The 60,948-nt window shown below is 38.9% G+C and overlaps 1 protein-coding gene and 1 long non-coding RNA gene across 2 annotated transcripts; one reads left to right on the forward strand and one right to left on the reverse strand.

The window, feature by feature from the left end:
- Positions 1 to 39,918: 39,918 nt before the first annotated feature.
- On the forward strand, positions 39,919 to 42,600 carry LOC101094779 (gamma-crystallin F). Its single transcript, XM_003991087.4, has 3 exons — positions 39,919 to 40,069; positions 40,161 to 40,403; positions 42,261 to 42,600. The coding sequence occupies exons 1-3, from the start codon at positions 40,061 to 40,063 to the stop codon at positions 42,531 to 42,533; spliced, it is 525 nt and encodes a 174-aa protein (XP_003991136.1). The 5' UTR covers positions 39,919 to 40,060; the 3' UTR covers positions 42,534 to 42,600.
- A 249-nt stretch (positions 42,601 to 42,849) lies between these two features.
- Positions 42,850 to 46,646, reverse strand: LOC109502839. The gene is made up of 4 exons (XR_002161706.3): positions 46,046 to 46,646; positions 45,647 to 45,782; positions 44,280 to 44,424; positions 42,850 to 43,030 (listed from the first exon to the last, which is right to left on the reverse strand). It is a non-coding gene; the product is annotated as an uncharacterized LOC109502839 (long non-coding RNA).
- Between the last annotated feature and the right edge of the window lie 14,302 nt (positions 46,647 to 60,948).

Genomic DNA, 60,948 nt, shown 5'->3' on the forward strand with positions numbered 1-60,948 from the left:
AGTGAACAGGATAACCTCCAGATCTTGGTTTCTAATGGCATTTCCCAATCAAATGAACCAATGCTCCTTATAGAAATAAATGATTCTATGGGGCGCCTGGGTGGCGCAGTCAGTTAAGCGTCTGACTTCAGCCAGGTCACGATCTCGCGGTCTGGGAGTTCGAGCCCCGTGTCAGGCTCTGGGCTGATGGCTCGGAGCCTGGAGCCTGTTTCCGATTCTGTGTCTCCCTCTCTCTCTGCCCCTCCCCCGTTCATGCTCTGTCTCTCTCTGTCCCAAAAATAAATAAACGTTGGAAAAAAAAAAAAAAGAAAGAAAGAAATGATTCTATGGAAGGGTAAGGAATATATGAGATGAGCCTGGAGTATCTTCTAGCCTGACAGAAAGGACGTACTTTGAGATTAAAAAGGAAAAACAACAACAACAACAACAACAACCACCCACAAAACCAGTGGTATGCCATAGGAACTCAGGTGCCAACTGAAAGAGCTTCCAATGGCCAAAGCTAGAATAATTCAGGTAATGAGATAAATTAAATAGCATTGGATTATAACCCAAAGTATAAAATAAATATCCATGAGCCTTACTGGTATAAATAAATGATTAAATAAACAAACACACTGAGGAGAAGAGACAAACCTCCTAAACAGAAGTATTCCAAATAATTTATGTAAAAATTCTACCCTCAAATAGATGGAGTATAACTCTCAACTCCCTAAGAGTAGGATTCCCATATGACGTCCACACTAAAATACAATATGGAAAGGGGAAAAGGAAAGAAAGAGCAACAGTATAGTGGAGAATCTTGACAAACACTACCTCAGCCAGAGGACCGAGATTCATAGGAAGAGTGGTAGGTCATTAATTATATGTACCCTATCAAGGGTGGTATCTCTGTGGTCTGCCTTCCAAACACTTATAAACCCAATACAATCACAAGAAAACCATCAATTCCCAACTGAGGGGTAGTCTACAAAATACCGACCACTATTTCTCAAAGCTGTCAAGGTCATCAAAACCAGAAAAATCTGAGAAACTATCCCAGCCCAGGAGGAAGCCAAGGAGATATGAAGACCTACTGTAACTTGGTGTCCTGGATGGCATCTTGGAATAGAAAGAGGACAGATACGGGGCGCCTGGCTGGCTCAGGCGTTGGAACATGCGACTCTTGATCTTGGGGTTTTAAATTTGAGCTCCACGTTGGGTGTAGAGATTACTTAAAAACAAAACCTTTTTTTAAAAAAAATGTTTAATGTTTTTATTAATTTTTAAATATAATTTATTGTCAAATTGGCTTACATACAACACCCAGTGCTCATCCCAACAAGTGCCCTCCTCAATGCCAACCACCCATTTTCCCCTCTCCCCCACCCTCCCTGTCCCCCTCAGTTTGTTCTCTGTATTAAAATCTTTTTTTTTTAAGAAAGAGGACAGATGTAAACTAAGGAAATCTGAATAAGGCATGGGCTTTAGTTAATAATAATGTACTAATACTGCTTTATTCGTTGTGACAAACGTACCACACAAATGTAAGATGTTAGTAATAAGAGAAATTGAGTTCGTGGTATAGCAGGGAGTATTGCCCATACTGTCATCACTTTTGTGTAAACCTAAACCTGAATATTTATTTAAAAAATAAGACTCAAAAAAAGGTTAATGTAAGAATGATAAATTGCCTATGAGTCATTCAGCAAAATAAATTACTTTTCCTTTGAATTCTGCTGAGTAGGTTATTTGCTGGATTCAAGTGCGGTGGCCTGACAATCACTTTCTAGAATTTATTCTGAGAACAAGAATTATATAAACGGAAAATCTTCAGGGGATCAAAAGGAAACAAATCTAAGCAATACAAATGGGTGAACCAATTTAGAACCAAGAAGGGCTGACTTCTTCTGTACTTAGAATTCAAATTAGCTCTCTAAGAGTCAGTCAAGAAAAACAGCGATGAAAAATACTGTGATTTCTATATGCCTGAAAAGTCAAGAAATAGTATTGAGGTGATTAGAATATACCAGTGGTACAATATTGCTGAAGAGGTAAAAAGTATATGAATTTAGCTAAGAATTAGAGTTTGGAAGGAGAGTACCAAAGAATTAAAATATGAAGTTAGGAGAAATTAAGCAGAGTAGATGCTAAAAATGGAGGATTTTATTGTGAACTCTGAGTAGCAACTTACGTGCTCTTACATCTAAAAACACTATTTGAGGATATGAGGGCAATTTGGCTATGACATCTGTCACCCCATTGATTGCCAGGGTTGATTTGGCTGATCTGGCTGGCTAGGCAGGTGTCCCCTTCCTCCCTCACCTCTCCATATGCGTCCCTCCCAAAGCTGTGCGTGCTCAGTCGAAGAGGACAACCTTCCCCGATAGAGGAGGGCTGTTCTTCCTTCAAGGGTAAACGAATAGCTGTGCTCCCCTCCTAGAACCTCCAAACAAGCTTTCAAGGTCCATTTGTAAGAGAGGGTAGGGTAGACAAGCTTCCAAGACTCCAGACACTTCCAAATGAGGCGCTGCACGTGGCAGTCTGCCTTTCTTTATAAATAAATAAATACGTTATTTGAGCCCAATCAATCAATCAATCAATCAATCAGAATGGTACTTGTTTACCTTATCTTTTGGTCAACACCAGGATCAGAAAGTATCATTATGCTGGGGAACGAATAAAAAGAAGAAAAAAAAAAAAAAAAAGAAGAAAAGAGATCAAGAGAAAAGACATAAGAAAAAAGGAAGATATTGAGGATATGAAAAGGAAACTGTAAAACCAGAAGACAGATCACAGAATTCTTTAGCATTTTCAGAAGAGTACACAACTTTTCAGATGTGGGGGAAAAAATAAAGAGAACTATAATCCCTAGGTAAGGGACAAAAATGACATAGAAGGAGACTGGATGGAATAAAAAGGTGATAGAATGTGGGGGGAGCAACGGCAAATGAAATAAAATAAAAATTTTAAAGAAACATTGAATTTACTTAGACTGCAAAAGAAAATGTGCAAAAAAGTGTAGCATAGAAATTAAAATACTGGTATAGAACATACACTTAAACATATATTAGGGTAAAGGACAAAGAAAGGAAAACAGACAAAAAAAACCTTAGTTATAGACAGCAAATAATGCAAAAGCAACAACAGATACAACTAGTATTTGAGAAAGATCAAGAACATGTTAGAGAAAAGAAAAAGTTTTTATAATTTATGGAGAAATTCATGGGAAGTTTACCCTTCCCCCTAATTATTATTGTAAATTTCTAAATGTTCTGATTTCAAGATATAGTTTAAACTCATTTTTAAAAGCAGCGTAAGTATACTAAATTACTATGACTTATACAACATATATACTCACATAGAGCGTACATACAATATACAGTAAAATCTTGGTTTGTGAGCATAATTCATTCCAGAAACATGCTTGTAATCCAAAGCACCTGTATATCAAAGCAAATTTCCCCATTAGTAATGGAAACTCAGATGATTCGTTCCACAACCCAAAAATATTCATATAAAAATGATTAAAATACTATAATATAATACAAAATAATCAACAAAATACAAAATATAAAGCAAAATAAACAAATTAAGCTGCACTTACCTTTGAAAACCTTTGTGCCTGGTGTGAGGGAGACAAGAAAGAAGGGTTATTGTGTAGGACGACTTTCACTATCACTAACGGAATCACTGCTATCTATCTATTGGCTCAATGGAATCTTTATCTTTTCATGCAACTTTAACAAGGAACCTATCCAATGACACTTGCTTTTGCCTCCTTTTAAGGATTTTGCAGAAATGCGACATTGCATTACCGTTAAACAGATTCATTGCTCGTGCAGCTACAACCTTATTCGGGTGGTGTTTTCTACAGGATTTTTCAGTTTCCCACATTTTACACATCTCCCTAATCTCATTTAAGTGAGGGATTCCTCCACCCTTTTCTCTTCTTCCTCTGCAGACCAGCTGCAGACATAGACTTCTTATAAAATTTTGCAATTTCAGCCACTCGCATACCTTGTTTGTACTTCTCAATGATTTCCTTCTGAACTTCTACTGTAATCATCTCCTTCTTACTACCTTTGTTTTCAACCTTTTTCTGCATGGGGGCCATTGTATACGTTCAAATGGATGTTGACTATAGTACAGTAAAATAAACTCTTGTCATATACTATATTGAATGTAATTGGCAATAAGGAGAAGAGGAAAGGGTCTATGTCTGCAGGCAGCCTGACCTAGAATGAAGCAAAGCATTCCTAAGCTTACTCTTGTATGGAAAAGCAAAGGACTGTCCAGAGGTGCTTTGACATGACAAAAAAATACACTTCCAACGAAAAATCATTGATTTATGCCAAACACTGCAGCCTGAGAGCAGGCATCTGAGCATGGGAGAGATCACCCACAATCTCACAGAGACAGAGAGAAGAGAGAGAAGAACCATTGACTCAGTTGTAATGTTCGGCATCACATACTACTCATATTGCAAGGTATCGTTCATTTATCAAATTAAAATTTATTAGAAATTTTTGCTTGTCTTGTGGAACACTCACAGAACAAGTTACTCGCAATCCAAGGTTTTACTATATACATGCTTGGTTTGTTTTATTTGTGTAATATATTATATATGTGTGTGTAAATATATATACACATTCCAACATAAAACATTAGCAGATTTATTACAATAATAAAATAACATATCATTCCAGCAATAGCTAATTGGCTGGTTTAAGACCAATATTTTTTTTTCAATCAAGTAAAATTAGAATATCTAGGAGAAAACCTGAAAAGAAATGTTTGAAGTCAAGGGAAACCTTGAGGGCCTGGAATCCTACAGTGAACGGAAACCCAGAGGGCACAGTGAAGTATTCAGCATTGCTTTTCTTCTTGAGGAATTTAGTGCCGTGAAATTAGCAACTCAGAGACCAAGAGTGTGAACAGGACTTTTAGCGGCCTTATAGAGCTGCTGGTAAAAATAGGAGGTTCAAAACTGTTAACTGGGAGGTTCTGTGATAAAGATGTCAGGCTTCCAGTAAGGACTCCCAAGGAATTGTGTGCTTAGAATAAGGGAGAAACTGAAATAGACGAGCCCTCAAGACCGAAATTAATGTTCAGCTCCCTCCCATCAATGATTGGCTTAGATCTACCCTATCCTGATTGCACTTGGTTTCCAGAAACAAAAGGAAATCCTGTCTGAAGGAAGATAACACCCATAGTCTCAATTTATCTCCATAATTTTTCATAAACATGATGTGGTATTCTGTAAAAAACGCTCAGGCATGCAAAAAAAAAAAAAGAAAGAAAGAAAGAAAAGAAAAAGAATCATATCCTGTTTCCCTCTGCATGGTGGTGATGGAGTTGGGTCACCCTGATCTCCTCTTGAGAGCAATCTGCAGAAAACAGAGCTGACTGACAGCATCCATCAGCCATGTCTGTAGAGACACTGAAGTGTCATGCCTAGGTTACACTTTCCCCAGGCTGTTCCCAGTGAAAACTGCACATGGCAGGTATATCAGAGCTGGGACATTTCTGCCTGGTGCACAGGACAACTTTTGCACTCAAACTTTTTTCAAAATCAAGAATTGATGGATGAGCAAAAGATTTCCAGGCACAAAAGGAAAATACTGCACTATCATCCCATTAGTCTTCTTACAATGAGCACTTTTTCACACAATGTTTTGTGACAAAAACCTAGACCTCCCAATTTGGTAAAAGAATATGTGACCATATTCTTTTATTTTTATGTTTGCCCTTCGAATTTCACTTGATCCTGTTTGTAGATGGTCAAAGGCTAAAAGTGGGCACGCAAACAAAGATGACGGGAAGGACATTGAAGATGCAGTAACTTAAGAACAATTATTGGATTGACCATTCTACCTAGGGATTCTAAATCTGAAAATGAAAACATTTTGTAATTACAGAGCAAGAAATGGTTATCATCTTTTCAACCAAATTATGAGTCGACAATTTCAAAGGTGTCGAATTTTGATAATACAAGTACAAGAAGAATTTGAGGTGAATGGAAACCAGAACCTATTAGAGATTCATTTGAAATCTGAAGTCAATATTCATAAAATGAATGTATTCCAAGTGAAAAGCATTCGTTACATTGAAGTCCTCTTGTTAAAACAAGATGATGCAGGAAAAAACTGGATGCTATGACTAATTCTTATTACAATTTCCAGTAAAGTTGGTTACACTCTTTATTCTTACTTTCGTAAATTACTCTAGAATAACTTAAAGTATAAAATCAAAAGGTCCTTTGCATCTAAGTAGTAAATGTTGATGGCTCCTTTTACTGGCATAATTGAAGGTCAACACATCCATCCGCAGTCAACTAATTGCCCTACTCTTTTTGGCAACATTTCATCCAGAGATGCTTCATCAAAATATACATTCCATTTCCAAGCAGGCTGAAATAATGTTCATTATGTTCGGGTAAATTGTAGTGGAATATCCACATTCTGATAATTCTCGGTACATTTATTCTATTTCTGAGTTTCCTGGAAATTGTGTAAGTGGGTTTCAATCTCAACTACCGAATATCAGATATCCTACAAGGATTAATTGGAACATTCCAGCCAAATTTTAAAATCTTGCTGGTTCCTGTGAATTGGTGACAGATGATGTAGACAAGGCTGACAGGAAATTTCCTTAGTATTCATGCAGCATAGCATTGTTGAGGTCTGAATTTCACCCCTTAAAGGAGAGAAATATAATAGAATCATCCTCATATTTTGTGTGTGTATTCAAAACTTTAATATTGGGGGAATCTTTTAATTCATCTCTGAATGAATCTTTGAATGCAAACACACACACACACACACACACACACACACACACACACACACTCACACTGAACAGGGATTGGAATAGAGTTTAACATATTAAGATTTTCTGCATTTGACATTCTAGCAAGGGTGGACCATTTTATTAAGACCAATTTCTCACCAAGAACAATTAGAAAATTTAGGTTGAAAAATGCAAAAAAAAAAAAAAAAGTCTATTTGAAATCAAGCCAAGACTTGAATGGCAAAGACCCTGGAGCATAGGAACCCAGAATGGTTAGACATATTTAGAAAAATTGACACAAATCTTGTTATCTAAGAAGGAAATTGAATTGGTAATTAGAAATCTTCCCACAGAGAAAACTCCAGGCCCAGATTACTCCGCTGGTGAATTCTACGAACAATTTGAAGTATAAATAATATTCAAATTATAACTCCTTCAGAATGTGAAAAAAGAGGGACATCCTTTACTCATTTTATGAGAACAGCCTAAACTTGTGATTGACCCTTTATGAGGGCATTCCTAAGAAGGCAAAATGTAAACCAATACCCCTCATAAATATTGATACAAAAAGTCCTCAACAAAATATAAGTAAATTAAGTACAATAATATGTAAAAAAAAATAATAATGTAACATGGCCAAGTAAAGATTTTCCTGAAGCTAAAGTTTTATTTTACATTCAAACATCAATTATTTAATTCTAGTTTTCATCTGGGAATGTAGGGATAAACAAAAGAATGTTGTTCTCTTACTTATAAAAACAACAACAACAAAAAAAACAAAAGTCTGGACAACCAGCAAGTCTGTGATTTTTCTTGAAATTATCCGACAGCAGAGGTTGGAAGGCAAGCAGCAAAACTGAAACCTAAGGAGAGCCAGAAGTCTGCAGGCAGAAAGAGGGGGCCAAACCCCTAAGAACCAGGAGCAGGTGCAGCTTGACACCAGCAAGAATTCAGTTAGAACAGTTCATCTGGAGGCCTGGTGTGTGATGTTGGAAGAGGATAGAGCCTCTGAGGGTGAAAACCTATGAAGGAGAGTATGCAAGTGGTCCCCCAGTTAGCAAGAATCATGAGAAAACATCCCCTCGTGGTGCAGGTCTGGGAGAGGAAAACAATACTTAATGCAAAAATGCCATAAAACTCCACTGGTAATCTCCCCTATGGCACAAAATGACGCTGTCAATGGACAATTTCTTTCCCTCCTGGGGTCTCTGAAAGTGGACGTTGGTAATCTCTAAACTAGATAATAAAAAACAATATTAACTTCTGCAGGAAAAGAAAGTGTACATTTTTTGAATTTATGTTGTACATGTAATAAATAAGAACAAAACATGAGAGGGGCGCCTGGGTGGCGCAGTGGGTTAAGCGTCCGACTTCAGCCAGGTTACGATCTCACGGTCCGTGAGTTCGAGCCCCGCGTCAGGCTCTGGGCTGATGGCTCAGAGCCTGGAGCCTGTTTCCGATTCTGTGTCTCCCTCTCTCTCTGCCCCTCCCCCGTTCATGCTCTGTCTCTCTCTGTCCCAAAAATAAATAAATGTTGGAAAAAAAAAAAGAACAAAACATGAGATATTGTTATATTTCTTCTCGATTCTTTTCCTCTAAAATGTGTGGCTACGTCTCTGTGCTAATAATGAATTGTATGACAGTAAGTTGTTAACCCCATTATTCTTCTTGCTGGAAACTTCCTGAGGAAAGCCTTACCTCTGTGAAGTGGTATTTTGTGCCAGCAGGAAATAGCAGCACTGGTTAATTCAGACCAGTATAAACCTAGGGACATCTGTCTTACTATGATATTTGCCAATTATTAATTTCTTCTTTCAACAAATATTTATTTAGGGCCGCTTATGTGTCAGTCACTCTCATATAATAAGGATTCATGGACCTTATATATCTATTGGGAGAGAGAGAACTTATCAAATAACAAAAAGAGCAAGGTTATCATACCCGAAATTAGTATTAAACAGGAGAGAATGGTTGTTCTCTGACAGCTTATTACAAAAGACTGTCTAGACCGGGATGTTGCAGAGGGCTTCTCTGAGGAACCATGTCAGTGAGCTCAAAGAATAAACAGAGGAAGGATGGGGAACAGAAGATGATTGGGGAACGTGCTACATACAAAGTGCCTAAGGCCTGTACAGATGTTTGTACAATAGCCCTGGGGCAGAAGGGCCACGAGATCAAGATGCTGAAAGAAGACAAGAGACTAGAACCAAGAAACAAAGACTTGAGAAGGCTGCGATAAGCCAGGAAGAGAGGGAGCCTGACCTGCAGAAACCTAGCAGCTCTGTGAAGGAACTTGGTCTTTGTCCCAAAGGAAATGAAAAGCTACTACAGAGGTTTAAATTAAGCTAGGCCAAACTGGCAACAGCTTTGCATTTTGAGTAGCGCCTCTTAGTGGCCATGCTAGGAACGGCTGTGAGGAAAGCCAGATGATGACAGAACTGTTCAGAGACCTTTGCCGTCACCCAGGCAGGACTTCATGCAGCCTTGCTGTCTGAGCCCACGTGGTTGCGGTTGCTGTTGTCCCTTGGCTTGTTTGGCTGCATTTCTCAGATCCAACTGACTTGAAAACAGTGTTGTTGCTGGTTTTTTTTTTCTATTTCAGGAGAAATATATATGCAAAGAAAAGTGATGTACAAGAACGATGTGAGCTTGGCTGTGAGAAGCTATCCAATGTTAATCCCTAACAATGGAAATATTAATAAGCAAAATCATTGCTTTTCCTTAAAGGAACTTACAATCATTCATTTTATTATCACAGCAGAGACACTTGATTCTCTAACACTGAAGCAGAGTCAAGAGATACACTTGGTGAGTTCTTTAGGACTACTTTCCCCACATGGAAACAGCTCATACTGTGATGCCGCAGCTTAGGCAATGGCATTAGAATTAAATTGTTGAGACCTTCATTCCTACATTCAGGGTTTTGCAAACGCCACAGTTCTTAATCCATAATCTCTTCTGTGATCATAAAGCAATATAATGGTAAAATTCAAACACATTTTCAGAATGACTTATCAAATACATAATCAAAAGAATAGCTCCATAACCTTTAAGTTGTGATTTCTCTTTTTTAATTTTTTATTATTTATTTATTTAAAAATTTTTTTAACGTTTATTTATTGCTGAGAGACAGAGACAGAGCACGAGCACGGGAGGGGCGGAGAGAAGGGGAGACGCAGAATCCAAAGCAGGCTCCAGGCTCTGAGCTGTCAGCACAGAACCCGACGCGGGGCTTGAACTCACAAACCATGTGCTCATGACCTGAGTGGAAGTTGGACACTTAACCGACTCAGCCACCCAGGCACCCCTCTCTCTTTTCTTTAGAAGTCTGATATAATTTGGACTACTTCAAAAGAACTTCATGTCATGGTTACTTCATGGTATGGAGGATGTGGAAAACAGATCATTGACTTGTAATAATATTCAATTACACAGTAACATTTTAATACACAGGTCATGGCTTATGCCCCTGGGAGTCAAGAATGTGAGTGATCTTGGAGAATGTCTTGCCCGTGTTCCCAATAGGATGAATGTTGGCCTCTCCTATACTTTATTTTTTTAATTCTTTGTTTTACGTTTATTCATTTTGAGAGAGAGAGACAGAGACAGAGACAGAGAGCAGAAGGGGCAAAGAGAAAGAGACAGAGAGAGAGAGAGAGAGAGAGAGAGAGAGAGAGAAAGAGAGAGAATCCCAAGCAGGCTCCACACTGTCAGTGAAGAGCCCAATTCAGGGCTTGAATTCATATACCGTGAGATCACGACTGAGCCAAAATCAAGAGTCAGATGCTTAACTGACTGAAACACCCAGGCGCCCCAGCCTCTCCTTCACTTTCTAAGTAACTTGGAAGATACAAGGGCAATTGCTCTCCTCAGAGAGATGGTGTGGTCACTTCGGGTCACTCTAAGGGCAGAGGTTCTTAACATTGGTGTCAATCCATATTTTCGTGCAGTAAACAAAGTATGTTTTAAAGCATTTATGGCATCATAATCTTCTTACTCCCAAGAAAGCTTCTTTTCCCACTGATCAGAAAGATGGATGTTACAACTGCAAGAATAAAAATAAATAACTTTTTAAATGAGGGTTGACGAGCGTACCAGCAAAGAATAACTAAAAGGCTAAAAAGACAAAAGAGAACTCACTTCCTGAAAGTCACAGGACCACAGGCAAGGGCAGCTGCAATCGACCTGTGAGGTCAGTGAGCTGGGGGGAGGTTAGGATGGACAGAGAGCTGAAAAAAGGCCCTGAGACAACATGATTTCCAGGTCAGGGCTTGTGAAATCACAGTTCATGAACTGACCCTGGAAATCAACAGTCATCAATGCTTTTCTCTCTGCATCACTTCGCTTTCTGCTCGTTACAGTTTATGTGGAAACAAAGTAGAATCAGTAAAATATTTTTTCTGGCAATCCACGAACTTCAGAAAACTCGGCCTTCCACTTGGCCAAAGTTTATTTTAGAGCAGAAAGACAGATTACATGATCACGCTGATAGTCGAGGAGCCTGTAGGTCTCTGATAACCTCAAACCAACTCTGCTTCCCTGTATCAGGTGCACCTGCTCTAGCAGCAAATACTGTCAGGCCTTTCGCTGCTTCTTCCTTACCCATCAGTGATGAGCTTGTACTAATTTGATAAGAAAAGAAAAAGTATTCCTTGGTGAATGCTTTTATATCAGTGGATTTTTAAGTACCTCTAAAAAGACTTCTGAACAGGAACTATGGTCAAGGGAAGTAGGTTTAATTTTTCTCCTTGCTCCCAATGTGGTCATACCTGAATCTAAGCCAAGATATTCTGATTTACTGTCACTCAAGGTAACTATGGAGCATTGCAGCCCCTTCAAATTATTGGGAAAGGTTTTTTTTAAAACACATTTTCATATGATGGGCTATTTCCTCCTTTTCCTTTTTATCTGACTCTTTTGTAGTTTTTTTTCTTTAGCATGAGTTACACATACAATAAAAATGTCCTTTGAATTAACCTTTTGATGCTAACCTTTAGCAAAGTATTTTAGAAATGCCACTGCATAGGTGAAAACATATCAGGAATGGCGGGGTCCATCTACATGTGGAGATAAACAAGTTCCATCAGGTGTAGAACCATGTCGGTAGACCAGTGCTGGCCACTCAGGTAGCAAATGGTCTCATACAAAAACAAGACAGATGCAAAACATCAAAATACATTGAGCAGTTCTTTCTTCCACTGTGGGATGAGAGCAAATTAGCTTAACAAATATTTACTGAGACACCTTTTGTCTTCACTGATGGCTAGTGCCCAGTAAAAATATTCAGTGAGGCTTGATAAAGTAACAGTATGAAAAACAGGTTGACATTGTATTTAATTTGCACAAAAATGTATTATTTGCTTATTTATTTATAGTGAAGCAACCCCCTCTAAGAGTTAACCAGTTTGCCAGTTGGATTGAAAGATCACTATCTGTTAGCAGATCTTTAGATGGTCTGTGAAAGCACCCTGGTGATAATAAGACTACTTTAGAAAACCTCCTTAGCATTTAGATTTTGAGGGGCACATGGGTTTCCCTGTGATGAAGGTGTGACTTCCAGAAATCTCATGCCTCAGTCCAGATAAGAGACATATCACATGGCCTGAGGTGTTGAATAGAGAGCACTGTGCAAGCCCTATATGTGGGGAAATGAGTGAGTCTGTCAGCCATCTTTATTTTTAAAGACTCATTTACTAGATCTGAATTTTTAGAAAAAAAAATATCCACCCTCGGTTCTTTGTTTATTTTTCTTTAGGGAGACAACCCTGAAGTTGGAGGAGAAAAATGTAAACAAAAAAAAACCTCTGGCTAAGATATTAGTTGATATTTTCTGAAGACTGACTGCCAGGCTTTTTATTGGCGTCCACTTGAATGCTAAACTAGCTTTTCTTACTATCCTCCAGCAAGAAATCGTCCTTAGAATTCTGCCTATCCAGTAGCTCAGGCTTTGTCTCCACTTTAGAGAATGTAGCCAGTCAGCATGCCTTAAACAAAACCCAGCTCTCTTGCTTTTTACTCAGTCCTTGGAGTTTATGCTAAAATTTGTATGACATTATAGACGTTTTTTCCCCTGTTGGTATATTTCTTTTAAAGTATCTCTCACTATACTTCACTTTTTAAAGAATTCTGCCCTAAAATGTGTATTTAAAAACGATTCTTCTTTTAAAGGCAATAAATACCAAAATAATTTTAGTTTTTCCTGTTCAAATTTATTCTGAGGCAAAGAGAAGAATTCTTTCAAATATAAGCCCTGCTAAGAATGAATTCAAATTTGGCAGCAGTCTTATTCATTTCAAGGAGCTTGGTAATTAGAACTTATCCAAATATCTTACTTTCATTGTTTCTTAAAATCTCTGGTCCAGGTGCCATCCCTGATCTGCTGAATCGAAATCTTTGATGTTAGGGCCTTTATTTCAAAGCACCCACAAGTGATTTGCTGGGCACTTCTGGTTAGAGACTTAGATTTTATATCTGGCATCCTTTCAGGGAGATCAATGTTTAATATGCTAATCAATTGGCTTACCTAATGACACTTGGGGAAATCATTAACTAACCTTACATGTAAAAGTCACTTTCATTTTTATTCATTTTGGACTGTACCACATGGAGCTATCATGACAAAGAGATTGATTAGGAATCAACACCAGCCATCCAAAGCCTTCTGACCTTGTAAGTTTTTTTGGTAGGTCAAAAAAAAACCCCACAAAAACAACAAAACCAAAAACCCACTGGTTTTTGTTTGGTCTGGTTTGGGTCCTCCCTACAGCATGTGACTACTGAATGGTATGCGACTGTTCCTTAATTTCTACAGGTTAGAGGGATCACTACTGATCCATATGAGGTGTTCATTCACTAGGACTTCTTGAAGTGAGCTTGCTATACGTCATAGGGCCAATTTTAAGTGATATCACACCAAGAATATTCTTCACATTTTCAGATACTCTGACCTCAGTAGTGAATGTCCTAAAACTGTCTGTCTCAAGATGTCCTGATTGAATTTTGAGTCTGTCCACATGTGCAGACATTACATAAGATCATTCCAAACATACCTTCCAAATTTTGTCGATTTTTTTTTCCAGTCATTTTTGTGTAATGTGGTAGTAGACAAACAATTCAGAAACTTTATTTGTAAAACAGGGTAAGAGAGCTGGATTGTTAATGCACAGGGCAATGAAAGGGTAAAATAATGTTTTAGGAAGACTGTTTTAGAGGTAACATGCAAATGAAATTAGGATTTGAAATAGACAGGAATCAGGGACATAGAACAATAAGGTAGGTGTGATTTCAAACTGACAGACAGATTAGGGAAGGTGAAGATGTGAATCCCGGGTGGGAATGAGCAGAGCTGGAGGCTCTGTGAAGGAGTCTATTCTACAGGAACAATATAACACCTCAGGGCTGGCCAGACTATACAGTTATAGCTCTTGTATGCATGCAACAATGCTTGCAACCTGAACAGTAGATACTACCTGCAGGATTGTATACATAAAGCATTTAAGAAGATAGCTGGCTGATACCATTGCACAAATCTGGTTATCAGCACAGACAGGATTTGAATTGTAAAGCCTTTGACTCTTTTGTTCTGCTGCCATTCAAGGAAGCAGCTGGTGTTGAAAGCTCACTACACAGTTTCCAACAATAAAGGCAGATGAAGGAAGCATTGCGGCAGGAAAGCCACAGCCAAGAAAGCAACTGACAAAGAGGAGTATGTCATCAGTTGAGGAGACAACATTGGATGAAACAAACCAACCCAATAATCAGAGCACAGTGAAAGTAACAATGTATTACAAGGTAAAACTCTTCCAGCCCTCATTATGTGCTGCTTCCTTTTCTAAGCATTGCATATCTTTTAAGGCATTTTTCTCCTTGCAACCACCATGTGAGCTGAGAATCATTATCCTTATTCTGCAGAGAAGTTAAGTGACTTGCACAAGGTTTCCATAGCTAGAAAGTGAAGAAGCTGGAATTTAAACAGACTCTTTGTTATTATAGATAGGCACTTAAAACGAAGAGAATTATTCAGATTGCACAGACCGGCTACACAGCCAAGCCTAGCGTCTACTGTAATGAAGTTCAAGGAATCTCTACAGAATGAGGGCATGGATGGATGCATGAGTAAAAGAGGACGGGAAGTGAGAAGTAAGTAAAACATGGAAGGAGCCCACGAGGAAGTGGTGAAAAGAAAGCAGGTCTGAGAAGCCTGGGGCATGTATGAGTTCTAATCAGTCTAGTGGAGCGATCTCGCAATGATTTGGAAACAGAGAACTAAATAAGAGGTGACAGAGTTGGATGAGAGTGGTTTTTGCACTGTTTAAAAACTTCCAGACATGATAAAATATTTAGAAAATACCTGAAAATGTAATAAAGCGTAAAATTCCATATTCCTCTACCTGCAGATAAACACTGTTAACGTTTTCTATGCCCATGTGTAAAAAAAAAAAAAAAAATCTTTGTCAGAGAAAAATTGGTATTTTCAACCAAACTTGCTTGTGACTCCTTTTGTTCTAAAGCAAAGCACATGGTTTGTATTCATGGGCAATGTAAGTCGCTTTCCTATTGAAAAGGCGGGCCTACGCCGGCCGACTCCATCTTGTTCTGTGTCCTTCACCTAGACCGCGCCTCCTCCCCTTGAGTAACCTCCCGTTCACCCTTTCAAACTTCCTGATCAAAACACACCCAGCGACCTGCGTAACAGGACTCTGACCCTTCCCCAGCCAATCGGCTGAGGCCACAGCCATTACCTCACCAACTGCCCCTAGACCCCTATAAAACCTTTGTGCTTTTGAAACTCGCTCTCTCTCCCCGGTATCTCACTGCTGCGTCAGTGCAGGTAGGGGATTGGGCTCGAGCTAGCTTGAATAAAGGCTCTTTTGCTTTTGCATTGGACTCGGCTCCCTGGTGGTCTTTGGGGATCACGAATTCTGGGCATAACACTATAGGCACCGGTGAGAGAATATGAAAATTTCTAAACCTCTTCCAGTTTTATTTTATTTTTTTCCTAAAAGTCAGAAACCTGGACAACAGGACACAGTAGAGCCTTTCGGTGTACAGAGTTAGGCTTGTAGATGAGAAGGGGCTTCAGAGCTGAATTGCCCAGTAAAATAAAGTGGAAAGATTGGCATTTGGACGAAGCCAAAAGAACTTTCCTAAAGGAGATAAGTAAAGGTCCTAGAAAGCAATGAAACACGATGGTAGGATGAGCCGAAAGATATTTTACGATATTATATTTTACAAAACATTTTCTTTACAAGTGTTTCTATTGAGCACTGTAAACCACACACACCCATCTCCCTGAAGTTTCAGGAAAGCCTGTATTCTGAGAGTCTATGTCTGTGAAAATCAAGTACACAGGCAATTTTCCTATCTCTAGTAAGATGGTATACAAGAGGGACACTATTAGATGATGAGATAATTTACTTACTGAACTAAAATAATGAGTGTTGTGGCTTATACCAGGAAGGACCATTAAAAACAGGAGCCACCCTCCCACAGAGGCTCTTTCTCCCTAGGCTCTACTACTTGTTAGAGCAGTGATTACATTATGAGCTGTGAAAGGACTGTCTCGCTTAACAATAAAATTGATTTAAACTATCAGTATGGAGACCTTTGCCAGTGTTACTCGACCCTGCCTGTATATTACAATCCCTTGGATAGCTTTTAAAATATATCGTGCTCAGGCCGCACCCAAAGATTCTCATTTAGTTGTTTGGTAACTGGTTTAGTTGCAGCTGGTAGAAATGTAGATACGGGGAAGATCAAGTCAGGAGAACATGCAGAAGTGAAACTATAGAGAGAAATGCCCAGGGCAAAGGAGAGAGCATTTGAAAGTACCTACAGTGAGGAAGCGGAAAAAGAAAAAAACAAAACAAAACAGAAAAATTGAAATTAGAAGAAAAGAAACAAATATCCAGGAGAGGACAGCTTATGATACAGCCTCTGGATGAAGAGTCAAGAGCGATGAGGAAGGCGTACTGTCACATGCTGCTGAAGTTAACTCGATGATAAATCCCCTGGATTTGGTAAGCAGAAGGTCATAGGGAGTGACAGACAGAGGAGGCTATGTAAGTGTTGGGGGTGGGGGTGTATTCAAGGGAGGAGTGGACAGGATCTGTCAGGTGGGAGATGGGGGAAGGGAGGGGTAAGGAGTGGAGGCAGCAGGTGAGGAAGACATATCTTCAGCGAGGTATGCACTTGAAGGAAAGAGAGCCACAAGGGGCCGACCACGTAGAAGTGGTGGGCTCAAGGGAACATTCTTTTGAAGACTGGAGAGAACTGAGACTGTCTGAGAGCAAACGGGAAGCAACGCTTGGAAAGACGGCTTGAAAATATTGTAGAGAAAAGGGGTATTTTAAAAAGCGACAATGAGGAGAAAGCATGAACCCCAGAGTCTAGGAGCAAAGAGCACAGTATCTGGAGGTGGATTTCTCAGGGTGACCCCTGGCCACGCCACCTCCCAGGTGGCATTTTGTAAGTGCCACACGGCGTGTGATTTTGCGTGAAGGAAATGTGGGATTTTGATTAAATTCTTTAACCTTCCCGTGTGTCGATTTCCACTTCTATAAAATGAGCATATCTTAAAGAGTTATTGCGAGGAATATATGAGTACGTACAAAAAAAGACATTAAGGCAGTGTAGCAGTGTTGGTTTGCTGTTATTATTAATGATATCTTTGACCCATACTAGCTTTATGTTCATAGAAAACCACATACAAAAATAAATCCCTACTATTCCTAAGAGCATTTTTCTAAAGAAAAAACTGGGGTATCTGGAGCTCCCACGAATTGAACCTGGTTTTTGAATGAAGGAGGAAGAAAGCCAGGCCAGTGGAGAATCCAAGTGCCTATGGAAACGTAAGAATGCCCTTCTTTTCAATCTAAGTTGAATAGCTGTTGGAATTGATGACTGCAGGGAATCATTTCCTTCCTTTGATAACTACTTTGCCTCCTTTAAATCAGATTCAGTTATTATCCTGTGGGTATAATGATCTTTAAAATATAGAGCATCTCACACAAAAGGCAATGCAGAGGGACCTGAAGCCATTAATGTTTTCAGTACGAGACAGGAAGCAGGGATTATGGAAGGCTATTTTCTTCATGTTTTGATAGCAAGCTATTAATATAAGGCACCTCCCTCAATTTCCAGGAGAGTCTTTTATTTTCCCTTTTTCCAAGTAATAACTTGGGGTATTATAGATCGGAGTGCCATTATTTTCCCAGTTTGGTTGTTCTGAAATTGCACAGCCTGCTCATAACCTCTCACTTCTATTTCTTGCTGGACCCTAGTGATTTTTTTTTCCCTGACGACTCCTCCGTTGGCCATCTCTGGGTAGTCACCAAGTGTGCACTGATCGCATTTCTCTCCTGCTCGCAGAGATTCATCCCTGTTCCTGTAACTTAGTAAATAATAGAGCTTTGTATTCATAGGTTTTTAATACCTCCAAGCTCCTTGCACTGGACTCTGCTCTTATTGTTTGACTTCCAAGATTTTTATTATAATTTCAAATCCAAAATGTTTACTATGAAGACAGATCTGTAAGCCTCCTGTTAATCAAACGTGGTTGCTTTTTCTTCTTTTTTTATTTTTAAAAAAAATTTTTGTTTTAATGTTTATTTATTTTTGAGAGAGAGACACAGAGAGACAGAGACAGAGTGCAAGCCGGGAAGGGGCAGAGAGAGAGAGAAGGAGACACAGAATCCGAAGCAGGCTTCAGGCTCTGAGCTGTCAGCACAGAGCCTGATGCAGGGCTCGAACCCACAAAGCATGAGATCAAGACCTGAACTGAAGTTGGACGCCCCACCAGCTGAGCCACCCAGGTGCCCCTGTGGTTGCTTTTTCTAAATTATGGCTGAAGATGGCTGCTAGCTTGGAACCGCCTGACAATATTGTTTTCTGATTCCATTAAAAGCCTTCTAATCACATCTTGGAGGTAGATGAACAGCCTACCAAGGCCCTACTAGGAAAAAAGAATTGAAAGCAAAATTGAAGTCTAGTGATGTATGTACTGCAGAGGTATATCAGGTATTGACAGGAAGGCCACTGGGCTGGAGGCCAATGGGATAGAAGTCACTAGCTGGTCAACAAAAGCAAAAAGTAGGAAGAAAAAGGACAAAGATGCTGAACAACAGCCAAGGAACCGAATGACCTTTTTCTGGCAACCCTGGAGAGGATTCTTAAAATTCTCCAGCCTATAAGGGCACCTGGGTGGCTCAGTCTAGATTTCACCTCAGGTCATGATCTCGCAGTTCGTGACTTCCGGTCTCAAAATGGGCTCTACACGAACAGTGCAGAGCCTGCATGGGATTGTCTCTCTCCCCCTCTCTCTCTGCCCCTCCTGTGCTCCCTCCCTCTCTCTCTCTCTTTCAAAATAAATAAATAAACTTAAAAGAAGAAAACTCTGCAGCCTAGAGATTAAAATGTGCAAAGATTTTATTACAAGAAATTCCTGGGGAGAGAAGATGGGGAATAAGCTAACAAAGACCAGGGGACCTTTCAGATTATGAAGCAAGTGTGACCCTGACTGAAGGAAATAGGGAGAGAAAGATGAATGGAAACATCCAAAGTGGCATGTAGATTCTTACACTGCCATCCAGTCTAAGGAAGGTTTAGCAAGACCACCAAGGAGTCCATGAGCCAAATTCAGTCATCACAGGAGTTCTGGGTCTTCCATGAATGGGCTTGCCTGAGTGGCCCTGTTGCATTCAGTCAGCAGGTGGAAAATGTGGTTTCCACAGAACTTAGGGGAAAATTTCAGAGTGTAGCAGCTGGGCCCTTGGCCAATGACTCAAAATTTAGTATCTGTAAGGCGCATTCTCATGACAACCGCGAGATCCGTACGAAGTTTACACACTTGGTATCTAAATACGTGTGTTTTTAGAATTATGCCTCATATAGCTTATGGAAACAACATATTTCCAGAATTTCTGATGTTTTTCAGGAATGAGGTAAGACTGGAATGAGCCCCTGGCTATACTCCACTGGAGACATAATGAAAACTTGTGGTCATGGCACTACATACGTTATGTGTCTACCGTGGCTTCTCTAGGCTTTCTTTTTGTAAATAGTGATCTCCAGAAGGGCAGAGTCCATGCCTGAGTCCGTGTGATTTGCCAAAAAACACATCAAAGAGGGGGTAGATAAATACTGACCACCAGCCCTGACTAGATCACATAGTAATGGTGAGACATTGGAAAAGTCATGTCGCTTCTTGGGCTTTGAGTTTCTCCTTAATGAAATACTGGGACTAGGTTACATTACTTTTGAGATCTCTTTGGGCTCAAAAATGTTTAGTTTTGAATGCTCCCACTTGGAGTATCAAACAATACCTTTCTTACAATTTGGAGAAGCATGAAACATTTTTTTAAAAGTATGTGGTGAAAATGCAACATGTTTCCTTAATTATGCAGGAAGCCTACATAATTATGTAGGGTCTGAAAGGAAAAGTGGAAATAAAGATTACTGCAAATAGTCAAAATGTGTTTCCACTTAGAGTGTCCCAAGCCCTGAGCTGCACAGCAACAAACCACAAGTTCTCACACCCCCAAGATCCTTGCAGACTGTGTATAGGCTACGTTGTCTTTCAATCTTTGATCTGTTACTACTGAGCACATCATCAGTAGAGAGGACATTTTGTTGTTTTTACTAGAACAATTTTTTTAAAAATATGCCCCACATTTGAGGATTTTTGCCTGATACATTTTGAATCTAATATGGATAGATGGTTCTGAGGCTTTCCTGTTTAAAGAAATTGTTATGAAATCATCCAGAATCAATAGTTGAAGGTCTGTAGCCTTTTTAATTCATCAAATTTGATCAAATTTTAAGTGGCATTAATTAAATCAAAACAAATTTACAGTTCTAGTTTTAAATACTCTCAGTGTTCTTTAGAAATAAGCATAATGCAACTTCTCAGAAAATTAAATTCTTCAGAGAAGAATGAATGAACAGTGCAACAAGAAAGAACACGCTTAAGTAATGGAAAGAGCTTTGTTCTTAGAAAATGTACATGCTTTGAGACTAGCGCCTAAAACTTTTAGTCACAAATCTTATAACATAGTGGTAACTGGTGTAAGAAAATCTAATCAACATTCATCAATGACACAAAAAACACCTTCATCATGAATTCGAAGGAGAGATAGCTCAATTAAATGGGGACATATACAATATAACAAAAAGCTTTTTAATTCTGTGGATCTTGCAATTCTGCCACAAATAGAGGAAGAAAGCATAATATTAAATCAAAACCATACCTGTGATTTAAAAATATCATTAATCTAGGCAATGGAGATAAAGCTTTAATAGCATTAAATTTAATAGCACTGATATAAATTTAATAGCACTGAAAACCTTTCCATGAATTAGACTGGATGATATAAAAACTGCAGAAACCCTTGGAAGTCCGGATGACAGGTATTTCTGGAGGTTGTCTGAAATTGGCTAAAATGTCAGGGGTGTAATATTTCCCTAATGCATCAAGAAACAATTAAGAAGTTAAAAAGAGGCACCTGGGTGGCTCAGTTGGTTAAGCATCTGACTCTCAATTTCGGTTCAGGTCATGATCTCGTGGTTCGTGGGTTCAAGCTCTGCATCGGGCTCTGTGCTGACAGCAGAGAGCCTGCTTAGGATTCTCTCTCTCCCTTTCTCTCTGCCCCTCCCTTGCTCATGCTCTCTCTCGCTCTCAGAATAAATAAATATTTTTTAAAATTAAAAAATAATAAGTTAAAAACAAAAGAAAAAGTCATCTCCCTGTTTTCTGGCATTAACCAAAAGTGCCAACCAGTTCTTTTTTTTTTTCCCCTTCCAAGATTTTATTTAAATGCAAGTTAGTTAACACATAGCGTATAGTGTAATATTGGTTTCAGGAGCAGAATTTAGTGATTCATCACTTGCATACAATACTCACCACCATAACAAGTGCCCTCCTTAATGCCCAACCCCCATTTAGCCCATCCCCCCACCCGCCTCCCATCCAGAAACCCTCAGTTTGTTCTTCAGAGTTAAAAGTCTCTTATGGTTTGCCTCCATCTGTTTTTATCTTATTTCATTTTTCCTTCCCTTCCCCTGTGTTATCTGTTTTTTTTCTTAAATTCCACATATGAGTGAAATCATATGGTATTTGTCTTTCTCTGACTGACTGACTTCCCTTAGCATAATACCTTCTAGCTCCATTCACGTTGTTGCAAATGGCAAGATTTCATTCTTTTGCATGGCTGAACAATATTTCATGGTATTTATATACCGCATCTATTTTATCCACCTGGTTCTCATCTAATGTCCTGGTCCTATTGCCAACAGACTGAATGAAATTTTAATTCCAAGCAGCTGCCAGTAAGGAAGCCATCTTACGCGGTGACCAAAAGGGATGGGACTTTCATAGACATTCACTTGCTCAAAGTGAGTTTCTTTTTGGTAGAAAGAAAAGCAAGAGTAAATTGATATTCCAACCTCTAATATCAAATAACAAGTTATTCTGAGACACATGATAACTAGCTTCTGGACCTGGGCCTGCTATGGCCTCACTAAAGTGCCTTGCGCATGATAGGGTCACATAGGCTGGGGCTCCAGCAGAATGTGTAGAAGTGAAGACCTCACACGTGGAGTTGTGTGGCCCACATATTCCCACATCCCCTCCGGCTGTAACACTCCAAGACCATCACCGCACAGTCCAGGGCACATGATCATGAACTATTGGAACAGCTATATGGAGAAAGCCACAGGAGCTCATTTAGCCTCTTAATTAACAGCCATTTTTGTTGAGGATTTTTTGCTATTTCTCCACCTTTGTGAACCTTAGCCAATTTTTCTTGCTAGGCAGTTTCCTATTTCATTTCTGGTAAGAAACAAATATTAGAAAACTTCTTGTTGCAAACCAGTGACACTTAGGTCAACCAGCCTTGAGAGCTATTTAGTTTAGTCCTATAGACCTCTATAGTGTTTGAAAGGCAAGGTCACTAGGCAGGTGCTTTGTGATGCAGGCAGCTTAGTGGCTGGTGATTTTACAGTCAACCTCCTTCATGTATTGATGTTTTATGCTTGACCACTATAGACCTGAGTTTGCACTGAGATAAACTTTGCTTTTATACAAGACAGGAAAAGTAGACTGATGCACAGAATTATTTTTAAATATTTAATGATTTAAAGATTATTTAATGTTTATTTTTGAGAGAGAGAGTAAGAACACGAGCAGGGGAGGGGCAGACAGAGGGAGGCAGAGGATCTGAAGCAGGCTCCGTGCTGTCAGCCCAGAGCCTGACATGGGGATTGAACTCACAAACCACGAGATCGTGACCTGAGCTGAAGTCAGACATTTAACCAACTGAGCCACCCAGGTGCCCGTAAAGATTATTTTAAATAATTAGTACTTGTCTTTTTCTCTCACAAAACCTCAAGGTATCTTGTGCTACTTAGGGAAGCTGCTAAGAAGACACAGACACACACACTCATACACACACGCACACACAAGAACAATTCAAGTTTGATAAAGTTATCCAGAGTTCTGTAGTTAGAAATATTTTTTTCTTTTTTTTTTTAAACATTTATTTTTGAGACAGAGTGAGACAGAGCATGAACAGGGGAGGGGCAGAGAGAGAGGGAGACACAGAATCTGAAACAGGCTCCAGGCTCTGAGCGGTCAGCACAGAGCCCGATGCAGGGCTCGAACTCACGGACCGTAAGTTCATGACCTGAGCCAAAGTCAGACGCTTAACCGACCGAGCCACCCAGGCGCCCCAGAAATATTTTTTTTTAAAAGCTCTTGATTTCTCTCCTCCAGTTGCACTTGCTGGTTTAGAGGGTTGACCGTACTGTTTCATCACTGGCCCCCACCCCCAAGCCTTCCACACCTGACTCCTCTCATTCAAACATGCTATACATTTTCTGACAACTTTCTGTGCAGGTGTGAGATCTGGGGCTGGATCTGGTAGGTTTGGATTTGGATTCACTGCTTATAGGTTATTTAAAGTAAGTAATCTACTTTCTTTCCCAGCTGGGCTAAGGCATGGCCGGTGGAAGGTTTTATTGGCTCTCGTTTTTTATTTGTACATATTTAAAACTGTGTGAAAATGTTGAAATTTAGGTGGCACCACACAGCAAACTGAAGTTCAAAATGAGAATTTTGAAAAACAAAAATAGTATAAGGAAGGAAAAGTTAGAAAATATAGTCATTCAAGATAATTTATTGATTCTTCCCTCTTTACCTTCTTACCTCGTGATTCTGTTGTACTTTCTGAGTGAGGTCTACAATTTCCCAGAGCCCTCCCCACAGAAAAGAGAAGCTGTGTCTGAAGGCTGTGTCTCCTGTTTCTGGCTTGGGAATAAAAGCATAATTGGTCCATTTGAACAGGGGTTAGGGGAAGGAATAAAAGTGATAAGCACGAATGTGGGAATAACTAAATAACAGCTCGCTAGACAGCAAAACTTCAGTCAAAAAAACTCACTCATAAAATGTTATTTCCAAAAGCAGTTCTGAATTTGAACTCTTCCCTGGTGATCCATACAACCCTAAGTACTGGGCTGCCCACTGGGACCTTTCTTGTCCCTCCCTCTTTGCTCCTAGGCTACCCATATGCCCAGTAAGGTCACTGTTTTTAGAAGGGTCAAGATAATGAAGAGTCTGATCTGTTTAATAAGGGTCAAGTTTGGCAAAACAGAATTCACTTCTTCAACTGCTTTATATAGGCTGCAAATGTAATTTTCCATACTTCCATAGGTAATATTTTCCAGCAGTTTTTCAAGGAAAATTAAAACTAGATAAAGAGGGGAACCCGGGTGGCTCAGTTGGTTAAGTGTCTGAGTTCAACTCAGGTCATGATCTCACAGTTTGTGGGTTTGGGCCCAGCATCAGGCTCTGGGCAGACAGCTCAGAACCTGGGCCTGCTTCAGATTCTGTGCCTCCTTCTCTCTCTGCCCCTTCCCAGCTCGTGCTCTGTCTCACTTTCTCTCAAAATAAATAAATGTAATAAAAAAAAATGTTAATAAAAAAACTAGATAAAAGAGTGGTCATAACATATTCTAATGGATTTCATTAGCCCCTTCCCCTATGATAATCAGAAATTATAAATAATCAGAAATATGTAATGTTGTAAGATACTAACATAGTATATCATATATATCTGGTATAATAAATAATCAGAAATTATTTGCATAACTGTAGGTGACTCTCACAATAGCCCATCCCTGTGTCATTTAGGTAATTTCATGTTACCTTATTCTTATTAGCTTTTCAGTTAAGCTTGACAAAGAGAAACAAATTTTGAGGAAAAACAAAAATCACAAATCTTACTTTTTAATTTTTAATTTAACAAATATAGGTTATTACCTGTACAATATTTTAACCAGAACAAATAAATTAAAAATTAATTAATTAATTAATTAATACTGAGAGAAAGGCAATGGAACAGTAAGTAACTGTCATTGTATGGGAGGTTGACATCCAGAGGATTTAAATGTAAAATTATGGAGCTGGACGGTATTATGCTGAGTGAAATAAGTCAGTCAAAGAAGGACAGATATCATATGTTTTCACTCGTATGTGGATCTTGAGAAACTTAACAGAAGACCATGGGGGAAGGGAAGGGGAAAAAAAAGTAGATACAGAGAGGGAGGGAGGCAAACCACAAGAGACTCTTAAATACTGAGAACAAACTGAGGGTGGGTGGGGGTCGGGGAGAGGGGAAAATGAGTGGTGGGCATTGAGGAGGGCACTTGTTGGGATGAGCACTGGCGTTTGTATATAAGTCAATTTGACAATACATTATATTCATTTTAAAAATGTAAAATTATGTTTTTGAAAGGATATTATTTCTTTGGTATGTTAATTCAACTATCTACCAGGAACAGCTCAAGGAAGATTCAAATTAAATTTGCCAATGTTTTATAAAATATCCATAAATGTAGGGGCGCCTGGGTGGTGCAGTCGGTTAAGCGTCTGATCTCACAGTTCATGAGTTCCCAGGTCATGATCTTGCAGTTCTTGAGTTCAAGCCCTGCGTCGAGCTCTGGGCTGACAGCTCAGAGCCTGGAGCCTGCTTCAGATTCTGTGTGTCCCTTACTTTCTGCCCCTTCCCTGCTCATGCTTTCAATCTCTCTCTCTCAAAAAATAAACATTAAAATTTTTTTAATATCCATCAATTTTATTATCTCTTATTACTTGTAATGGCATAGACACACTTACAATGGACATAAACTAGCAGGTGTTCAACCTTGCTTTTTCTGAACCAAGTAATGATGAGATTTAGGTGTCCACCCCGCTCTAATGAAATCGATGTGACTAAGGAAAAGATGATTCTCATCTCGACCAGTTTCGTGGTAATTTCATTACCTTGTGCCCCAGAGCCTTGGCTAATGCTAATTAAAGCATGGTATTTCCCTAAGGGTACCATTGTTCTAGATTGCCCTACATTTAGGTAAAGATAAATGTCATTATTTATTCCAGTGTGAGTCAGGTATTTACTTGTATTCAAATGTACCCTATCTGAAATCTTTTTGTCAACAATTTTTGATATCATATCACCACATTTATTTTATAGTTAATGAAACTGAGGTACCCAGTGTCCATAGGATGAAACTTACAATTCTAGAACTGCCTGTTTTCTTCAAAACACAAGATCTGCCCCTGATAGAGGCTTTCTCCTGTTCCGAGGAATACTCAATAATTATGTCTGTGTTTATTTTCTTCCTGTTATTAGCTTTTTTTGTACGGGGGTACCCACTGAAGATACAGTAATTATTTTTTGGACCAGAAGTTTAGATAATAATATGGAGCCTCCAGAACTTCATATTCCTTTGATAATTATAAAGCTTCTTTCATTTATTTATTTATTTTTTGTATGGAAGAGAACATCTATGACATTAATGGACTGATGATTGAAACACTAAGAAGCTACTCTTTTACTTTGAGAAAACATTTTATTCATTTTCTTAAATGCATGTGGACCCATGTCAGGATGGTTCATTTGTCCAGCATTTTTTTTTTTTGACATTGTAACACTATTGATGGTAACACTGAGTACTCTAGAAACTTTTTGAAAGTTTCCTAGAAAATATACAAATGTGCCACTGTTCATACTATGAATGGAGATAGACTGGGGCCTTTGGAGCTCTGTTTAGCTACCAGGAGACAGAATAACATAATAGAAAGAGCATTGAACTAACACTAAAGAAAATCAACTTCTGGTCTAGATTCTGATACAAATTCTCTGAACCTCATCTGCAAAACAGAACATTCATCCAAATAACTTCCAAAGTCCTTTCTAGTCTGAAACGGCACATATTAACAGGGTCTTTTTCTACTGAACATGGAAAAGATAAGTTTTAATCTCAAGGAGACATTCCCTGACCTAAACTGTTATGGGGCATGAAATTTTTTGCCACATGAAATTGAGATTCTTCTTCACAAGACTTCAAAAACGAGAAAATCATCTCCTCAGACTAAGGTTTGTGCACATTTCCAAAAAGGCATGAGGGTGAGGCACTAGAGGAACTTTCAAGGTATCTGATCAGAAGATTCTCAATACCATTTGCAACAGTTCACAGTAACAAACGAAAATCATAGTCTAGAACACTGGGTCTGCTGGACTATAAATGTTGCTTAGTGTAGTGAACTCCATTGACAATTGGGAGACTCTCTGTGTTCTGCCTGATGCTCTCCAGGCAATGTGTCTACATTTGGATAGTTACCAAAATCATGGAAGCCACTTCTCTAAATTGGCTGCATGGCCATTAACTTGGATAATTAATGACACTCAATAGAAGTTTGTGAGCAATTAGGAGTTAGGCAATTTACTAGATTAGTTTCATATCTAATCCTTAGAACAACTATATGAAGTAATATAGTGATTTTAAAAATCTTTATTTATTTTGAGAGAGAGAGAGAAGAGAGAGAGAGGGAGAGAGACAGAATCCCAAGCAGGTTCTGTGCTGGTAGTGTGGAACTGTGAGATCATGACTGAAATCAAGAGTCAGACAGTTAACTGACTGAACCACCCAGGTGCCTCATAGTGATGTTTTAGTCTTATCCATAAAATATAAAAGAAAAAAAAATTGTGAAGTTTTGAGGAAATCAGGGAAAAAATACACATAATGTATCTTAATATTTTTGGTTTGTGCTGAGCCCTACACAAATTCAAATTTCTATGTAAGCACTTTGCCACTAAGAGCCAACAGGATTCCAAAGATCACACCAGCATAGTTATAGTTCCTGTTCCTATAAGACAAAACAAACAAAAAAAAGGCATAATATAGAGTAATGGTATAGTCCACAGAGAACTTAAAAGTAATCCTTTAAAATTCTAACTGACCTGACTCATGTAACATAACTGTATCACAGAACAAAGAGCAGGATTATTTAAATGAATGCAAAAAACAGGGGCGCCTGGGTGGCTCAGCCGGTTAAGCATTCCACTCTTGATTTCGGCTCAGGTCATGACCTCACGGTTCCTGAATTCGAGCCCCACATTGGACTCTGCTCTGACAGCATGGGGCGTGCTTGGAATTATCTGTCTCCCTCTCTCTCTCTCTGCCCTTGTCTACTCATGCTTTTTCTCAAAAATAAATAAACATTAAAAAACAATAAAACAAAGATATGCAGAAAACAAAAACAAACATACACAAAAAAATCCCCCAGCACCAAAATGTAAAATTCACAATGTCTGGCATCCAATCAAGAATTATCAGCTATGTTATGAAGCAGAAAAATATGATTTATAATTATAATAAAAATCAGTAAATAGACACAGACCTAGAAATGATAGCATGGATGGAATTGCAGGCACAGACACTTAAGAAAGAGATACTATAAATGTGTCCTGTAAATTAAAGACAGTACAAAAAAAATGAACATAAAGAGTAGAAAAGTTTAAGTTATAAAAAAGACTCAAGGGAACCTCTAGAGATATATAGCACATTGTATCTGAAATGAAAATTACACTGGATGGGAACTAAGCATATTAGATACTTCAGAAGAAAAGATCAATGAACTCAAAGACACAGCAATATAAAGTACACTAAAATAAAGGACAAGGAGGCAAAAGACTGAAAAAACATAGAGCCTCAGTAATTTGGGGGACAATATCAAGCAGTCTGATAAGTACGTACATGGGATCCCAAAAGGTGATGCGAGGTATAAAATATTAGAAAAAATAATGACTTAAAACTTTCAATTTAATGAAAACTATTAAAACGCAGATCCAAGAAGATCAATAACCCTGAAGCAGAATAAACAGAAGTAAAACCACTCCAAAGCATAAAATAATTGAAATGCTGAAACCAAATAATAAAGTGAAAATTTTAAATGCCATCAGAGAAAAGAGACACATTTTATACAAGGGAATAAACACAGGAATGATAGTAGCCTTTTCATTAGAAATTAGGGAAGTGAGGGGCACATGGTTCAGTTGGTTAAACATCCGACTCTTGGTTTTGGCTCAGGTCATGATCTTGCTACTCAGGAGTTCAAGCCCTGCATCCGGTTCTGTACTGACAGCATAGAGCCTGCTTGGGATTCTCTGTCTCCCTATCTTTCTGCCTTTTCCCCCCACTCATACTTTCTCTCTGTCTCAAAAATAAATAAGCATTAAAAAAAAAAGAAATTAAGGAAGTGAAAAGACAACAGCGTAGCATCTTTAAAGTGCCTTTTTTTTTTACATTTTTTTTAACGTTTATTTATTTTTGAGAAAGAGAGAGACAGAGCATGAACGGGGGAGGGTCAGAGAGAGGGAGACACAGAATCTGAAACAGGCTCCAGGCTCTGAGCTGTCACCACAGAGCCCGACGCGGGGCTCGAACTCACAGACCGTGAGATCATGACCTGAGCCATCGGATGCTTATCGGATGCTTAACGGACCAAGCCACCCAGGCGCCCCTTTAAAGTGCCTTTTAAAAGGACTGTCAATTTGCAAATGCTGTATATAATGATGGTGGTGGTCGTTATAGAACAGTATGCATTTTTCAAAAATCATGTAATTGAGCACCTAAAAGGGGTAAAGGTTAAGAAGTGCAAATTCAAACTCAATCAAATGAATTTAAAACAATATATACATATGTATTGTTATTTTTTTATGTTTTTTTATTTTTGAAACAGAGAGAGACAGACCACGAGCAGAGGAGGAGCAAAGAGAGAGGGAGACACAGAATCTGAAGCAGGCTCCAGGTTCTGAGCTGTCAGCACCGAGCCCGACATAGAGCTTGAACCCACAAACCGCGAGATCATGACCTGAGCCAAAGTCAGATGCTTCACTGCTTAACCATCTGAGCCATCTAGGTGCCCCTAAAACAATATATTTAATGATCATGAACAGCATTGGAAAACTGAAGGTATATTTCTCATTACTTATTGAAAATTGAGAACATTATTTCTATAGGTAGTTGTTGAGTTTACAGTGCCTTTTCTGAAAAGGTACGTTAATGGGACCACCATTAATTTTTAGTATCAGCAATTCGTAACTGTCAAAGCCTCTGATGAAAGCTTCTCTATGTAGAAATGATTCTAAATGCATATGATAACATTTTCTTTTCATTGTGGGAGGTTCTTGGCTTGGTTGCCTGCAGTCCATCCACATGTTCAAGTTGAGAATCCCTTGTCTATTTACAGAATTTAACCATTTTAAAACTACCAGGCTCTGAGCCACGTGAAGGTAGCCAGACACTGTGACCATCTTGTGATTGTGCAGGACTTATTAGTATGCACATTTATAGTGCACACAGAAGGGATAGAGTCAAGCCATCACTATTGATGGGCATCCAAAGCTTATATCCTCCTCTGCTTTTTGAGTGATCTTGTTTCTGTGATGACCAGTCAGTAATCAGTCATAAATGTAACCAGTCATAGATGAATCTATTGGCAAGTACACTTGAGCATGTGGGTTCTCTGCATTCTCATTCTTTCTCCCTTTTTGGATAGTATTCATATGAATGTAACAAAATTTATTTCTTTATTCTTCTCTTGAGGGACATTTATGCTGTTTTCAGTTTGGAGCCATTAAGAAGAAAACTTCTCCGAATCTTGGTGGATAGGTGTTTTCATTTCTCTTACATATAATATATACCCATATAGAATGGGTATACCCATAATATGACCCATATAGAATGGGTCATAGGGCAGGAGTAAGATAAACTCTATGAGAAACTTCAAATGGTTTCCCCAATTGGTTATAAATACTACCTCCCACTAGAAATGTTCAGCTTTTAAAATATGTTCCCTCTAATAAAGAGTATTAACAATGACTTATGGGTATTATTTGTGTTTCCTTAAGAATTAAAGAGTTTAAGCACTTTTTGTTGTGACTGGATTGTATTACATCATTTGTGAAGAGTTTATTCATGTTTTATGCATATTTTTAATTGGTTTATTTGACTTTTGGTTGTTTATTTGTAAGAGTTCTTTGAATATTTTGATACAAGTTCTTTTTCAGATACAAATGAAATGAAATGCAAATCCTGAACTATCTCGTGCCCCCCTCCAACTACCTTTCCCAACTTTCTCTTCCTTTGGGGATAATTTCCATGAAATAAATTAAAAACATAACATCCAATCTGTGTTGAGGTTTAGAACAAAATATATCTATGATAAAATCTGCTTCATATAAATAGAATCCATCCCTTCCTTTCAAATGTTGTGCTGTTGCTATTTTATCACATAATAATTAAAAGCTAATTATTTCAAGTAGGTCTATCAAAATAATAACTTTCAAATATCAGTTGATCTTTCAGTATCTATTAATCACACGATGAAAAGACCTAAAAATGAAATTAGTTATAAACATATAGGTGTTTAATTTAAAAGTTACAGTGAATAGTATAAAATGTGCAATTTCTAAGATTGGATGGAGTTTTTGCCTCAGTTTTCCCTAATTTAGTGCCATAAATAAGAGACTTATAAGTGAGAAAGTAATATAAAATATATAAATATATTTTATTTATATATTTAATTTAAATATTTAAATATTCACCATTTATATTTTTATTATTACACTTTTATATATAACAAGAATTTTCACTTGGAGAAGACTTCCAATCATCCTTCCCAGATAAAAATTAACTAAGCAACCAGAATCTTCCATATGGAAGATGGAATCTAATACTTTGTTCCTTACAAAATTGAAAAGAAACTTTATTTTTTATGCTATATTATTAAATGTAATTTTTGATGATGCATCACAATGTGATTTAGAATGTAAAGTAGACAAATTAAAAAAAAAAAAAGAAATGGGTGTGCCTGGGTGGCTCAGTCGGTGAACATCCGACTTCGGCTCATATCATGATCTCATGATTCACGGGTTCAAGCCCCGCATTGGGCTCTGTGCTGACAGCTTGGAGTCTGGAGACTGCTTTGGATTCTGTGTGTGTCTCTCTCTCTCTCTGCCCTTCCCCCACTTGTACTCTGTCTCTGTCTTAAAAATAAATAAATGTTAAAAAAAAAGAAATCATTATAAAATAAAACTTTCTACATTCCCACTAACTTATTTACATGAGCACTCATTCTCAATCTTTACAATCAGGAAGTTTAAAAAATAATAAAAAATATGTTTTTAAATAATTTAAAATTTGGTTTGCCTGTCACTGACTGAATGTTAGCCTGCCTATCTTCCTTCCAAAAACAGAACACTTTTTTGTTTTGTTTAACATACTCTTGTCTCAGCTTCCAGGTAAGACATTCCAGACTTTAAATTCCATGAGGGCACATATCTTGTATGATTTGGTTTACCAATAATCTAAATCTAAATTTTAATTTGCATTTTTTTCTAATCAAGACATTGCCACAACCACGGTCTTTCTACTTTAGCTTCTTGTTTTCATGTTTTTACACCTATGTGAAAAGTCCTAGAACCCACGAATTACTAGTTTTCTGTGATGAATTTTATAAAATGCAGTTTGCATCTTTTCTGGTCCCATTAAAATCACTAAGTAAGTTCTAATGACTCCCTGAGTTTACCTTAAATAGCCAGGATTTGTTTGCTTTATTTTTTTTTTTTATTCATTCATTACTTTTTTGCTTATAGATTGTTCCACTTTACCCATAACATTAATCCAGGTAAAATATGAAATGATAGCAGTTGTGTAGATCTCCCTTCTTCCCATGAATATCACCACCAGTTTGCCAAAAGAAGAGCCTTTATAATTACCAGAGGATTATAAATGAATTTATTGTGTCCACTGGAGATGGGATGTATTATTTTTTGCATCAGCTAAGACAAGACATTTTTTTCCACCAGAAAAGACCCCTCCCTTCAGACTATTTGGAAAGAAACATTATCCACTAAGGACATTTGAGAGGCGTATATATAGAAAAGTCTGTTAACCATTAACCCCACAAAATGCATTCGAGGATCAATTAAATTAGTTTCACTATAAACAGATCGAGAGAGCTGAATTATGGACAGGGATTGTCCCTAGGGAAAGCCAAATTGAGAAAAGATTTTTTATCAATACAAGGAAAAATAATAGGCTAAATCATAAAAATTTAAGTAGTAATGAGGGAAATGATGACAAAAGGGATAACAAACAAACTATGAAAAGGAAAGATGTGACAATAAAGGGATACAGCATCAAGGGGAATACAATTCTAATGTCTTTGATGGAAGCAATTTTGCAATTGTCCTCTTTTCCTGAGAATCATGAATTAGCAGTCACTTGACTCTATATCTAGAGTGGAGAGTGAGTTAAGAATGATGGAGATAGTGAATTTTCTATGTAAGAAGAAAATCCGTATATAATTCAGTAATAACCATCTAAGAAAATGCATTACCTATCATTGAGTATATAAATCAGAAGGAACAAGTAGAGATAAAGAATTCAATATATTTTTAGCTATTTTGAAAAAGGTATGCTTTAATCCATATAGACAATAAACACAGGGTTTCAAGTATACATTGGTAAGTCACAGAAAAAGACAATTGCATAAAGTCTACCTGGAGATGCTCAAAGACTACCACAGGACAACATTCTAGTCTGTGACCCATAGTTAGAACTCTTCCCAAATTATATGTTACAAATGCAGAATTAATTGCCACATCCTCTGTTCTCCTAGAAAAGTTTAAGCATTTAATAACCCAGCCAACAGAGATATTTCATTGAGGATTTTGGCAAGAATCTGCTTGAGCTTATCTGGGGCCATTAGTTGACTTGTCTGGTTTTCCCCAATCTCATCCTCATAAACCTTTTAAACTGATTGGCTGCCATTTTGTGATATTTTATGCACTTACAATAGAAATATTAAGCTCTCCATAGATTTGTCTTCAAGTTTTACAAAGCATTTTAGTTAAGCACCATGTTTAGCTTTTGATCTACTAAGGAATTCCTATACCTTCTAAATTAACTCTCTTAATTCGTGAATTGTTTACTTTCTGAAGAGTTGACAGAGGAGTTAAAAAGAAAAATCTCTTTATTTCCTTAGCATTCCAAAGTCAGGAATCACTAAAAATACACTGGCCATCAGTATATATGTTTAGTCTTAATATTTAATACAATGAATGCTTTATAGCATGACACAAGTCTGGCCAAATTGAACAAAATACGCCTTTCGTAAAGAATTGTCTAAGAAAGTCTATAAGAGTTATTGTGTATTAACCTGTTACTGACTTTTCCCCTTTATGATAAATCCTGTCGATAAACAATATTAATTTGGAATTTGGTAAGGGAATATTCAAAAGATCTGTTTTTTGAATGAACATATATTAAACAAACATAATGATGACATTCTCTTTTATTGGATAAGATTAATAAAGAAGCAGGGTTGATTGTTACACCAGTAAATAGTTATATGGAAAGGGAAATGTAAGAATATTTCATCATGCTGAATCAACTGTAGAAAAAAGCAGGTTAAATGGTTCTAGGAGTTCCCAGGGGCTAAAATCAGTTCATGATCCCACTATCCAGTGTGGGAAAACCTCCTTTCTTTCCAGTTTTTACATGGCTTACCACATTTAAAAATAAAACTTAGTTATTTGTCTACTTTCAGGATCCACTTCCTTCGGTTAGACTAAAATTCAAGCGGCACCTGGACGGCTCAGTTCCTTAAGCTTCTACTTTGGCTCAGGTCATGATCTCATGGTTTGTGAGTTTGAGCCTCACCTCAGGCTCTTCTGCTGTCAGCATGGAGCCTGCTTTGGATCCTCTGTCCCCTGTCTCTCTGCCTCTCCCCCTCTCTCTCTCTGTCTCTCAAAAATAAACACTTAAAAAATAATTTAAAAAAAGAATAAAATTCAAAAAGGTGGAAGTCTTTGCCTGCTTTGTGTGCGGATATATTCCGATCACCTAGAACGGAATTGCACAAAGAGTAGTATAAACATTGAGTAAGAGTAAACTTTTCTTTCTGAATCATAATTAAAAGAATAAAGCTTAACTTCTCTTTTGAAGAGGGTTTATAATGATGATGATTTAATTCCAGTTTAGATAGTTGAGGTGTACTTTGTTCTGATGGAAATGATTTAAAAATAATAGAAAGAAAATAGTGTTTAAGGCAAATTTTAGAAATTACATATTAGCTAGAGTGGGACTGTGGAAAGAAATAATCAGTTATTTTAGCTGCTGCTTTATGTTCTTCTTGAAGACAAGGTGAATTAATGGTCTCAACATTAAGATGATAATGAAATAAATTTCTCTAAGGATCAATAGTTCTCTGCTAAGGTAATCTGCATATAAATAAACAATTAATTTATCTGTTAAATTAAATAATAAGCTGAGAAAACAACAGGGAGTCTATCACATCTTTTGTTTGGTAACCTAATTTTCAGTTTAAAATAAAAAGGATCAAAAAACCAGTCCTGCTCTTTTGCCCTTGCTTACACTTTTTTCACCTTGTGTCGTGATGAATAGAACTTTATGTGTTAAAGATGACCTCGAACGTCTCCAGAATCTCTAAATTGAACACCCTCATTTGGTAGTAAAAGGAAACCACAGAGGTTTTGTGAGTTACTTACTACTGTAGAGCTGAAAATATAGAAAATGTATTTTAGTCATACATTATATTATATATCACAACCTCTATGTTTTCAAATATAGTATCACACATTCTGTTGTGGGGTTTTAGTAACCAACATTGCTTAATTTTAGAATTTAGTATTAATTTTTTGTTCTAGCAGCCAGTATGTTTTGAATTTTCCTATTATAAATAACAAAAAAACCACTCTGCTATTTTTTAGATATCTAGACCAACCATACAAGTATCTTTTTTTCACTTTCCTTCTAAGAAAAAAAAAAATGCAGACTTTATTTTATTGAGGTTTGATCTACATAACTACTTATTTAATGTTGATATACAAAAAGCTCTTAGGGAAAAAAGAAAACAATTTACAAAGATTTTCTCTGGGCAACAGTATTATTAGATTCTCTTATTTATATTCCATCAAAGGGATGATGCTTCTTACACATTAGTAACAACAGCACAAAGAAATGGAAGGCAAGATACGAATCATCACTTTTTGCAATGTTTATTGGCTTATGTTTTTATTTTGCTTAAACCTTATTATTTTTTTTTCACTTAGAAGTGTGCTATCATTTCTAGTTTAACTGTTAGTGACTATTTGATAAAGAAAGGTAATGGCTAAAATTTTTCCAGTAAAAAAACATTCAGCAATCTTGCTCCCTGAGTATTTTTAAAATTTCTTTTCTCGTGGTTTTATTGATATACTTGAAATTAGATATTTAAAATGTATTACATTTTAATCCTTTGGCAAAAAAAAATAGGTTAGCCACTTCAAATAGGAAAAATAATCTCATATCTTTAATTGTAACTTTATATTCTCATCTGGCATTTTGGGGTCAGAGTTCTTTTTCATTATTTAAATATATATTATATAGATAATCACAGATGTAGTTAGAATTTGAATTTCTTAAAATCCATAGGATGCAATGTACCTCTTCTTTCCTCTTTTTCTTATTGACCTGAAATTGGAAATTTAACTTTATTTTTAGCATCTCTTTTAGCATGCTAACACGAGGGGTGGATTTTTTACCCACGTTTTGTACGGTTTGCATTTCACAAACTGATCAAGCATGAATTGCCTTTATTTTCTGCTATCTGCAAGAATGCTGCAAATTCAATAAAAGCAAATAGCTATATTAAATATGCAGACGGTTTGTAAGACTTTGATAAAAGACATTTGTGATGGACAGAGTCACTCCTGCCTCAACTGATTAATGATCAGGCTAATAACACTTTGTATTTCTCTGCATGGCTCATTTGAGAACCTTGGTACTTCTCTGTGATCAGTGTTGGGGGAGGGCAGTGCCTCTTACTGAAACAAAACCCAATTACAGAATGTCATTGTATAGCCTGTGATTTGGAGTAGAAACATAATTTGTTGGCTGTAATATTTAATCCCCAAGATGCCTTTAAAATACTTCAGGAAAGAATACAATTACTTGGAAATTCATTATTTGATACTTGTTTAGGGAAAATAAACACTGATCAAAAGGCTTAAATAATAGAGCAGTCAGTTGGAAGAAAGTTTACTACAGCCTTTTGGGAAAACATGTCATCTTCAGAAGAAAGACACTGGTGATTCAAGTTTTTCATATTCTCTTGCCAACATACTTAGTATCACATGCTTTCTTTCGCAGGGCTTCAATTCCCATTTTACTCTGCATTATTTTCTAAAGGACTGTTTCTCGTGCTTTGCTTTTTTCCCTCAAGAGCTTGGAGATAAAGCTTAAGTGCCTTAGTAGTACTTTCGGAGGAGATGAGATGAAAACATATTCCTGTTAAGCTATGTGCCCGTGTCTCCACGCTATTTGTCCTTTTCTGTTCATACAGTTATAAAGTCTTTCACCAGATTTCCTAATATAGAAATTGGTGTTTTTCATTTTCAGTGTCCTGGAAAGTTTTAGTTAAGAAGGCAACTACTCAAGGGCACCTGGGTGACTCAGTCGGTTGAGTGTCCAACTCTTGATATTGGCTCATGTCATGATCCCAGGGTTGTGATCCCAGGTCATGATCCCAGGGTTGTGAATTGAGCCACGCATTGGGCTCCACACTAAGTGTGGAGATTGCTTAAGATTCTCTCTCTCTCCTGGCGCACCTGGGTGGCACAGTAGGGTAAGTGTCTGACTTCAGCTCAGGTCACGATCTCACAGTTCCTGGGTTTGAGCCCTGCATTGGGCTTGCAAAATTGTGGTATTTAAAATTTTGTTATATGTGCACGTTAACTAGCAGCTAGATCCAGATTCAGATCCTGTGTCTCCCTCTCTCTCTGCCCCTCCCCTGCTCACACTCCATCTCTCCTTCTCTAAAAAAACCAACCAAACAAAAAAGGAATCTACTCAGTACTAAAGTCGAAATTTAAAAAGCATCATGAATAACTGAACTAATCCTTAGTGAGTTAAAAAAAAGTAAACAAACCAATAAATCCCTAATTTCATCTTCAGATACTGACCATAAAGGATATTTTGAAATCTTCATAACAGAGCCCCAAACTAAAATCAGCTTCTGGACCAGACTGAATTTGTTTGAGCCCAGTTTTAGCACATTCTCTCTGCCAGCTCTTCAAACCCTTTTTCCTGTGCCCACTGTTCATAAGCTAATCTCTGGTTGTCCAGAACATTCCACGTGGAATCCACCTCATTCTTGTTCTCTTTGGCAAGATGCCATGATCCAATGTTTCCAGACTTTATCACAACGAAATCTATCAGGCTTATGTTTGATTCTCTCAAGATCTTTTCATGAGGAACTAGCTAGCCGTCCTGGGAAATGCATTTACACTGATACAAAAAAGGATGACAATTTTATCATGTGCTGTGGTCAGTAGGCATTGTGAGAGTCACAGTACCTAAAATCAATGGTTTTCAAATATTTATTTTTTAAAAATTATTCTTAGCTAGTGATAAAACTCTGTTGTCAAATAAAGTTTATACAAAACAGATCCAAGTGAAGATGCTCAGTTTGCAGTGGAGGGATAAGATCAGGGGCACTCTGCCTTTCCCTCCTACTTGCTGAGTGGCTCCAGAGCATCTCTGAGGAATTTCTATAGTTCCCGACAGTCTACAGACCATCCTGTTAAGGCAGTGGAGTAGCTAATGGGAGAACTTTAGGTATATGGTTCGTACCTTTAGATCAGTACTTTTCAAGGGGGGGGGTGTCCCCCCCCCCCCCAGGGATGTTTGGTAATATCAGAAGACATTTTTTTGGTTGTCATAACTTGGGGAAGCAGAACAGGATGCTTCTGGCATCCAGTGTGTAATAGACAGGGATGTTGTTAAATACCCTACCTACCATGTACAGGACAGCCACCCACACAGAAAGTTTTTTAGTCTAAAATGTCAAATAGTGCTGAGGTTGAGAAACTCTGCTCTAAAGAGAGTAGGGCATCAGGAACTGCTAGGGGAGGGTGGGTTGGTCTTGCTGCAGAGGAAAGAAGACTCCAGCCCCTGGAGCCAGAGCCTTAACTACCTAGCAACCACGGCTTGCCCAGGGCTGGGAAAGGTAGAGAAGACAAAAGCCTTGCAAAATTGTGGTATTTAAAATTTTGTTATATTTGCACATTAACTAGCATCTAGATCCAAACAAATAAGCTTAGCACTTAGCAAAATTATTAAATAGAAAGCTACAGAGTAAGAACAACAAACTTGCACCTCATGAATTCCAAAGGTGAGGGTTTCCTGGCCAGAGGTGCCCCAGCTGAGGCTCCAGAGATGGCCCTGGTCCCGCCCAGTGTCCAGGAAGCAGAGCAGAGGCCAGGTGCCTACACAGCACGCTTTCTAGGGGTCCAAGCCCCTGTCACCCCTCCTCAAGTGTGTCAGCATATCTGCTGTAGCCACTTGCCAGCCTGTAGGTTCAGAGAGGGGACCTCTTGGAGGGAAATCCCATCTAATTTCAAACGTATTGTGGAGAAGGCGGTTCTTGTCCCTGCTCCGACCCTCACTCCAAGGAAATGCTCTCTAATCCAGATGCCTCATGCTGGGGCCTATGCTGACCTTGGTCTCAGTCACTACCCGGCCTTGGTAGTCAAAAAGGAGATCATTTTGAAACTGTAAAAGATAACCCAATACCTCATTACAATTATTAACTGGCTAAGGGCCTTTGCTCAGTTCCAAATTCCTAAACAGGCTTCATTTAAAGGCCCCAGAGGCACCAAGTGACAGTTTTAACGCGGGTCATCAGTTCGAAAGCACTGGAGAGTCTAAGAGGAAACATACAATAAGTCCCCCACCCCACCCCCGCCGTCATTATGTAGAAAAGAGCGAGAGAAAATCCCCTCCTCACCCCGCGGGCCCCTTTTGTGTTGTTCTTGCCAACGCAGCAGCCCTCGTGCTATATAGACCCGCGCGCCGGCGGCCCATCACTGACCTCCATCCACCAGCCATGGGGAAGGTGAGCCCAGCGCAGCCGCAGGCCGGGAGGGGCCCCCGCGCCCCGGGGCTGGGGGCCAGGCCTCTGAGCCTTTCCTCCCCTTGCCTTGCAGATCACCTTCTACGAGGACCGGGGCTTCCAGGGCCGCCACTACGAGTGCAGCAGTGACCACCCGAACCTGCAGCCCTATTTCAGCCGCTGCAACTCCATCCGCGTGGACAGCGGCTGCTGGATGCTCTACGAGCAGCCCAACTACTCCGGCTGCCAGTACTTCCTGCGGCGCGGGGACTACCCGGACTACCAGCAGTGGATGGGCCTCAGCGACGCGGTCCGCTCCTGCCGCCTCATCCCCCACGTGAGTCCGGCCCCGCGGGCCCCGCCGGGCCCCGGAGCCACAGGGGTGCTCCGGAGGCGGCCTTCGTGGTGCAGGGTGGCGGCCTCCTTTGGCTGCCTCTCGCCAGGGTCTCCTCTCCTTTGCCAACATCTCTAAGCTTTCCTTCCACTGCAGGAGTATGCGAGGGGACGCTTCTCTTTTAAAAGTTCATTCTGCTCTGCTACAAGTAAACTCACCTCTGCTGGGACAAAGTAGGGCACCCGGTCCCTTCAGAGAGTCTGTGCCCCAGGCGGTGAATAAGCAGCACGTTAGCACCTTTGCATCAGGTGGCCTGGGCTACTTCCTGGGGCTCTCTCTCTCTCTCTCTCTCTTCTTCTGTAGAATGGGGCTCGTGAAGGCGGCTAGCTCACAGGGCCGGCACGAGGGTGAGAGGTGGGCACCTGGCACCTGGCAAGCCTCCCCTCCCCCAGCCACCGCTGTTAGCATGAGCCTCCCGCCCTGCTTCCCGATCAGGCAAAACAAGTGGCCGACAGTGTGATTCCAGCCGCTCCGGCAAAGCCCGCCGTTACCCAAATAAAGCCCCAGCGGCCTGGAATTCTGCAGTTAGGGATTCTCTAACCTGACTGCGACCCAGTCCTGTGGAAAAGGTACCGCTCCGGCCACGTCTGAAACCCCCTCGGAGGGTTTAACGCCTTGATAAGACCCAGCCCAGCACGAGGAGCCTGAAAACCTGGGTTTCCACGTGCCTGCCCCGACCTTCCACGTGACACGCTGAGAGCTCTAGTCACGAGCTTCTCCTAAAAGAAGAAACAGGTGTGGGGCTGTTGTGGCGACCAAATCACGTGATGTACACGTGGGTCCTTGACGACCATGGAAGATTCCTCACTAGCAGCCCTTAATGCTGCAGGATATTGCTCGGGAGAATTTCCTGTTTATTGCCTAAAGCAGATTTGCAGGAGCATATCCTAGAGCTGAGAATTGAAGCTGATCTTTGTGATGGCTCTTGCTTTTCAGGATCTTAGAGAAGCAGGGCTTAAAGGAGAAGGGGAGGGTCTAAGGATTGCCTGGACTGGACTTCCTTCTTGAATTGCCACCAGTCTGTGACTTCCCCTGAAGGAAAAGCAACTTGACTTCCTTTCCCACTAGCTTCTTCTAATACTGTTGAGATTCAAAATTATAACTTTTTTTTTCCAGGGATCATTTTAAAAAATTTCTTTAAATAAATATATATAAATTATTACTTATATATAAATAGTATATAATATATAAATTTATAATATATGAATAATAAATTTAATTAATAAATTTAATAAATATATAAAATAAACAAATTTAAAATGTATATGATATATATAAAATATACATAAATTATTACTTAAGAATGATACTAACTAAGGGTGCCTAGGTGGCTCAGTCAGTTGAGCATCCGACTTCGGATGCTCAGGTCAGTGGGTTCGAGCCCCGTGTCGGGCTCTGTGCTGATAGCTCGGAGTCTGAAGTCTACTTTGGATTCTGTGTCTCTCCGTCTCTCTCTGCCCCTTCCCCACTCAGGCTCTGTCACTCTCTTTCAAAAATAAATAAACATTAAAAAAAAAAAGAATGATACTAACTAGGGCCAGTATGTATGGTTCATATAGGTTGTGGTCTTAGCTCTAGGGAGCACCATGCGTCTCTTTACGCGAATGACACCTTCTTCAGTTCTGCAGTATACAGCCTATTCAGTTGCACACAGCTGCCCTGGTGTTGGCTATCTTTAAAATTTGTCATCTTTGATGTAGAAAAGAGAAGGGAACGTCCAGTCCCTTGGGGGTTGTGTCCCTGGTTGCTAAGGGCTAGATTTTCTGACTTTTCCTCATCTGCTAATTGCTGAACCCACAGACCAGCTCCCACAGGATCAGGATTTATGAGCGAGAAGACTACAGGGGCCAGATGGTAGAGATCACCGAGGACTGCTCCTCGCTTCACGACCGCTTCCACTTCAGTGAGATCCACTCCTTCCAAGTGCTGGAGGGCTACTGGGTCCTCTACGAGATGCCCAACTACCGGGGGCGGCAGTACCTGCTGAGACCGGGGGACTACAGGCGCTACCACGACTGGGGGGCCACGAGTGCCCGAGTGGGCTCTTTGAGGAGAGCCATGGATTTCTACTGAAATATTTTTACTCCACCTTATTCTCCATCTGGAACCTAATAAAATATTTCCTGCGTGTTTGATGCAATCACGTGGTCCTCTTTTCCTTTTAGTCTCAGGAGAAAGAAAGCTGGGAATAATGTAAATTTGCTTATACTTACCAGCGGCAAGGCTGGTATGGGATAGCAGTTAAAAGAGCCGCCTCTGGGACCCAAATGCCTGGTCCAAACCCTTACTAGCTATAGGTCATAGGGCAAATTCCTTAGCATTTCTGGGCTTCGGTTTCCCAACTTGTAAAACTCGGGGTAATAACACTCTTCATCTCATAAGGTTGTGATGTGATTCCATGAGTTTTTATTTTAAAGTCACTGACACAGTTGAGCTTTGCATATAGTAGTTTCTAAGAAGCTGTTCTGTGAGCTTGCTGGTGAAACATCTGGCCACCTTCTTGCTAGTCTTTCTTAGTAGAATTCACTTTTGGAGATTGCATTAAGTGGGACAGCTAAGTGAAGTTGCATCTGAGGGAGACAGAGATAGATAAGTTTGTTAAGGTAACTACATCTGACCTGTCTTAGGTCTAAAAATATGTGACTCAGCTGAATAGATTTATTATTTATGTATCCAGAGCATAAATGTAAGAACAACGTGTCACCTAAATAAACAGCCCAAAGGACTCTTCCAGATATTTTTCTACTTATGGGAGGTACAGAGCCCTTAGGTAATATGCTCTGATAAAAATGAGCACAGAGTGGCAAAGGCAGAAGGTACACATGATCAGGAAAATGAAATGTAATCATGCAAAGTTCGTAAACCTATTATTGGCCAGGCTGACATGGTCTCCTAACTTGAATCAATCTTCATTACATCTAATTCATGAATCAGCATTTGATAATAATAATAATAACAGCACTAAGAAAGAAAAAAAGAAACTTTAATTAAGTTCAACATTTCTTTGCAGGCAGATGAATTTCCTCAAATGAAATCTAAGTAGGTATTCTTTTACAGTACTTCTCAATTTCAGATGTTTACATGTAATTGAGAAAAAAACCAAATTGCTTTCCAATTAGGGGTTTGCCTTAATTGTGAGAATGGCAACCTCTTGTTGAAATAGGGTCTTGGTGAGCTGAGTGGCCACAATTTTGAAGGAACCATTGAAAATGATTTTCTACTTGCAGAAAAAAAAAAAGAAGGGAATATGTTCAGCTAGGAAGTACATTGCTTCTCAAACCTCCAACATTAGAGGAATAACGTAGTCATATTCTTTTTTTTTTTTTAATGTTTACTTATTATTAAGAGACAGAGCGTGAATAGGGGAGGGGCAGAGAGAGAGGGAGACACAGCATTGGAAGCAGGATCCAGGCTCTGAGCTGTCAGCACAGAGCCCGATGCGGGGCTGGAACTCACAAACCACAAGATCATGACCTGAGCCGAAGTCGGACGCTTAACCAACTGAGCCACCCAGGCGCCCCTGTAGTCATATTCTTTATGCATTTTACTTCCCTAACACACATGCACGCTCCTAGGTGTGTGAAGAAGCATTAAGAACATTTAGATCTGCACTGCCCAAGGCAGCAGCCGTCATCACATGACATTACCGGACCATTGAAATGAGACGAACCCAAGCGAAGTTGTCCTAAGTATAAAACACACACCGGATGTCAAAGGCTTGTACAAAAAGTAGAATGCCAAAGATCTCATTATTTTTCATATGAATTTAAATGAAATTATAGTATTTTTATATATTAACTTAAATGAAATCTATTTTACCTGTTTCTTTCAATCATTTTCATGAAAATTTGAGATTCCACTTGTGTTTCTCATTCTGTGCCTATTGAGCAGACACCCAGGCTGAAGGATGAGTTGTAATTTGTATTCAGATACAGCTCAGCCTGAATACTGAATTATATAAAACCTGAAAATGAAAAGGTGGCAGAGGTCATGTTTGAGTTTTATATAGTCATCGAACATCCCTTCCGTTACGAGGAGGTACTCGGTGAAGTTATCATGGTCACCTCCCATGGACTGAGGCAGTGAGGGAATGGGTCCCTGCCTTCTCTCGTCACATGGATTTCCCACCAACTACACTGAACTGAAGTTGCAACAACAAATAGGAATAATCCTCCACTCTAGAGGGCAAGCTCCTTCTTTCCTCAGCTAGTTTTTCCCATCCCTTTCCCTGTTCAGTGGCGGCCATTCAATTACAGCGTTTTCATTCTGGAAGCTGACATGATTGCCTCCCCTACCAAATTTAAAACTTCTAGAGCTAGGGATAATATCTCAAACACATTTATATCTTCTGAAGGATCTAGCAGAGTGTGCCTAATACAAAGCAGGTCCAGTGATGTTGAATGAACACATTCAACAAAGGAGAAAGTATATGTGAGTCCGTGGTTTCTGAAGATTGGATAAAAGAGTTTAATACGTTCTTTTCTGGAAACAGTACCTTGACCTAAGTGAGGTAAAAGGGGTAAGTCTAAAAGCCTTGGGTGGCCAAGAAGGTAATGGGAATGTGAGAAGCTGTTGGTAGATACTAATAGGGTGGTGAGGTTTATGACTAATTGGAAAGTATGCATCCTACTTAACGGCATTATGACTCAACAAGTTTAAAACACTTGGAAGATACGATCCATCTGAACCTAAGGGCTGCTCCTTTGCCACCTCTGCACAGACACAATCTACTCTAAAAAGAATGCGTTAGGCAAAAAGACACAGGTTTTCATAAAGGACAGTTTTTGGGAACCAGACCTTTAAATCCCACCCAGTCTGGTGACCATGGGACATCCCTTCACATAGCTCATTTCTCATGTGTTCAACTCATTATCCACAGAGACCAAATAGAGCCATGTCCTCCAAGTTAAAAGGAAATTTTTCAGGGCACCTGGGTATCTCGGTTGGTTAAATGTCCGACTCTTGGTTTCGGCTCAGGTCATGATTTCACGGTTTGTGACATCAAGACCTGAGTCGGGTTCTCCGCTGATAGCTGCTTGGGATTTCTTACTCTCTCCCTCTCTCTCTGTCCCTAGCCAGGTTGCTCTCTCTCTGTCTCTCAAAAAATAAATTAACATTAAAAAAAAATTTAAAGCAAAACTTTGCACTAAGAGCTATAGGCAGACAGGCAGGAAATGGCCACTTACCAGCCTGAAGCTGGGCTACTCCCTCAATGCACTTTCTTACATGGCCTTGTTCAGCTTGCAGTTTACATTCTCACATGATGGTAGTAGAAAACACTTCAGTTATCTTTTCTCTGTGGGCCTTCTGTTTATCTCCACCCTGTTTCATGAAAGAAAACAGAATTGTCATTTCCCCGTTGAGCCCATTAGTAACAGGAAGTGAATTCATGCTGGAGTTTCCAAACATCTGCCCCATTGTGCCACATTCTCTACCCTCCTGGCCTCTCAGCCTCTGCTGTTCTTCTCCCTGTACAGCATCAAAAAAGAGCCTGCAGCTTTCAGCACCACTGAGGTATAATTTTACATTCTCATTTTTTACTTTCCTCCCAGTATTGCTGAAAATAGTTTGCATCCTTGATTCACCTTTTCACTTTTGTAAGATGCATATGAGGAGAAGAAAACTGTCTTGTGCCACATATTCACACTAAACTTTTGTCTTGCAGTGGGACGTAAAATGGGGAGATGTGCTCAAGGTCAAGGTGGGGAGTTGATCATCTGAACAGAGCCGTCGTGAAAAGTCCTTGATGATTACATCCAGTGCTATAGACTTGGGAGATATCTTCATGGAGATGATGGGCGAACCCGTAGAATTGTCTGACATATACAAGAACAGTGTAGGAGAGATGAAGGAGCCCAGATGAGAGAAATTCCTAGTAAGCTGGTGAAAAACAAATTGTTTAAGACAATGAGTTAAAAGAAACCAGTTGGAAATCAAGATTGGCAGTACTGCTTTGCTCAACCATTTGAAAATTTGTTAAACCAAGGATTAGGTTTCACACTTTTGTGCTTTAAAATAACTTTTGTCTGTTCTTCGAGATTTTTTTAGTTTTTTTTTTTAATTTTAATTTCAAATTCATTTTCATTCAATCATGGCTGCCCTGAATTATTTATAAGAGGGACACATTTTAGGTAATATGCAGACCAACAATAAAGTATCGTCTAAGTGATGACTATACATTTATAAATTAAAAACTATGGAGTCATTTAAAAATATTGTATAAAATGGATCTTACAGTCAAAGATAAATCTTTAAAATACAATTCGATATATTACAATTACGTGTGTTTTCACACAAATGTGTATAGAAATTGATCTGAAATTATATATGCATATATGTGTGTATAGAAGGAAATCTGACCAAAATATACCATATGATATTAAAGTGGTTGTCTCTATATAGATGAGATTACGTATGTCTTATTTTGTCAGTTTACTTGTATATATTTTCTGATTCTTCTCTTAAATTATTCATTGTTTGTACAAAAACTGAAGCAAATCAAATAAACTGAAGGAGAGAAACAATCAAACTCTAAAAGAAAAACAAGATTTTTAATACATCTCTTAACTTTTCAAACACTGTTGACATTGTTATAGATTTTATAAAAAGCATGAAAAATCACTGTCTAAAATATATTTATCTTTGACTTTATCCTGGCCAGATCAGTACCTTAGCCATTTCTGAACAGGATCACTTGCTAGTACTTAGGGGAAGAACCGGATTTTATAGAAGTTGTAATGATGAGAAAAACAGCAATCTGCTAAAAAGGTAAAAGTGGAACGTAAGAAAGAGGAGTGGAACCTCCTGGAAGCCACTGTCACTGATGCTGGAATGTCCCTCTATCTATTTCCATTTCCCTCTATTTATTCACTCTACTTTTCCAACTACTGGGAAAAAAATCAGACAAGATGGAGTCCAGTTTGACAGTCCCTGAAATTGGAATCTAGTCTGGGAGGAAGCATAATTAAACAAGAGGGACCTAGATGCTTCTAACTTATCAATGGTCCTGACACATGTATAAGATTTTGAATAAGTTCTTGTTCCAAATATGGGATGACAGCGAAATCCTGTATTTCAGTTATAGAGGAGTTCAAAGAGAGATTTTTTTTTCCCTTCAAAATGCAGGCTCTGATATTTTGCAGAAATAGTTGAAAATGTTTGTCAAATAGCTGGATGAGAGTAGCTATATGTGGAATATAATGTGAAAAATAAAACCCAGAGAACCTAACTATTCATTAACATGCCCAGCCAAAAGCCTGGACATTGCATACTGTTCTATTTGAATAAATGTTGATAGATCAAAGGCAAAGAAAACGCCATATCAAAAAGGGACATTTTTTTTTTATTTTTCAAATTATATGCTGGTCTTCAAAACTCAATTCAAGTACGTTTTTGACAAGATGAGGGCAACGGGAAGTTTCTGTTTGTTCTGACATGCAATTATTTTCACCCAGCCACATTTGTAGCAATAAAGGAAGATGCTATCAGGCTGACTGACTGAAGGAATTCTCCGCAGTGGAGGAAACTAGAGTTTTGATAAAAGACTCTGAGTAACAAGTGATAAACTGTACACAGCCCCGAAAAGGTAGAGAGTTACTTTAGTAAGAGTTACGTGTACTGATTAGTCTCATGAAGAACCTTTACTCTAGCCAGGAGAGGAGCTCAGGGTCATACTTACCAATTAAATGGAAAGAGAAAAACTGAAAACTTTGATTCATAACAAATACACATTGATAGTAGTTCAGCCTTACAAGTAGTGTGCATTTCACCCAAGAGGACCACGCGCAATACATAGCTATTGGTTATGTTCACTCACAAGCTTATGCCAGATGTGAGCCAAATCAAACCTGCTATCAGATCACAGAGGGAAATAAGAGAATGCAGAAAAAAGAATGTCTGTCTGCAGGATTCAGAGTTTGTTTTCTATTTTGTTGTCCACATGTCTCCTTTGTGAAAATGTAGGCAGTGGAGCACTTTGGAAACTAATTTCCCAGAGAGTCTCAGGCTACATGCCCACCACCTTCGGAACACACATTATCGGAGGACAAGACATCACATATTCCTCAATTTATATAAAAATGTGTGCCTTGCCCATGTTCTTGTCTTTAATCGTGCCCTTGTGCCTTGTATTTTTTTAAATGGCACTCCTAATTACTAATAGCTTAGCTCCAGTAAGAACACGTCCACGTTAGTCTAACGGGTTTTAGTGCAAGTTGTTTTGTGGCATAGTGAATTGGGGATGGTCTTGGAGTCAAAGCATTGGCATTGGCTTCTTGCTCTTCCAGGCACAGACGTGTGCCTTTGGGCATACTATCAAACCTTTATAAGTCTTGATTATTTTGTCTGTCAAGTAGACAGAGTGAAATATTGCATTGTATTTGCCTTGCATAGGGCCAAGTGCAGACTGGGTGTTCAATGATTGTGCTTGTCTTTTCCTTTCCTCACCAAAACTGATGGCTCTATTTGCCTGGTAATTCATGGTGGAACACTTTGCTTTGTTGAAGATAGTAGGAAAAGCATGAATTTCAGTCAAATGGAGGTATAAAGAAAAATGAAAATACTACCTATCTGACACGTAATAAATGCCAGTTTGATTTTCTTTCTTTTCTTATATTAAAGGGACTGTATTTGAGACTAAAGTTGACAATATTAGATTTACAAATTATACCAATCTAATCTTTCCGCTATTGGATTGGTTTTATCCAGTGAGTTGCCATCACTAAACAACAAAACAATAGAGCAATAAGTTAGAACAGAAAATCTTGGTTCCCTGAATTCCAATGTCTCTGTTACATATTGACGAGATTACACTTAATGCCTTCCAATGCTTCCTCTGTCTCTGTCCCTCCCCTGCTTGTGCTCTCTCTCCCTCTCTCCCTCTCAAAATAAATAAATAAACCTTAAACAAATTTAAAAAACATTATACTCAATGACTTCCTACACTAACTCCATTAGTAAATTAGGTCAGTCTATAAAATATTCATAGGACAATCAGGGTTTATCATCCTTTTGTAAGGTTTTCCTATTCTGAAACTGTTTTTCCTTTGAAACTCATCAATGGAGAAAGGGAGTGTCCCAGGAACAGGACGGTGAACTTCTGAACTGAAATCTGCTCTGATTTGAGAAATAATAAATAAAGAAGTAAATAAATAAATAAATAAATAAATAATTTTGTCTTCTTTGCTTCAGGATGTATTATGTTAGATCTCTCTTGTTTGCAGGGGGTGGGTTCCCTCTCACCCCCAGTGGATGCCCAAAAGTGGATAGCACCAAACCCTATATATATTATGTGTTTTTCCTATACTTATACACCTATGTTGAAGTTTAATTTATAAATTAGGCACAGAAGAGACTAAAATAATAACTAAATATAGAGCGATCATAACTATGCACTGTAATAAAACTTATGTGAATGTGGTCTGTCTCTCAAGATATCTTATTGTGCTGTGCTCACCCTTCTTCTTGGGTTGATGTGAGACAATACAATGCCAATGTGGTGAGATGAAGTGAGGGGAATGATGTAGGCATGGCACGGATCATCAGGCTACTATTGACCTTCTGACATATTGTCAGATCATCTGCTTCTAAACTGTGCTTGACCTTGGGTAACTGAGGCCCTGGATAAAGGGAGACTACTGTATTTCCAGTCAGTGCATGGTGATATGAAACAAGTGCTCGTGTGAACTGGAAGCTTCATTTTTAAGAACCAGAAAATAAACTGGATAAGAGAATGCTCGTCCAGAATGGGCATCAGTGCTGACTGAATGCGGAGAAACGAGATTTACTCAGAGGTTTTGGTATTCAAAAAAAAAAAAAAAAAATCACTCAGTGTCCTCAAGATTCTCAAATTCTGTCCCAGTGTCCCTTGTCAGGAATCATCAGAATTAAGAAAAAGAAGTGACAAGATGAGGGTCTGCCCCTTCTTTCATCTGATTCATTTATTTATCCTCATTAAAAAAAAATTTTTTTTTCAACGTTTATTTATTTTTGGGACAGAGAGAGACAGAGCATGAACGGGGGAGGGGCAGAGAGAGAGGGAGACACAGAATCTGAAACAGGCTCCAGGCTCTGAGCTGTCAGCACAGAGCCCGACGCGGGGCTCGAACTTACGGACCGCGAGATCATGACCTGAGCCGAATTCGGCCGCCTAACCGACTGAGCCACCCAGGCACCCCTATTTATCCTCATTTTATCATAGTGTTCCAAAAGGGGAAAGATGGTCACTCGTGAGAACAAGGTTTTGATATTATAGGCTCGGTAATGATACTGCTGATAATGATTACAGTGCAAAAATAATAATTCAAATGATTATATTGTTACTAACTTTAAGGACCATAATGCACATGTAGTTAATGGATTCAACTCCGATTTCCATTTCATCTCTCCTTTCCCTCCTGGATGATGCATCACAGTCCTGTTTCCACCAGACCCAAGCTCAAAATTGAAATCGGGTAAGTGGTGGTTCCTTTGAATATTTTCTGAAATTGAAATCTAATTACTTCTAGAGTGCTACTTCTGAGTTACCATGTTTTACCCGGGCAAGGTTTTATTCACATTATCAGTCAAATGTTAAAAGGAGAAAACAACATTACCACGGGCATAATTTTTCCTTGTATTTCCTGTCAGTCACTCTCTCTTCTCCGAGTTTCCTGACCGTGTGGTGTGGATGTGGACCAACCACTGTTGACTGCATGTCTACCATCTATTCTTCCTTCTCTTGGAAAATCCAAATTGTGCTCAAGTGTTCAGCCTTCTCCATGTGCTCTGTGATTCTCAGGGGAGGCAACCCCAGCCCCAGCTCAGAAGCGGTTACGAATTCTAAACCAATTGTGTTAATCCTGCCTGCCCATCCAATTAAGGAATTCAGCTTTAAGCCAGACAGATCAAGACATTCTCCTGATGACTGATATCAGATGAGAGTTGACATATGACCTAAACTGGCTTCCCCATACTAAAGAAAAGCCAGTTGTTACATGTTGGAGTCAAAGCTTTCTCTTTGTCCTACTGGGTTACTTTAGCTATCTGGAAACGTCATGGGTAGGTTTGCAGTACTTAAAAAGTCCAGAAACGGGGCGCCTGGGTGGCTCAGTCGGTTGAGCAGCCGACTTCGGCTCAGGTCATGATCTTGCGCGGTCCGTGAGTTCAAGCCCCACATCAGGCTCTGTGCTGAGAGCTCAGAGCCTGGAGCCTGCTTGGGATTCTGTGTCTCCCTCTCTCTGACCCTCCCCCATTCATGCTCTGTCTCTCTCTGTCTCAAAAATAAATAAACGTTAAAAAAAATAAAAAAAAAAAAGTCCAGAAACGACTTCATTTTAGTAAAGCCAATTCATGGGGGAAGGCAGAGCCAAGGAAATTGCAGAGAAGCCAGAATCCCATTTTGACCATGCTTGGAGACTGTCCTCTCTTTAAACTTCCTATTATGTGAAATACTAAATATCTTTATAGTTTAAGCTAATTTGAGATGGAGTTTCCATTACAAGTAGCCCAAAGCATCGTAACGGAGGCAGGGAAGAACTCACTGTACTTGGAGCTCCTGAGAAGGCCCTCCTGGACTTAATCCGATTACACTTTTCCAAACTCCACACTTGGTGGCTGAGATTTGGGCACATGACCAGGTCTGTCCCATCAGGGTGGAAGAGCTTCAGATCTGCAAATGGAAAATTTGGAGGAACTGAACTTTCTTTTGATTCCCCAGTGGATAAGAATGAGACCGGATATAGCTCTAGTATCTACACTAAACCAGTGAGCTTCCTCTTCCCTTATGCCACTTTAGATTGAATTTTCTGTGCCTTACAACTGAAAGCATCCTACACGAGAGTTAAGCCTCTAAAAAAATACTAGCGTGGGCATATTTCTATTGGAGTTTTCATTTTTTTGTGATCTACATCACAAAATGATCTACATTCGACGACTGCAATTATTTTTCAAAAGGATTTGCAGGTTTGAAAGGGCCAGAAACCCACTCATTTAACGTTTATTTTTGAGACAGAGAGAGATAGAGCATGAATGGGGGATGGTCAGAGAGAGAGGGAGACACAGAATCTGAAACAGGCTCCAGGCTCTGAGCTGTCAGCACAGAGCCCGACACGGGGTTCGAACCCACGAACTGCGAGATCGTGACCTGAGCTGAAGTCGGACGCTTAGCTGACTGAGCCACCCAGGCGCCCCCAGAAACCCACTCATTAAAAAATAATAATAATAAATCTTCAACTGGGAAATTAAGCCAATGTGAAGACAACATATCTTTTCCTTTAAAAAGTTTATAGTCGGTGGAGAACCTGTATTAGAGTTCCTCCCTTTATGCAATTCACGCACAGAGAATGGCAGATTGGTCAGCTGCCTTCCAAGAGGCCATGAGACAAACTGCAGAACATAAGAGATCATCTTCATTAAAACTGCCGTGGTGTGTTTTCACTTGTCTCAGGCCAGGCACAAACACTCCATGTTCCACGTTAGGAAAATAACGAAAGTTGATGCCTACACCACTTTTACCTGCATAATAACACAACTTGTACTTTAAACACATAGTTAAACACTAACATTAGTGCCAGAGTTTTCAATGTGGTCCTGCTGAGAAGTTATTCACATTGCTATGGCTCAGGAAAATTTGGGGGCTTATTCTTGAGCGGGACCATGAAAAATACCTGCTAGCATCTTCAGAAAAACAGAAAAATGTTCAACGAGTCAACCAAAATTTTCCTAGAATACTAGTCTACTATGAGAATGTATTCCCCCAGTTAGAAGAGCATTTTCCTCTTTTAGAATGTTCTCTGAGCATGCAAACATCTCTGGGTGGGACAGATGGAGGATAAGCTGCTGATCTAATACTTAATCAAAAATAATACGAATATGGTGGGGTAGGGGCCCCTGGGTGGCTCAGTCGGCTAAGCATCAAACTCCTGGTTTTGGTTTCAGTCATGATCTGATGGCTTCATGGGTTCGAGCTCCACATCAGGCTCTGCACTGGCAGTGTGGAACCTGCTTAGGATTCTCTCTCTCCCTCTCCCTGCCCCTACCCCACTCACACTGTCTCTGTCTCTCTCAAAATAAATAAACTTAAAAAAAAAAACATGGTGGGGAAAGTGGGAACTGGAAGAGATAGTGTTAAATCCATGGTTGTTGAAAGGGGCAGAGAGGATGTTGATTTGAAACAACAATCTGTATCTCCCCCAGAAGATCTCTCCAGGAGATTGTTGTTCTCCTGAAACAACAATCTGTATCCCATAGGCCTTACCTATGGGATAGGGAAAGAATGGGTACTGTGTGATGTTCCCATATCACAAAAGGCCCTGGCAGGTATTGGGGAAGAGATACTGCCCCAGGTCCTATGAATGATAGAATTTATTGCATCTGACTTTCAGTAATTCAAAAGCTTCACCCACCCATTACCTTCTCACACTCTGAAAGACTTTATGACTTCTTTGTGTTGGTGAAGACAGTTGGACCTCGATGATTTCACACACCCCAGGTAGCTTTAGACTTCATTCTCAGGGACACTGCTCACTTTCCATGGCAGGAAGAGAACAAAAAGTGACTTTTTTTCTTTAATAGATAAAGAACTGTAAGTACCTTTTTCATTTCTCCCAGTATTTTTATTTCAAAGTTTTGCCATGTCTGTTTCTGAAAGGAATGGAGATGACTTAGAGATTAAAATGGACAGGGAAAGAGCCTTTTACATCTAAAACAAACCAGATCCCATTTCAAGCTAACAAAATGCACTTTAGTTGAGTAGACCTAAAGCACTTTGCGACAGTGAAGTAACTATCTCCAAGTTCTCTGGCATCTACTGCAAATAGGGGAAGCATAATGGTCTGCATAGCTTTTATTTTCTGGCAATTTCAAGTGGGTCCATTCATCTCTAGATATAAATTTTTGCTTAGACTGAAACCTCAGGTTATATTTACCATGGGGACCCTTGTTTATAAACGGAGGGGAGGGACTTTGTGCTGGAAAATGTACAGCCAGGAGAAGGTGGCTTGATGGGAACAAGGGGATGGTTTCCTTCATCAAATAAAACCAACTCTGCTGAGAGTTACAGGACATGTAAACTTGGAAAAACATAGAGTAGCTACTACAATTCAATAATAAAAAGATAAATAACTGAAATAAAATAGGTAAAAGGATCTGAATAGATATTTCTCCAAAGAAGATATGAAAAGATATTCAACACTAGTAGCCATCAGGGAAATGCAAACCCAAACCCCCACGAGATAACACTTCATACTCACTTGGGTGGCTCTAAAACAAACAAACAAACAAAGAAACAAACAAACAAAAAAACGTAAGTGTTAGAGAGGACGTGGAGAAATTGGAACCCTCATACACTGCTGGTAGGAGCATAAATGGTACAGCCGCTCTGGAAAACAGTCTGGAAGTTTCTCAAATAGTTAAATGTTATATATTTACCCAAGAGAAATGAAAGCATATGTTCATATACAAACTTGTTTATAGCAGCATTATTCATAACAGCCTAAGATGGAAACAACACAAATGTTCACCAACTGATCAACAGACAGGCAGAATGTGATATATTCATACAGTGGAATATTATTCAACAATAAAAAGAAGTAAAGTACATGCCACAACATGGGTCCGCCTCGAAAGCATAATGCTGAGCAAAGAAGCCAGTCATAGGAATGGCATACTGTACGGTTCCATTAATAGAAAATTTCCAGAATAGACAAAGCTACAAAGATAGGAAGTAAGTTGGTGGTTGCCTAGGGATAGGGTGAATGATTGGGTTGAATGTGAATTATATCTTAAAACATTTCAAAAACATAGAGGACGGCTTCAGGGTGTTGGGCTCACAATGTCACAGACAAAATAATCTTAGAATTTTTAAGCCTTTTTTTTTCTCTTGTTAAATTTCTTGCTCTACAATAAAATTTTATATTTGATGCTTTAACCAGGAAGTTGATGAAAAGATAATTCTTCTGAACTAAAGGATGTGCAGGACGTATAAGTGGTTTCCACAAAGTCCTATGCAATCAGTAACAGATGTGCAAACAGAAGCCTGGTTTTCTGACTTCAACCTAGGACTTGGTCTCTTAGCAACACAGCCCTTCAAATTGCTGGTTTCAAATACTCAAGCCCAGAAAATGGAATTGTATTAAACAGCAAGGAAATATGGTCACAGGGACGTGACTTCTATTTTATTCATTATTTAAGCTTATTTTATTAAAATTAATTGCCTATTTTATTCGATGAAAATAAAAATGTACAGATTTTGACCCCAGACCTTTAGAAAATACAGTACAAACAAGTCGGAGTTAATTCAAGCCAAAGTTAAAAGGAATCATTTCTCACCTCCAATTGTGATTTTTGAAAAGAGTGTCTCATTCTTCCTTGAAAGAGTGGTTTCTTAGAGAGAAGGCGCAATCCGTGGTTGAGGTCAATTTTTTCCCCTCTCACTCACTGATCTTAGAATTGTACTTAGTGCTCAGTGTATTAGTGAGATGAAAAATACTGGTGAAAACTAGGAGTATAGAAAGAACAGAGTGTTCTAAGACAGACTAGGAGGGGCTGAAAGTTAAAGAGGTCTTTTTGGCGACCCATTGAAACTCTTATTTCAGTTGGCTCTGTCCTATTTAATAGCTCAAATCAAATGAATTCTTAATGCCATCTATGCCCTGCAGATGAAATGGAAAACTGTCTGCTTGAAAGGAATGCAGAAACACAAGCAGTTTCCTAAAAGTTCCCTGTGTCTGGTGTGCTGTACCATTAACTTCTTATTTTTCTTGTTCCTGTTAACATTTCTGTCATTTTACCTTCCCTTAAAGGCTTGGAGCTGTTTTAGACTTTTGGTCTCTCTGGTGTCTACATGAGTTTCCTCTACAGAATAGGGACTCACAAATGTCTTAGTTGAAGGTGCTGATCTCCGTTTTGGTGACCATTTTTTATTTTCCTGCTTTCATGTTGTCGGCACCTAAAAATCCCACCTTTTCCAGACCCACATCTTTGTCTTCCTTATGCCTCTTCACCAAATGAATTACATTTCTAGGAATGAGGACTCACGTCCAGTCTGGGACCATGGTTAGGGTTTCATTAAAATCAACCTAAGAGAAGTACAGAGGTCGCCCTGTGGTTGTAGAGCTGGAATGCTCTGACCGATGACAGGTAACCAATAGGAGGGGCAGTCACTAAGGTTTCAGAAGAAAATGCTGCACTTCAAATTATATTTGCTTACATGTTGTTTCAATTGGTTATGTCTTTGTTGGATGCTCACTTCACGGTTTGGCTGATCGACAATGTCAAATAGTGTTGGCCTCTGGCGACTGGAATGAAAAGGAAGCTATATGCAGCCTCTTCCCAACCCCAAATCTCTACCATTTGGTAAGGAGGTAAAATTTGGCTAAACATAAATATTGATTAGCAAGCAAAGAGAAGAAGGGGCCAATAACTGAGCCCGAGGCATTGGCAGGCAGGAAAGCCTCTCCCAGTTCCTATCTTTGGACAAAATTAGCATCTTGTGGTGAAATAGTTGGCTATATATACCTCTGTTCTTGAATCACCTTTTCAAAAAACTTGATTCTTGTCTTTCTTGCTTTCATGGTGTCTGTGCTTTTTAGGTATTTACAGTTTCACTTCAGTTTTGGAAGTAGAGTATAAAAAGCGTAAAAACAGGTATTATGTGAGGTCGCATACAGTGACAAATTGCTTTAAAAAACTTTAAAAAGTTTTTTTAAAAACTCTTTAAAAAACTGCTACACCCATTTAAACCTCACCTAGATGCTCTAATCAATGTTTTGAGTTATTTTCACTTGTTACTACTAACTTAAATATCCTTCACCTGCCAGGCTGCCAAACTGTGTCACTTCCCCCTTCAAAACCTGGTTTTGAATTCATATCCCTTATCTTTTCAGTTACTCAAAATTAAAAAGAAAACATTTGGGTTATGCTTGACTCCTCTTCTTTACTATTCCACATGTAACCCACCTGTCAGCTTTTTCTTCAGTGCATCTCCGTAACCCTATCCCTTCTCCTTAGGTCCGCGACTTGCACGCTGGACTAAGTGCGCCATAATCTGTTGCCTGGGTTTACGACAATAAATAGTCTCGTGGAAGGCCCTCGGCATCTCCTTTTCTTCCACGGTCTACTTTCAACAAAGGAGCCGGTATGATCCTTTTATAACAAGTTATGTTATGTTACTTTTCTGCTAAAACTCTGGCACCGTGTTTCCATCAATTAAAGTAAAAGCTGAAGCCTTTATTTTAGCCTAAAAGTCCCTATGATCTGACAGTTATCTCACTGGCTTCCTTCCCTATTATTCTTCTGTTTGTTATTTTACTTTGAAACACTTAGATGGAGCAAGCCAGCAGGCTCTCACGTTAGAGGTTTTTCTTTAGTTATACCCTCTGCCTGATGTGTTCTTCTCCAGATACCTTCCTGACTAGCAATTTCCTAACCTTCAAGTTTGCTCAAAGGGCTCTTGTGGATCATCCCATTCCATACTACAAACCTTCCAATTCACTGCCTGCTCCAGTGTGACTAGTCACCATTACTCTACTTTTCCTTTTGATGACCCATAGAAACTGCCTCCCTTGAACATATTCTAAATTAGTTCTTACTGTAGTCTGTCTCCATCCACTCGAGTTAAGCTCCACAGGGACATAAACTTTTGCTGTGTTACTTGATGATTTCCTTGTCCACTGAACTGCACTTGGCACATGATGATTTACTCAACAAATGTATCTCTTTATGTTAAGACAGTGAGTCACTGAAACGGAGATTTGAGTTGCGATGGCTCATTTTAGTCCATTTTGTTGGAATATGTGTTTGTCATGGAACCACACGGAGACCAGGATGTTGGGTAGTTGACATGCTTATCATCCCCAGTATCTCAGCTTAAATGGAATGTCTAATAGAGGTTCACTTATGAACCACTGGGTTTTTAAATAAAAATATCTAACTCATGACAACCGTTTGTCATTCACTTTACCAAATCCTGATGCAAAACAAGAGCGATGGATAAGTCAGCTCCATGATTCATCTGTATTTTTTCCTTATCTGCTGATCTGTCCCTTTCACTCTTTGATCTCTTCCTATTCCATAAATCATTTCTTTTTTTGCAGTTCCCTGATTCCTTTCCTTTCTTTTCCCTCTAATTCAAACTTCAATAAAAATAATAAATATATAGCAAATGAGATAAATGTATCAGTGAAACAAATCAAAACAAAAAAGCCTTGATGCCATGGCTTAGATTTTATATGAAATATTGTTTTATGTTACCCTTTTTTGTATATATCCATAATGTAGGGATTTTTGATATCTCCATCAGTACATTGTTGGTTTTATGTTTGTGTGCATATATGTGTGTGTGTTGGTAGGTGACATTTCATTTTCATACATATGTAATATATATATGGGTTTTTTTTTTTTTTGAGAGAGAGAGAGACAGAGCGTGAGCAGGGAAGAGGGGCAAGAGGTAGAGAGAGAGAAAATCTTAAGCAGTTTCCATGCTTAGCAAGGAGCCCAACACAGGCCTTGATCCCACTACCCTGGGACATGACCTGAGCCGAAATCAGGAGTCAGATACTTAACCAACTGAGCCACCCAGGTCCCTCTATACATATATATATATTTAATTCCAGTATCATCTGTTATAGAAACTGGGAAAAATAAGGGAAAATATAAATAAGAAATTATGGTCACAAAAATCGCACCACTGAGAGGCAATCACTGGTTACATTATATTAGAGATCATCACTATTTACATATCTGTGTCTTAAAAATATGTTAGCTATTTCCTCCTTAATTAAAAAAAAAACCAAAATTGTAGTTTTAACTAGAGCTGTGTATTATCTTTGGGGATTTTATACATTTGGCATTCATTATATATGCGTTATATAAAATGGTATCATTATCATCAAACAATATAGAAAAGAGCAAAGGAAACAGTTTCAAACCCATTAAGAGTAATAATTTTTAAATCACTAGAGCTTTTTTCAAACAAGTGTCTATACTGGAAATAGGATAAAGAGAAGTAAGGTTTTTTTTTTACTTTACATCATTTTCCCATTCTATTTTTGTTAAAAAGGAAGAAAGAAAATGTACTTGAATTTATCAAAAGAAAATTGAAATGAATATATGAAATTATTTTCACAGCAAGATATTTTAGGAACTAAAGTATCTAAGTTGATTTTTTTTAAAGTGGCCTGCACTAACATATTTCAACTTCCCATGTTAACTATTGAACTCCTACTATAAAACACTAAGGCAATTACTGTACTTACAATTTCTTCCATATCCCATTTTCTATAATTTCATGATTTTTATATTTCCAAAAAACTTAATATGGAGGTAGAGTCAGTATTCGCATCCATCCTTTACTGTAGTTTCTCCATAACTGACATGGTAGGCAGGATAATGGCTCCCAAAGATATCCACCCTATAATCCCCAGGACCTGTGAATACACTACCTTACATTGCAGAAAAGACATCGTAAATATGATTAAGTTAAGGACCCTGAGATGGGGAGATGATCCAGGATTATCTGGGGTGGGTCCAGTATCATCACAACACAATGTTTAATCTCAAGAATCCTTAGAAGTAATGAGCGGGGGGGGGGGGGGGGGGGGGGGGGCAGGCACGTGAGAGTCAGAAAGAGATTTGAAAATGCTGTTCTGCTGGATTTGAAGAGAGAAAATGGCTATGAGCCAAGGAGAGTAGGCAACTTCTAGTCTCTGGAAAAGGCAAGGAAACTGATTTTTTTCTAGAGTCTCTCTCTAGAAGTTTCACCCACACTTGATTTTAGCCCAGGAAGGCTCATTTTGGACTTCTGACCCACAGAACCGGAAGATAAGAAACTTGTGCTGTTTTAAATTTACAAAGTTGGTGTTATTTATTATAGCAGCAATAGGAAACAAATATACCTGAGTTTTTTGTTCTGATTTGTGTCTTTAATATTTGGGTTTGGTCCAGTAGGCTTTCATGAGTGTTCAAGATGCTGTATTCCCTGAGTTCTTAAATGTTTGAGAATATACACCTCTTGTGTTTATGTCAAAAACATATCAGCGTATCTTGCTACTCAGATCCTTTTTTTTTTAATATTTACTTATTTTTGAGGGAGAGAATATGACTATGACTATGGGAGGGGGAGAATATGACTATGGGAGAGAGAGAGGAGGACAGAGGATGTGAAGCGGGCCCTGTGCTGACAGCAGCGAGCTCAAAGTCACAAACTGTGAGATCATGTCATGATCTCTGTGAGGCTCAAAGTCACAAACTGTGAGATCATGACATGAGATGAAGTTGGATGCTGCCTGTACTTAGATCTTTTTGTAAACATCACTCCACTCTCTTCTCATATTATGATTATTCCTAGAGAAGTTTTTTTCTCCTTTCTTCAAGACTAAGTTTTCCTGCCTTGATATTCTAAGATTCTTGAATTGTAGTAAACTTTACAAGTCTGCCTCTTGGTATTGATTATTTTCTGTCTATATTTTCACTCTGGAAAGTTTTTTGATCTACAGAGTGCATGTTTATTTTG

This window comes from Felis catus, chromosome C1 (assembly GCF_018350175.1).
Source record: "Felis catus isolate Fca126 chromosome C1, F.catus_Fca126_mat1.0, whole genome shotgun sequence".
NCBI lineage: Eukaryota > Metazoa > Chordata > Mammalia > Carnivora > Felidae > Felis > Felis catus.

Coding starts and splice junctions, on each gene's coding strand:
- LOC101094779 (XM_003991087.4), top strand. Junction 40,404..42,260: donor CCTGCCGCCTCATCCCCCAC/GTGAGTCCGGCC, acceptor CTGAACCCACAG/ACCAGCTCCCACAGGATCAG.